This window comes from Balaenoptera physalus (genome assembly GCF_965194825.1).
Source record: "Balaenoptera physalus genome assembly, chromosome: 2".
In the NCBI taxonomy this organism is placed as follows: domain Eukaryota; kingdom Metazoa; phylum Chordata; class Mammalia; order Artiodactyla; family Balaenopteridae; genus Balaenoptera; species Balaenoptera physalus.
In genome coordinates, this window is record NC_138883.1 from 176380100 (window position 1) to 176442929 (window position 62830).

General features: G+C 39.2%; 1 protein-coding gene and 1 long non-coding RNA gene across 3 annotated transcripts; both read left to right on the forward strand.

Moving 5' to 3' along the window:
• Positions 1-11881: 11881 nt before the first annotated feature.
• Positions 11882-58312, forward strand: KIF5B (kinesin family member 5B). Of its 2 annotated transcripts, none has more exons than XM_082452770.1 (26): positions 11882-12412; positions 18792-18879; positions 26852-26925; positions 28173-28277; positions 28773-28821; positions 29345-29400; positions 29485-29572; positions 29737-29861; positions 31248-31352; positions 31662-31807; positions 32455-32603; positions 33000-33193; positions 34048-34116; positions 36091-36297; positions 38201-38344; positions 43970-44158; positions 44811-44928; positions 45470-45535; positions 45632-45737; positions 46500-46601; positions 47601-47661; positions 47772-47843; positions 47992-48096; positions 48975-49191; positions 49736-49849; positions 55852-58312. In XM_082452770.1, the coding sequence occupies exons 1-26, from the start codon at positions 12287-12289 to the stop codon at positions 55866-55868; spliced, it is 2892 nt and encodes a 963-aa protein (XP_082308896.1). In that variant the 5' UTR covers positions 11882-12286; the 3' UTR covers positions 55869-58312. The 2 variants fall into 2 exon arrangements, with proteins under 2 accessions (XP_082308896.1, XP_082308897.1); XM_082452771.1 differs by lacking the exon at positions 11882-12412 and adding an exon at positions 13583-13651.
• On the forward strand, positions 49846-50729 carry LOC309656470. Its single transcript, XR_014261390.1, has 2 exons — positions 49846-49973; positions 50099-50729. It is a non-coding gene; the product is annotated as an uncharacterized lncRNA (long non-coding RNA).
• Positions 58313-62830: the final 4518 nt, after the last annotated feature.

The window sequence follows — 62830 nt, forward strand, 5'->3', positions numbered from 1 at the left end:
ACTAGAGAAAGCCCGCGCGCAGCGACAAAGACCCGACGCAGTCAAAAATAAATAAATAAAAATTATCCTAAAGAAATCACATTTCTTTATAGGAAAGAATGGAAGGACTCAGATTTGCAGGGATGTAATGCCCACAATGAAGACAAATGTTGGAAATATCAATATTACTCAGAACAGTATAGCTCCTCATTTTCTTGGATCTTTTTATTACAAAATAGGATCTTTCTTTACCAAAAAGTCCATTAACATGTTTGTCCAAGAACAGGGGAACAAGGGAACAGTCTGCCCTCAGAGTTAATTAAGTTCAAGCCTCCTCCTCTGGCGAAGTGAAACTGAACCTTTGAAATTACAAGTATCTCGCAGTTTTAAAGATCCCAGGGACCCAGATAATCAGGGTAAAGTTATCTGAGCTCACCTCCTTCCAGTTGGTCTAGAAGCAAGAGAGCTTGAGAGGAGCATAAGCTCCATTTACCCTGACCCAGCAAGTCGTCAACGTCTCAACTATTTCATTTTTCATAGTCTTAATAGGAAATTACTTTAAATATCAAAATTTCTGAGACATAATTGAAGATTTCAGTTGTGGTAACAGTGAAACTATAACCTTACTATAAAATTATAATTATAATTTTTAAAGTGTGGTATTGTATTTAGGGAAAAGTGTACTGATATCTGCAATTTATTTGGAAGTACACCAAAAAGAAGATGGATCAATGGATGGATGGATGGAGTAATGGACAGCTGAACAGATACGTGATAAAGTACAGCAAAGTGTCTGTAAATGTAGCATCTTGATCGTAGCTATGCAGGTGTTCACTATACAATTCTGTTGACTTTGCTGTAAGTTTAAACTTTTATTTTTATATTTTAAAACTTGCTGTAGGGCTTCTCTGGTGGTGCAGTGGTTAAGAATCCGCCTGCCAATGCAGGGGACATGGGTTTGAGCCCTGGTCCGGGAAGATCCCACATGCTGCGGAGCAACTAAGCCCGTGTGCCACAACTACTGAGCCTGCGCTCTAGAGCCCACGAGCCACAACTACTGAGCCCATGTGCCACAACTACTGAAGCCTGTGCACCTAGAGCCTGGGATCCGCAACAAGAGAAGCCACCACAATGAGAAGCCTGCGCACCGCAACAAAGAGTAGCCCCCGCTCGCCGCAACTAGAGAAAGCCTGCGTGCAGAAACAAATACCCAATGCGGCCAAAAATAAATAATAAAATAAAATAAATAAATTTATAAAAAAAAAAACTTGCTGTAAATTTAAAAATTAAAGGCAAAGGAATACACAAATAGATCAATAGAATCCTTAATCATAGAGAGCCCAGAAACGTACCCAGGAGTATATGGGAGCTCAGTGTATGACTAGCAATATAAAGTAGCGGGGAATGATTAACTATTTAATAGGTGGTGTTGTGAAAAGCAGTTGTCCATAAAAAAATGGATCCCTACCTCAATTATCCCCATGGTCTAGTCTTTTGCACTGAACTGCTCCAGGCCTATTTTTTTTTTCTCTGTTGTAACTCCAGGGCCTGGTGTCTACTAGGTGGTGAGTAAATATTTGTTGAATGAAGACCTCAGTCCTGGGAGATACGCTGTGGATCGGAGGATTTCTGTGATCCGTGCTGTTGCCGAGGCTTGGAGCCGGGGAGCTGAGTCCCGAGTCCACCCTCTTTGCTGTTCCTCATCAGCTGAGCTAATGCAACTGTCACACTGACTTCTGATGGCAAATAAACAAACTCACGGATGAGTGATGAGTGATGCGAGGTTATCCTGACTTCACTCAGTGGCTGACAGAGCTCCCTTGAGGATTTGCAGGAACAGAATTTGTGGCTGTTTGTTCTTCCTAAGGTTATTACAAGTGGGACAGGGAAGTAGGATTTGAGGGGGTCAAGGAGGAAATAATAATGTAGAAACAAATGATGGACCCCGAATTACAGATTATATGTACATAAAGTATGTATCACAGATACGTGCGTAATAGAGAAAGCCCGCGCGCAGCAACGAATACCCAATGCAGCCAAAAATAAATAAATAAATAAATTTATTCAAAAAAAAAACCCTCTTCCCTTTAATACATAAATCTATATAACCTTTAGAGTAAATCAAAGAAGAGGAAGAGTTGCCAGTAAAAAAAAAAAGCTTAGTACCAGAGATTCCTCCTACCTAAAATCTTTGTTTTTACTGTTGATTTGAATGAAACGACACATTTTCCTTCTAGTGGTTTCCTCATTCATCAGTAGTAAAGTAGCTCTTCATCCTCATGAGCAGGAGAACTACCAACTGCAAATGGGCTGAGTACAAACCACCTTTAGAAACTTCAAACAATCACATCCATTTAAATGTTGAATAAAAGGTTTGAAACCTAATAGGTTCATCCAGCCAACAAGCTATTATAGTACTATTTTACTGTGGCTTTATTTAATTACCACCCATACAGGATATATTTACCATCCCGGATCTTGAAAAAGACCATAACCCTTATAAAGACTGTATTTAAACAGCTTTGTAAGTAACTTGATTACTTCGTGTATTTGTACAGGTGAAACCCAAAGGTAGGACACTCCTGCAAAAGGTTTAACCGGAATAGACATGCTACAGCATGATTAGGATTAGGGTAAGAGATACGTCATCTTCTTCACTTAAAGATTCTCCTCGTTTAATCCTGTCTGTAACTAAGATGCCTACGATAAAATATCAGACTCTATTCTTGATAATTATCATAATTCAGGGCCTCCAAAATTAGAGAGAAATTTTCATTACCTTTCCAAATAGGCTTTGTCCTGACTTCTAGTCTTGTGGAGTGACAGTAATGAACAGAATTGAAAGGCAGGTGGGCAGTGGTGACACATCAAGGTTCAAGGTTCCAAAGGTTCTTCAACATTAAGAAACATACTTGGAAGGAGTTGATTCTGCTGACCAGTTAGAAATGAGTGTACCTGGTCAAAATAAAAAATTGTAGAATATATACAAGTCTGGTTTTTAGAAAATAGAATTAACAAGCTTGTCAAATCACAGTAAATATATGAATGAATAGGAGAGACTTCAGTTTCTACTTTCTCCATTATGTGTATTTTCCTTATAATACAATTAATTGTTAATATGGAGTCACTCTCTGAATAAGAATGAGACCTTGGGCATTGAAGACATGACCAAGATGTACCTGGTCAAATCATGGTACATCCAGCCCAATGTTCTGGCAGATTTTGTGAAAGATCTTGACAGTCATCCCTGATATCAACTTCAAAATGTCAGGAAGTTTACCCCAAATAGCCATTCTTTGTGCTGCCATGGCACTGCTTGTACAGAACCTATCCCTGTGATGTATACTTATTCTAATTCCCCCACTAGACTAGGCCTTCCTCAGTGGGAAATTATTCACATCTGTATCCCTCTACCTCTTGAGCATAGTAATTAATAGGCCCTTATTGAATTCCAGTTTCAATCAGTACAGGATTTATTAGCACTTATGAGATCTTGGGCACCAAGCTAAACATTGTTTGAGAAAATGAGTCACAGTTACTACCCTCCGGGAACATGTTATATTCCTGGGGTTATAACCCACTTAAACAGCTAGAGACCATTTAAGGGTGGCCAATTAAATACGATAACCTAAATATTCACATTTATCTTTGATTTCCCCTGACGCTCCACTAAAGTAACAGTACAGAATTACAAAAATCCTAAAGCCATAAATGTAGAGAAAACTTGAAAAAAGATCATCAGCAAACAGGATTTCAGCAAAACGCTGGAAGTGTGTAACTGTCTAAAAAGCCCCAAGATTGCTAAAACCTAAGCTTGCAGGGCAGAAAGCCAAGAAGTCAGTCAATTCTCCACACAGAAAACCAGAAAGCTTGCAGACATCAGGAAGCAGGGGTGCAGGGTAGAGCTGAAAATAGGAAGATTTAGTTGGAAGTTTATATAGGGAGCTGTTAAAATGCAATTCTCCCAACCAAAGTGCCAGAAGATTGCAGCTTCCCCAGCACAGCACAGGGAAGGAAGCTCACTGTGGAGAAGTCGAACCAGAAAATCCGTGGATTCTGGGACACCGGTCTCTGCTGAAGAGGGAGGTGAGTTGCCTGACTGAAGACAGGGAGACAAAATAAAAGTATACAAACTGAATGTTGACATCACCCAAACCTACGCACCTCAAAGAAAACTGGCCACAAGACTCATGTTCACCTCCCAAGAAACTGGAGAATTCCTCTCTCAGGAAACTAACCAGTCCGAAAGAAATGTCTACGTAAAATGACAATTTAGAGTTTCCCTGATGAAATCGCTAGGTCCTGCCCAATCACACAGTGGTGAAAACCATCAATCTCCAAACCCTACTCACATGTACAGAGCTTCTAAGTGTTTAAGTTTCTCACTCAGTGTATTAGGACACCAAGGGCCACCACACATTTGAGAAAATCCTCTAACGTGAGTGACAGAGACCAAAACAAACCACAGAAAAAATTTAGAAAATTAAAAAACAAAACAGAGCCTCAGAATAAGAGAAGATATTGTTCTATGAAGCAAGAACCAATTTCACTAAAAACATCCATTTAGAGAATAAAAATTCAGAAAATTACATCTATATAAATATATAATTATATATGCCTATATATATATACACACACACACACACACACATACACACACAACAGAAGAGTTGAAAGTTGAGAGAATCTCTCAAAAAGGAGAACAAAAACTGAGGAAATGGAAAATAGGAAAGAAAAGAGAAGTATAGATAAAATGATACTAAAAGCTGCCTGGAAGAAAAACACAGATAACGCACAAATGATCAGGACTCAGGGGAAATCAGACTTCTCCACCACTGCAATAGGAGCTAGAAGGCAGTGGACAAATGCCTTCAGACTATCAAGAGTAGCTTTATTCTTCTAATGAAGATTTGGAATGTGTCAGAAGCAAACAACTGGGGGAAAGTGAGGCAATTATTAACTCCAGGAAAAACAAAAAATTGTACAAGATAGAAAATGTAATCATAGTACATTACATGGCTAAGCTGTGAATAACGATTATTTAGAATGTAAACACTGTACACTAATTTTAAAATGGTGATAGAAATACATTGGGAAGGGACTTCCCTGGTGGCGCAGTGGTTAAGAATCCGCCTGCCAATGCAGGGAACACGGGTTCGATCCCTGGTCCGGGAAGGTCCCACATGCCGTGGAGCAGTTAAGCCCATGCGCCACAACTGCTGAGCCTGTGCTCTAGAGCCCGCGAGCCACAACTACTGAGTCCATGTGCCACAACTACTGAAGCCTTCATGCTCTAGGGCCCACGTGCTGCAACTACTGAGCCCACATACTGCAACTACTGAAGCCCGCGCACCTAGAGCCCACGCTCCGCAACAAGAGAAGCCACCACAATGAGAAGCCCACGCACCGCAACAAAGAGTAGCCCCTGCTCACCTCAACTAGAGAAAGCCCGTGCGCAGCAATGAAGACCCAACACAACCAAAAATAAATTAAATTAAATTAGAAAAAGAAATACATGGGAAGATAAAGGGAAGAAAATGTGTGTGTTGATTCAGATGAAGGGCAGTGCAAAGGAGTTATAACTTCATTTAAAAATAAAAAACAATAAATCAAGAAGCAGCAGTAGGGATTTCCCTGGTGGTCCAGTGGTTAAGAATCTGCCTTCCAAGGCAGGGGACTCGGGTTCGATCCCTGGCTGGGAACTAAGGTGCCACATGCAGGCAACTAAACCTGCATGCCACAACTAGAGAGAAGCCCACAAGCCACAGCCACCGAGCTCCAGTGCTCTGGAGCCTGCGCACCGCAACTAGAGAGAAGTCCACAACGAAGAGCCCATGTGCCGCAACAAAGACCCAGCACAGCCAGGAAAAAAAAAGCAGCAGCAGTAAAAGAATGTTATTGAGAAATATGAAGGGATTATCATATTGATACTAAGTAAGCCAGAGAAAGACAAATATCATACGATATCACTTATATGTGGAATCTTAAAAAAAAAAGATACAAATGAACTTATTTACAAAACAGAAGGAGACTCACAGACATAGAAACAAACTTATGGTTACCAAAGGGGAAAGGGTAGGGGGAAAGGAGAAATTAGGAGGTTGGGATTAACATATACACACTACTATATATAAAATAGATAACCAGGGACTTCCCTGGTGGCACAGTGGTTAAGAATCCGCCTGCCAATGCAGGGGACACGGGTTTGAGCCCTGGTCCGGGAAGATCCCACGTGCTGCAGAGCAGCTGAGCCTGTGAACCACAACTACTGAGCCTGAGCTCTAGAGCCCATGAGCCACAACTACTGAGCCCGCGTGCCACAACTACTGAAGCCCATGTGCCTAGGGCCCGTGCTCCGCAACAAGAGAAGCCACTGCAATGAGAAGCCCGTGCACCGCAACGAAGAGTAGCCCCCGCTCACCACAACTAGAGAAAGCCTGCATGCAGCAGTGAAGGCCCAATGCAGCCAAAAATAAATAAATAAATAAATAAAAATTTAAAAAATAAATAAATAAAATAAAATAGATAACCAATAACCAACAAGGATTTACTGTATAGCACAAGGTATTATTGAGTACAAAAATACTCAATATTTAGTAATAACCTGTAAGGGAAAAGAATCTGAAAAAGTATACACACACACACACATATATATATAGCCGAGTCACTGTGTTGTAACCTAAAACTAACATGATATTGTAAATCAACTATACTTCAATAAAGAAAAAAAATAAATGAAAGCATTTGGCAAAAAAAGAAAGAAAGAAAAGAAAACAAATATGAAGGGAAATACCAGAAGAGATTGCTCAGAGTTAAAGTGATTGCTTTGAAAAATAGAAATGGGGATTGGACTGGGTGGAGGAAGAACTTCTGTTTTTCATTGTTGTAATTTTACTTTTAAACTAGAACATGTGTTATTTTTATTGAAATATCTTAGGGGCTTCCCTGGTGGCGCAGTGGTTGAGAATCCTCCTGCCCGTGCAGGGGACATGGGTTCAAGCGCTGGTCTGGGAAGATCCCACATGCTGTGGAGTAACTAAGCCCGCGAGCCACAGCTACTGAAGCCCGCGCGCCTAGAGCCTGTGAGCCACAACTACTGAGCCCGCGAGCCACAGCTACTGAAGCCCGCGCGCCTAGAGCCTGTGCTCCGCAACGAGAAGCCACCGCAATGAGAAGCCCACGCACCGCAACAAAGAGTAGCCCCCGCTCGCTGCAACTAGAGGAAGCCCGTGAGCAGCAACGAAGACCCAACGCAGCCAAAAATAAATAAATTAATTAATTAAAAAAATTTTTTTTAAATGTCCTAAAGAATTAAACTATGATAGTAAGTAGAGTACAGGGGTTTTCTGTCTGATCAGTGAAATAATTCTGTGCTGAAAAACCATTTGCAGAAGGGGGGACTTGATCAAAGATGGGTAGGATTTGGATGACACAAGGGAGAGACATTCAGGGTGGGATCAACATGACCTTGAAATTAGCACATTATAAGGGGGGGGGGGCGGTCAGTGAAATGGCCAGTTGCCAGGAGTCAAGAAAGTAAGTTGTGGAACAGTGGGAAAATCTTGCTTACATAAGGGGAAGTCAGATGGAAGAAGGACTTGGGATTTAAGTAGAGGAACTTGAACTTGTTCGAGAAAAAAGGGACTTGTAGATTCTTGAGAAATGAAATGATGTAATAAAAGCAGTATTTTAGGAAATTTAATCTGAAAATTGTATGCAACTAGTGGATATGGGAGGCAATTGTTTAGTCTTTTTCACCATTACATCCCCAGCACCTATTGTGGTGCTCATAGGAGCTCAACCTGTATTTCCTGAATGATCAAATGTGAAAGAGGCTGGGAGGTGTTGGAGGAATATAAGCATGAAGTAGTAGGGCCATGGACCAGGAATGAGTAGTGGCAATGGAAAGGAACAGGTATTTCCTGAACACATTTGAAAAAGAGAAATACTCTAATTTCCTATTCAAAATGCCCATTTTTAAAAGTCACTTCACATTAAATATGAAACAAATTTTCTTATAGTAATGTTATAAACAGTGGTTATGTTCTCAGACCCCCTCCAACTATTTATAATTACTCTAAAATACAGTCCAACCTAAATACGCCTATTATACATAAGTATCATTTTATAGGATTATTTCCAGGAGATAAATTTTAAGTTCCAAGTTGTAGGTGATTATTCCAGTTATCTATTGCTATGTAACAAATTTTCAAAATTGATTGCCTTAAAACAATAACCATTTTATTACATCTCATGATTCCATGGGTCAGGAATTTGGGCAGGCCTCAGCTGGGTGATTCTTTTGCTCCAAGGGTACCAACTGGGATTACTCACTGGTACTCAGCTGGTGGGTGTGCTGGTCTGGACTGTACAAGATGGTTTCCCTCACAAGTCTGGTGCTTGGGTGGGGATGGCTGGAAGGCTGGGATCAACTGGGTTCTATTGACTCCAGCATGGTGTTCTCAGGGTAATTGCTCTTCTCATGTGGCATTTCAGAAGCCCCTGAAAGAGTGTTCCAAGAGAACTAAGTGGAAGCTACAGGCTTCTCCTCACGCAGTTTCAGATAGCCTGCAGGATCACACTTCTGTCACCTTGTACTGCTTACAAGTGAATAAAAGGGCCAGCCAAGAGTCAAGGAGAGAGGCTACACAACAGTGTGATCCAAGTAGGCATGGTTTACTGGAGGACATTCTTTGGAGGCTAACTTCCACAGTGGAGATTTAATGTTCTAAAACTGTATAGGTGGGGCTTCCCTGGTGGCGCAGTGGTTAAGAATCCAACTGCCAATGCAGGGAACACAGGTTCGAGCCTGGTCCGGGAAGATCCCACATGCCACAGAGCAACTAAGCCCGTGGGCCACAACTACTGAGCCTGCGCTCTAGAGCCCGTGAGCCACAACTACTGAGCCCATGAGCCACAACTACTGAAGCCCGTGCGCCACAACTACTGAAGCCTGCAGGCCTAGAGCCTGTGCACCACAACGAAGAGTAGCCCCTGCTTGCCCCGCTCACAGCAACTAGAGAAAGCTTACGCACAGCAACAGCGACCCAATGCAGCCAAAAATAAATTAATTAAAAAAAAATCTGTATAGGTGAAAGTATCACTCACATTTTCATAAGAAAAAAGTTATGTTGATGAGTCTCAAACTATACCCTCAAGGAAACCTACTGTTTCACTGCTAATGTTGAATAATGGTGGTCTTTTCTAGACTTGGAAGAAAAACTGAGATGAACCATTTTTTAAAAATTCTATTTTCCTAAGAAAATATTTCTTAAACCCTTTTGCCTGCTAGTCCTCACTCGTGTGATAGGGCAATTATTAGAAATATTTTGGTTTTGGGAATTCCCTGGTGGTCCAGTGATTAGGATTCAGCGCTTTCACTGCCATGGCCCGAGTTCAATCCCTGGTCAGGGAACTAAGATCACGCAAGCCACGCGGTGCAGTCAAAAAAAAAAAAAAAAGAAAGAAAAAAGAAAAAGAAAGATTTTGTTTTTTCACATAGCCTTCTTCTCCTTCCTGGTTCTCTGCAGTCAGGCCCTTTGTGCCCCCTCGCACAGGAGAAGTGTGTATGTCAGACCTGAAAGCAGAAGACGCTTGCAGACACTTCCCTTTCTGGATTGTGTTTTCATAAAGCCTGAGCTTCCAGAATCTGTCGTGCAGGAGGAGGGGAAAGGCGAGAGTCGAGAGGCAACAAAAGGACCTTGAACAGCAGAGGTTCCCAGAGCTGCACGGCTTCCTTCGCCTTTCCACCCACCTCCGTCCCCTCGCCAGACCCGTGAAACCTCCTGAGTCACTTCTGTGGATCCTCTACTCCATGGAGCAGAATCTGAAAATCACTGCTCTGGAACCATGATTCCTCAGCTCTTCTGAGTTGGGGAACAGTCGGGAATGGTGGAACGGAGGTTGAGGAACTTCAGATACACAGATTCCCGTGTTTCTCTTCTGCACGTAGAGGGGATGAGGGAACGACAGGTGCTCGGAACTTTTTTATTTTTTTTTTTAATATTTATTTATTTATTTATTTATTTTTGGCTGTGTTGACCCTTCGTTGCTGCACTCGGGCTTCCTCTAGTTGCGGCGAGCGGGGGCTACTCTTCGTTGTGGTGCACGGGCTTCTCACTGCAGTGGATTCTCTTGTTGTGGAGCACAGGCTCTGGGCGCGCGGGCCTCGGCAGTTGTGGCACACAGGCTCAGCAGCTGTGACTCGTGGGCTTTAGAGCGCAGGCTCAGTAGTTGTGGCACACGGGCTTAGTTGCTCCGCGGCATGTGGGATCTTCCTGGACCAGGGATCGAACCCACGTCCCCTGCATTGGCAGGTGGACTCCCAACCACTGCGCCACCAGGGAAGTCCCGCTCGGAACTTTTTAAGCCTGGGAGTATGGAAGATTGCTGATGCTGGTCATCAAAAATGGAGAGCTGAGTAGTCGCACTCAGTATTGGCAGGGAGCAGAGAATAATTACTTTCATCTCTGGAATGCTAAATCGGAGGTTAAGGTAGAGCATTCTAAACAAGGTGGCCTAGAAGCAGCTGGAGAGATGGGAATGTCACACAGGTGAAAAGGTCAAGGCTGTAGATAAGAGATTCCAACAACTGTTGAAGAAGTGAGTTCGGAGAGAAAAGAGCAGAGAGCTGAGAACAGAAGCTTTATGAGACCCTGCTACGAAGGATGAAAAGTGGTGACCCACCTGCCACGTCAACCTCCTGGAGTGACTGTTGCTTTCTTACTGAAAACGTTGTTCTCTAAAATCACAGACTATCAGAAACTGCCCCTTGAAAGTACATCAGTAAGAAGAAAACATCCCACTCTTGCCGAAGAGTCTCAGGCACAGAGAGGCAGCCTTGACTGATTTCTAAGCCAGGTGCAGAGCTGCGGGTAAGGGGTTTCTGGAGACAACGTTCCACATCTATCTTAACCTTGTAGTTCCAAGGAAACGAGACTTTGGGTCCACTTGTAGTCCAGACATGATGCCACTCACAGCTCTGCTTTGTTGGGACCAATCAAAACACAACTTCATTTAAATTTTACCTAAACTCCACACTTCCCCGAAAGTCCTGTAACAACTCCATCTTTTTCTGTGTTTGGTGAGATGCCCCAGGGCTCCTTAGATGTGAACTCTCCCCCATTACCGTGGATCAATAAACCTGAATCTGTGGAATCTAGATTCATTTCTGGGGGTATTAGGACGATCGGGCGAGGACAGAGAGCATGGGAGGCTTTCACAGTACACTCCTCCATTTCACAGACAAATCCTGGGGACCAGGAGAAGGGTTTCTAGTTGTCTTTGCAGGTCTTCCGTCTTTACACTCCAGGTACCGAGACTGACGAGTTCCATAACGATTATTACGGGGTCACTGGGACCCCCAGTTCCCCGAGGGCCTTCTCCCACCTCACCCTACTGTTCCACATTTCTTCAGCACCTTGTATTCCTCAGACGAAATCTCCTTTTTCTTGCTTTGTCCTGTCTTCCCAACCCACTCTCTCGGGAATGAGCGACCGCTTGAATCAGAAGCCAGGTACCGCCCTTCATTCAAACCTTCCTTTTTCCGGCAAAGCGCTCTAAAAAGGTGGGCTAGGAATAAATGTATTTCCAGACCAAATAGAAAGCAAACACTTCCCAACAGGACTATAGTGTTTTACTTAAACCACAACATCAAGCAGTCTTAACAAGTCCCTTGTACTCTAAAGGAAATAAAGCTAGCGCTTCAGCCAACTCCGGCGAATCCTCCGCCGGGGTCCACAGGTCCCTCTGCGCGTGCGCGTCGGGAAACTTGGCCCTGCGACCCCGGCTCGGAGCGGCGGCGCGGGCGCGGATTGGTCGCCGGGGTGCCGGGCCCGCCGCGCGTGCGCAATGCTCCTCCCGCCCCGCGCCGCCCCTCCCACCGCCCGTCGCCAGTCTGCGGCCTCTGGAATGAGAAGGCGGTAGCCGGCGAGCCGGCGAGCGGACAGCAGGGCGGGCCGACGGTGAGCGCGGCCTGCTTTCTCCGAGGAGGAAAGAGGAGGTCGTGTTCTCGGTCTCCGGGATCCCCCAGCCCCGCAGCCTGCCCCGCCGGCGAAGGAGAAGCTGAGGAGCCGCCGCCGCCCGGCGCCGCCGCCATGGCTGCCATGATGGGTCGGAAGTGAGCCTGCGGGCGACGGTGCCGGCGCGGGCGCTGCAGCCCCGGTCCCGGCCGCTCCGCCGGGGAAGCGCGACGCAGCGGACCGCGGGCCCTCTGCCTTCGCGACCCCAGCCCCTCGGCTCCGCCCGTTTCCTTCAAGACTAAGCGGCGGGGAGTGGCTCCCGGCCTCCGACCCCGGCAGCCAGGAAGATGGCGGACCCGGCCGAGTGCAACATCAAAGTGATGTGTCGCTTCAGACCGCTGAACGAGTCCGAGGTGAACCGCGGCGACAAGTACATCGTCAAGTTTCAGGGAGAAGACACGATCATGATCGCGGTGAGTGCCCTTGGCCCCCTCCTTCGGGCCCGGCCGCTCCTGGAGTTCAGGGAAGCGGGGAGCGAGCTTTGGGGGCCCCGATGGCCCCGGGGAGGGGCGCGGCGCCTCCTCGGGTGCTCTTGGGTCGCCCCGCCCTGGTCTGCGGCGCCGGCGACGGGAAGCACCCGCCCTGGGTCCGCGGCTCTCCCGCACCTGGGGCGCGCGCGGTGGGGGCGGTGCGGGGCGCGGGTTGCGGGCACCGGGGCCGGCTTCCGTGCGCGTGCGGGTCCTGGTGCAGGTGCTGTCGGGGGGTCGCGCCGCCGCCTCCCCCCGACTTTCCATTTGGGCGCGTTGAGCTCTGAGACCTGTCCTCCATACCTTAAATAGTCATGATGCGTGGTCTCGGGGAAAGCCGTGTGCGTTAGACTGCATCGTGTCCCCTGCGGGAGAAGGGAAACTGCACCAGGCGCAGTTGGACCCGTGCCCTGGGTGGTCGCCCAGCCCGCCTTCGGGTTTACAGTTACACACGGCGGACGGGGAGGGCTGCGAAAAGAAGTAGGTGTCTTTTGAACTCGGAGCGCTCGACTTCGTTTCGTCTTGCATCGGATCTGGCCGATTCACGCTGGGTTATAAATGAGTCTCACTCTCACTGGGTTTTACGGGGTAACGGTATGGGAAAGAGTGTTCACTCTTTTGTGTGTATATCAAAGTATTACAACAGCAGTCTTTTTGAGAAAAAGGTAAAATTGGACCAGTAAACTAGGTTTCTTGTTAGTGTCAGCTTCCTACGTCTACAGTCGGGAGCTACCTTGAAGAACTTGATAATGCCGAGGATGGTGAGATACTGTCCTTCGTAGTATAAACCATAACATGACTAGAGTTGGCGGATCATTGTCAACTTCTCAGAGACCAGAAAGTAAGGTGGGATTGGTGTCTGTTTTTGTTTTTGTTTTTTTTTTTGAGGTCTGATCTCTGGGATTGAAAGGTCTCTGAAAATAACATCCCCAGCTCACGGAGATTAAAATGGGTGGCAAGATACTGCCCACAGAACGGTGAGCTGTGACTGGAAATGAAAGTCATCTTTCTTGGTGATGCCGTTTGGCACAACTTGCTTCTACATTGCTGTCATGCTACCCAGTTTTAACGTTGACTTTTTCTCTAGTGGTATTCCACATTTGGCATATGTTTGGATAGTTTAATTTGGAAACCGGACAAAGGGATCACGGGAGATGGAACATGGAAGATGAAAAGCATTGACATGTAAGACAGAACTCAAGTTCTTTAGAGTTTTTATGTGAACGTTTCCAAAGTTCAGCTCTAGAATATGAATGTCATAGCTCCACGTGGCTCAGGAGGATTTTGGCAAACAAGTCGTTAGGTTCCCAACAACTGCCAGCTATTACTGTGTGAGGACTGTCAGGCTGGTTCTTTGTTAGCAAGTCCACAGAAAAACTCAGGCTATAAATGACATCACGGTGAGGCCAAGAAGTTAAGCACGAAAATAGTCATCCTTTCCTTTAGGGTGATAATATTGTACGTGCGTGGAATCAGAGGACGCTTGCAAGGCCTGGGTTGTTAGTTGGCAAACACTGGTAGGCTGCTAGTTTCGCACAGAGTTTTTATGATTATTCAGCCTCTCAACAGTGGTTCAACATCACAGCTGTCTTCCTTTCAGATTTGTAGTAAGAATGTCTTATTTCTTCAGATTTTTTTTGTGTGCGTATTTACACAAATCTATAAGTATTATCAAGATTGATGTGTTGGAATGATAGAATTTAGGATTCACAAAATGTTTTATGATTAGGTTAGAAGGCAACCTTCTAACGCAGGCCAAATGTGACATAAGATATGAGGAAAGAGTTAAAAGAATATAAACAATTACCACAGGAATTATAACGTTTATTTTAGGTTGTTTCCTTTTAATTTCTTTACTTAGGTTTCCTTAACATTTAAATAAATTTAAGTGATAATATTAGAAATCGTGGGTGAGTGATTTGAGTTGTGAATCAGTAATGAACAGTTGGCCTTTAGATAAACTGGTAAGCATTTTAGTCGTTTGTCTTTGTTTTTTGTTTAAGTCTAAGCAAAAATACATTACAACTGAGTGTGATACAGCTTTAAAAAGTGTAAGGCAACATGTTTAATTCATTATTTTCTGAAACCAATCTTTTGCATATAGTAAGTCATTAATTACTCTGAGGTCTTTTTTTTTCCCCCCAATTTTTTAAAGTGCTTCATTTTATCTTTTTAAAAAGTTGTCTGGGAATTTATAAGGGCAGCTAGGAGGAGTGGAATTAGAAAATCTCTAGGTAAAAGTCATCTCGTGGTTTATTTTGTTCATTTTACACGATCCTGATCCTGATTCAAAGTAAATAGTTTAAGAAGGAATTAATGCAGTGCAGCATTTAAAATTAAATTATCTTAAACGATTTTACAACATTTTGTACACAGCTTTCTGGTTAAATCAAAATTTAAAAAATAAGTATTTTAGTTTACAGTGTTAACTGAATTGTACGTATAATCAGTGCTCACGTAGAAGATAATTTTTTAGGATTCTGATTTTCCTATAAGTTCAGTTTCCAATATTTTGTCCAAACTTTTTTCCTGTTACTCATATAATCAGGGATTTTAATGTAATGTGACCCCATGGCAATGTAATCTTGTAGTGTTTCTCTGTGCTTTACAGCCTTTGTACAGATTTTTTTTTTTGTAATTAAGTGCTCAGTGAAGTGTTATAAATATCACATATTGAATGAAATAAATGCATTATTTTTTGAACAACTTTGAATGATACAGATTTGCTTTAGATATGCAAACTTGTTATCCACAAAAACTGGGGGACCAGGGCAACACCTTATATAGTTCAAAGGAGCCTGCTGAAAACACCAAATAAAAAAATAAATAGAAAAGGTTATTCCCACATTTATTTATGCATCGTGAAAATGGAACATGCATATTTGCATCGTTAAGCATCTTTACTAATCATCATTCCTTATGTGGTATACTGTAGAGGCTGACGGAACCCAAAACAGGCTGTTGTAGTTCATTGAAGTTAGACCCAGTTTCTTACCTCTAGCACAACATGATTTCCCCTTTCAAATGAATGATGATTTGGTGTTTGATCCTGATTACCTTAAATACGAAAATTAAAAGAGAAGGAGCCATCATAATATACCTTTACAGTTGTGGAATGTTCACCCACAATCTATCTAAGGAATCTAACTAAGGAAAATCTAATATGATGTAATCCCATGTGATCTGAAAATCACTATTCCGAATTCCAGAGAAAGACATATTCCTGCCAGAGGGTGTCCTTTGTAACCAAATTTGGTGTTCAGCCTGGTCCGTGCAGATTCAAATAGGAACCACTTCACTTAAGAAATCTAAGGTAAGGGCTTCCCTGGTGGCACAGTGGTTGAGACTCCGCCTGCCAATGCAGGGGCACGGGTTCGAGCCCTGGTCCAGGAAGATCCCACATGCCGTGGAGCAGCTAATAAGCATGTGTACCAGCCACAACTACTGAGCCTGCACTCTAGAGCCCACATGCCACAACTACTGAAGCCGGCGCGCCTAGAGCCCGTGCTCCGCAACAAGAGAAGCCACGCAATGAGAAGCCCGCGCACCGCAACAAAGAGTAGCCCCCGCTCGCCGCAACTAGAGAAAGGCCATGCGCAGCAACGAAGACCCAACACAGCCAAAAATTAAACAAACAAAATCTCCCCCGCAACAAAAAAATATTATTTGCCTTATTTTGGAGAGATGCAGTTGTCACACTATTACCTGTTTTTTGTTAACTTGTTTCTTGCAAGTAAAATTAAAATTAATCATGAGTTCTTTAACCCTAGAAGCTGTCTCCATTTCGATTTAGTTAACATTACTTGATCACTTATATTCGATCCTAGTATATAGTTGTTTAGCTTAGTATTCAAGAATCTATCCAGCCTTATCCTCTATTATTTTTTGAACACTACTCTCTGTACTAATTAATATCATTTCTAAAATTGTTACTCATTTACAATATCTGATACCTTATAGGTGCTTAATAAATGTTTGCTGGATAAATGAAGAGGGAAAATTACTTTCTTTTTGATAGAAAAAATAGTAGTATGGTTTATTTCTGTTATTTTGACTGTACTTGTGTTTGTTTTCACAGTTGTTTATTGTGAATACATCTTGTACAATCAGTGAAACAATAGATTATCTTTTATTAGCCACACCTGTAGATTTGAATGATAATGTCTCAGAATCTTAGCAAAAGGACACTTTTATGTATGTCGTAGCCAAAGAATAATCAGGCATTCAGATGCCTACATTTAATTGATGTCAAAGTGAGGTCATCTGAGTATATCCTTCAGGAATGCTTTCAGCTGCAGAGGGAAAACAAACTAATAGTGGTTTAAATAAATAAGAGGTTATTTTTCTCACATAAGAAGTCTGGAGATGGGCCTTTAGTTCTACTTGCTGACTCTGTTACCCTCTGTCATCCTAAGTTATTGACTTTCCCTCATCGTATTTGTCGTGTTTGCAAGGTGGATGTTCCAGTTCCAGACCTTCATTCCAGAAAGGAGAAAGGGTAGCTTCAGCTGAGGCGGTCCTTTTTATCAGGAAAACAAAACCCTTCTCTGAAACCTCCCAGCAGACCATCGCTTCACTTCATGGTATCTAGAGCTGGGTCATGTGACACTAGTTGCAAGGAGACTCAGCTAGCAGGTGGTTAGCTTCCAGCCTGTCTGGTGGGAGGCCGGAAGGGGACGGGGAATTGGGAATGGCTTTGGACAGGCCTTTAGGGGCTGTTTGCGTCATCTTTACTGTTATTCCAAGCTTTGGGGAGGGGAATTGTGGGGTAGAGTTTCTAAAAAGTATGGTCTTTTTCAGCTAAGACCTAGGAAGTATTTGATAATGTTAAGGATTATTTCTGGGGTCGTGACTTTATTTTGGGGCCCAGCTCCCTTCCTTTACTTTAGAAGAGACTAGAGAGCCGTCATACACTTACTTTCAATACCAAGAATTCCCTTGCTCCCTCTCTCATCTTTAGATGCTCACTTTCTCTCTTAGATTACTAGATTGTTCCTGCCAGCATTTAAACTTGCTCAGGTCTTGTCTATCTTAAAAAACAGCTTTCTTTGAGCCACAGCCAGATTTCTGTTCAGTTATCTCCTATTCTTTTTTCAACCTTTTCCAATCTGATCTTTGTGGTTGTTGGATACTTCTCAGTTTTGCTTGTCCTCACAGCTGAATTTGACACAATCACTTCCTCCTTGAAAATTCTTCCTTGACTTGCATGGACATCATAATCTTGATTTTTTTCATTTCATGTCTCTGGCTCCTTCTCAGGCTACATCAGCAGTTCTCTAAATGTGTCCCCAAGATCCTTTAAGGGGCCCACAAAATCAAAACTTTTCAAAATAACACTGAGATGTTACTTGCCTTTTTCACCGTGTTGACACTTGCATTTGATTTTTGCATCCTTGCACTTCAAACTTACAACATCCTTTGGTTTCTTGAATGCTACAAGCTCCCTTCAAGCCTCAGGCTCTTTCAGCATCCTGTTCCCAATGCCTGGAGTACTTCCCCACGCTCACCCTCCCTCATGAGTAACATTGAAGAGAATGACAGTGAGCTGGGTGCTACTTACTCTTCAGTTCTTTAACATCCCTTCTCCAGAGTGTGTCTCTGGCATTCTTCTGCCTTCCCCAGTCTCAGGTTCTCCTCTCAGTGCTCTCATAGCACTTTCGTTATCACTCTGTTGCGCAAGTCGGAATTCTAGTCACTTAATCATTTGTCTGATGTCTGCCCCACTGTTACTTAGGTTCCACTAAAGCAGAGAATGAATCTGTCTTGGTCATCATTCTAGCATGGTGTCCGGCATAATCGGCACTCCATAAATACTTATTAAGTGGATGAACGGTTGAAATGCTGTTGCAGTAAACTGAAAAGCTGAATGGAATAGTGGAAGGAGCCCTGAACCGAAAGACAGGAGATTTGGGTTTGAATTTTAATTTTGTCATTTACAACTTTTGGACCTTTCACGATGCTAATTCCTTACCTGCAAGATGATGTTAGTATTGAAAATAGGGTCTCAATATCTGCCAGAAAAGATACGCATTAAATAAAAATTCACTCAGCAATATGAGTGCCCGCCACAGTAGTGCTAATTTCTGTGCTAGGCTCTGGAAATACAACAAAGACTAAAACAGACATGCTTGTTTTTGTGGAGTTTATTCTAGTAGATTTCTTCTTGGGCCCTAAGGTCCTTTCCACAAAGATTCTGTGACATGAAGTGAGGCATAGTAGGTATCCTAATTTGAAGGTTGAATATATGATGACATCTTTAAAGGAGCTTAGAATTGTCTGTTCACCTTTAATCTGTGTAGTTGAAACCCTTGTTTCTGTTTTTCAGTCCAAGCCTTATGCATTTGACCGGGTGTTCCAGTCAAACACATCTCAAGAGCAAGTGTATAATGACTGTGCAAAGAAGATTGTTAAAGGTAAATATATTTAACCTGCTGAGTTGTCCCAGCAATAAGTCAAATTTTGTTTGTGATCTCTCCTGTTTACCCAACGTTCTCTTTTTCATTTTACGTTCCCTTTCCGTTTAGTTAATTGCAGAGGTTGTTTAAATAATAAAAAGGTCAAATATAGTTAGTAACCTATTGCTCATATTCCATGAACTAATTTATATACAGTACCTATTAAAGGGTGTTATGATAATTATAGTGTTACACACATGTTCTTGGTAGATGCATTTCTATTAGATATTGCCAGGAGAGTTTCTAAGGTAGCAATTGTAGAAACACAGCAGCATGAGGATGAAGACAGAATCGCTAGACAAGTTTCTATAATGTATTAGGAAATGGCAGTCTGTCATTCTCCCATTCCATTGTTATTCCTTCCCCAGGGACTTACCTTGTAGTCAACTGCGAAACCCTTGAGGAATTCAACAGGGGTTGCCAAAGATGAGAAAAGTGTGTACATTCCAGTTAATACTATTAACCTATACTAAGGTATTTTTCAGGTTTATGTTTTCTAAAACCATAGAACCTTAGAGCTGAGCGGGTGTTAAGTGATTATCTGGACTTACTTCCAGTTACTGCAGAAATATCTTACATCAAAGAGATCTTATGATTAAATAGCCATTACTTCGTGAAATGCTTTATATCACTTTTTGACAGGTCTGATTGTTAAAGAGTACTTACGCGATTGAGGCAACATCTCTCTTCCTATAGTGTTCACCAGCGTAGAGGGGTTGGGATTCAGTATCAAGTGGAAGGTTAGGATTAAGTAGGAGCACAGACATTTCATCTAGTAACAGGAGAAAACGCAGAGTTTATGGATAGAAGTAGGTCCATTCGTGTGATGGAAGGAAAATGTACATGTTCTTTTCATATTAATTCCAGTGTGTCTCTGATGTAGGGAGCAAAGTCATCACAGGGAGTGAGGCTGGGAGAGGAGGTTCTAGGAAAAGGTGCAGAGTCTTCTAGCAGGTGTGGAGGTGAACGGATTAGGGAAATGTGGCAGCGTTGCCAGGCAACGGTAAGAGCCCACTTAGGTTAGCTGCCAGAGAGTTGAATTTACCCAGTTGTATTTTGCCAGGCAAGTACAAAAGAGGGAGAGAAGGGCAAGCGATGTAGTCGAGTGCTGCTAATGGTGAACCCTGGAATCTAAGCTGCCTGGGTGGGGGGAGGCAGAATTTAAGGGACAGTGAAAAAAGGTGGTAAGGTTAGTGTGTTATAGTCTCAGTGGAGTCAAAGGTTTTTTGGAATCAGGGTAATAGAAGGAGTAAAAGGAAGTGGATACTTGGTGTTAGGAAGGCAGTGCAATTAGTAATGAAAGGTCTAGAGTGTGACCATGGACTCGGCATCTGAAGGAGAAAAGGATAAGATCATGGAGAAAATTAGGTTCACGGATCTAGAGGCCAGAGTATCATCTAGTACATGGACATCTAGTAGTGGGATCACCCACTACGTGGACATGAAGCCACCAGGAATTACGACACGTATGGAGTTGGTGAGAGACAGCGGACTGGAGGGAGAGTTAATGGGTGATGCTGTAGACGACTGCAAGAAAGAGGAGCAGGCAGTGTCAGCTTTCGTTGTGAGCATCGCAGAGTTTTCCAGATGGGTCTGTCATGGAACGCAGTTATACTACATTCTTTGATTTTGACTTAACTTTTGTCGTCAGTACAGCAAAAGATTGCTTTTTTAATAACATGAAGTTGTTGATTCATGAATTCATGGGCAGTTTAAATGTATGAAACTTTTTCACATCTGCTGCAGCCAACATTAGACCCCAATCCACACTTAAGTATTGGAGTTTTTTTCATCAGGCATAGAACCAGCATTGCACATTTTTTTCATCTGGCATCTGCACAAGGCTTTAAAGTGCAGATTCCATTTTGTTCATTTTAGCTCATAATCCTATTTTGAGTTTTGTTTTTACAGTTGTCTTACAAGGGATCTGAGTTGGCTATCAGCATGTTTTAATAAGTCTGTTATGGTGACAAGGATATTGAAGGCTTTTTTTTTTTAAGGTCTTTATTTAAGCACAGTGGAGTTTGGAAAGTATTACTATGAATCATTTATAAAGTACTTAATGGGCCATGGTTCTTAGCCTAATCTTCTAAAAACGGAATAAGGTTGTTGGCAGTTGTTAAATCATACGTGGTATTTAACCAACTTCAGATTCTCCTACCTGTACAGTTGTCTAGTTCTTAGCTTGCCAACGTATCCACAAGAATATGATGAAAAGCTTGCATTGTTTTGTGAAATCATGGTGCATGACTCTGGTGTTCCCCCAAAGTACTGGTTGAGTGACCCAAACAGGAAATGAGATTAGTTTAGCCATAGCTTTTCCTCAGTGAAATTTTGGTATATTTGTCTGAGGTTCCCAGAATCTGTTGACTTTTTGCTTTTTGAAAACGAGTGTAGCATTTACAAGTTAGTCATCTTCTTTTACCTCCATTCCCTGTGGTTTTTGTGAAATTTTTATCCATGGGATGTAATTCTCTTATAACTAGAAACTTGGGCTCATTTAAAACCATTCTTTGGCTATCCTACCCACCTCAACCCCAAAGTCGCTCTCAGCAGTGTTTTTTCTGTTGTTCATTTTGCAGATGGTGTTGTAGAAGACGGTAATACATCGTTTGTTGACATAATCACCTTTTCTAGGCAGTGCAGGTCTACTCACTTCTGAATATTTTAAAAGCTCTCTTTAGGGCCTTACTTTCTATTTTGTTTTGTTTTTATAAGACTCACTTATCCTGGGCTTTTACCTTTCTCATACTGTTCTAGTGATTTTTATCTCTTTTGTACATCTTCAGTTATGTAGTCTCTTAACAATAGGCTCATACCTCCCTTTCTCAGAACTCTGCAGTCTGTGGTCCTGACATCTAGGGTACTTGTTTCTACTACCTTTTGTACTGTTTTCATTACTATTTACAACTCTGAGATGACATCATTCTTTTTTTGAAATCTCCTTTTCTCAACATTTTGATTCCTTTTACTTTTTACCTTTTACCAGCAGATTCCTGCTTTACTGTTGGGAACCGAGTTCTGGATAGCAGTTCCCTTCTTTGCAGTATGGTTAAGAGCATAGGCTTTGGAATCAGACAAACCTAGGTTGAAGTCTAGGCTCTGCCACTTTCTAGCTTTGTGACTTGTGGCAAGTTCCCCAGCCTTTCTAAGTCTCCATTTCCTCTTCTGCAAAATAAGGGTACCGTGAGGATTTTAAAAGATGATTCATGAAAAAGTACTGACTCGCCCTGGACAAGACACAAATGTGGCGGAGTTAGCAGTAAACACGTAGCTTTAAGGAGAGTGATGGGGGTGGGGGCTAGGTGAGGTGTCAGGGCAGGAAAGCAGTTAAATACATGGCCCACTGGACTTGGGATACTCACTGGCACAGAGATCAAGTAGAAGGCCATGGTAAGAAACTGGTAGGCAAGGATTGGCAAAATGATGGGTGAGCTGGTGCTTCTTCCGCGATGTGGATTCGATGAGCAAGCTGCCGGGAATGAGGTGAGAGCAGCTGGTGTTCTCTGGGCTCCTGCCAGCCCACCGAGGTGGCATTGCTTCGTAAATATCTGTACAAGTGTGTAACACGTATAGGGCTGTTGTTACCTTTTCCTTTCTGTAGATTCATCAGATAGATTTTTTTTTTGTTTTCTTTTGAGCATGGTTTATCCACTTGTATTCTCTAGAACTCTGAACCCGAGTGATGTCTACAAGTTGGTTTCCCTGGTATAAAGTAATTGTCATTTATTCAATATTTGCTATATGCCAGGCATCTTACCAGGCCTCCAGGGAGTCCCCAGTTTCCCACCATAGCTTCCTGACCTGGACTGTGTGCCACTGTATCCACCTTAATTTTTCCAGGTGTAGCCTGCCATGTATTTATTTTGGTTCCTCTGTTCCTTGGGAATATAATGTAGTAGTTAAGAGCTTGTCTTTGGAACCAAGACTGTCTGGGTTTGCATCCCAGCTCTATCTTACTGGCTGTGGAACTGTAGGCCACAGTTTCTCAGTTTCCTCATCTATAAAATGGGACTAAAAATAGTACCTTCCATAGGGTTTTGTGAGGATTAAGTACATTCACATATGAAAGATTATTAGAGCCTGGCACATAATGCTTTTCAAATGTTAGCAGTAATGTATATATTTTTAAATTTATTTTATTTATTTATTTATTTTTGGCTGTGTTGGGTCTTCGTTGCGGTGCACGGGCTTCTTGCTGCGGTGGCTTCTCGTTGCGGAGCACGGGCTCTAGGTGCCCGGGCTTCAGTAGTTGTGGCTCACAGGCTCTAGAGCGCAGGCTCAGTAGTTGTGGCACATGGGCTCAGTTGCTCTGTGGCATTTACCGCCACCAGGGAAGCCCAGCAGTAATAATTTTATATGATGACTTCTAATTCTCACAGCCTTCCCCTAAGCAGACATTCTGCTGATGAGGAAGCTGAAGTTCAGAGGGATTAAGTGACTTTTAGAAGGTGATAAGCTGTTCCTTCACTTGCTAAATATGTTTTTCTTGTTTGCAAAGTATGAAAGTAATATTTGTCCATAGTTCCACCTCTGTCTGTTTGTCACAAGAAAGGCAAAAGTATATTATAGAAGGGGAGGGACACTTTAGAAAGATGCTGTATGAGTAATAGTAGTAATCATTCAACAAACATTTGAGTTCCTACTAAGTGCCAGGCACTGTGCTAGGAGTTAAACACAGCCCTGGCCTCAAGGATTTTACAGGCTAGTGAGGAAGGCAGACAAGTAAACTGATGGTTGCAATAGACAGTCATCAGTATTATGATTAAATGCAGGTGCTACAAGAACACATAGGATGGGACTCTTACCTAGATTCGTTTGGGGGTGGAATTGGATTGGAGAGAAGTAAAGCCTAAGCTAGTCTTAAGGATGCACAAGAGTGGGAAGGAGAGTGAGAGATTTACTCCAGACAGAGAGATGCATGTGAGCTAACTAAGGCAGCCCACATGAGAAAAGTACCACCTGTGTAGGGAAGAACATACATTATGGTATGACTGTGACGTTGAACCGTATGAAATTGTCAGAGTCAACCATTTTTACCAACAAAAACAGCAGTGTGAGGGGAAGGATGGTGGGAGATGGAGCTGAGTAGGCAAAAAAGAGCCAGTTCCAAAGGTGCCTAATTTTATCTGATTACAGGTGAGTGCTTTCTGGGATTTTCAAAGAGATGAGTATTATTTGTGTGTGTGTGTGTGTGTTTAAAAGAACTGTACTTTTAAGATATGTGCATTTCATTGTATGCAAATTTTATCTCTGAAGAATAAAAACTGCAGAACACTGAATTCTAGCCAATGGTGTATGCATGCTGGAGTATTTCGGTGGAAGTGAAGTCTGCAGTTCACTTTGAAATGCATTAAATAAATAAGACGGATTAAGATGATTAAGGCCAACAGTAAAATGATAAAATGTTAGTGATAGAATCTTGGTAGTGGTTATAGGGCTGTTCACTGTAAAATTCATTCCGTTTTTCTGTGTGTTTAGGCTTTTTTATAATAAAGTGTTGGCAGTTAAATCACTATAGAAAGCAAAGGTCAGGAATGGATTTGAAGGTAGGCAAGAAGGGATTATTTTCCTAATTGGTAACAGTTGTTACTTTAATGATAGCCTGGTGCCTCTAGAAATCACCTAGTCACTTACATCCCTGCTTCCGGAACAGAGAGCCTAGATCATAGTGCTCAGTAAATACTTGAACATTGACTATCCCGTAATCTCTGTAATCATATAAAATTTTTAAGTTTTGCTTGAAGTCCCAAATATAGACATGTGGCATACATTGTTTATCCTATGAGCCCTCATATGATGTGTTTCACCTAACACAAAATTACCATAATATCCTATAGACATATGCTACTAATATGATCTTGGGAAGGTCACTTATTCATTCACCTAACAGTATTTATTAAGTACTTATTGTGGTAGTTGCTAGGTAATTGGATCATATCATGAATGAACCTTTCATGTATAGATCTAACAAAATTAGGTTTTATGTGATTGATTAAAAGATCTTAAGCAGAGGGTATGATACCGACATGCTGAGAACAATTATATGTAAAGGAAGTGGATTGGAAAGGGTCTGGTGCTTTTTTTTTCTCCAGATGATTGCTTCTTCAGAGTTACAGAAATACTGTAATCTTATCTATTTTATTCTTTTTAAAATTCTTTTATATTGCTTTGGTAATTGTAACAAATGTACCATATTTTTATTTTTTATTTACTTTTGGCTGCGTTGGGTCTTCATTGTTGTGCACGGGCTTTCTTTAGTTGCGGCTTTTGGGGGCTACTCTTGGTTGCGGTGCGTGGACTTCTCATTGCGGTGACTTCTCTTGTTGCGAAGCACGGGCTCTAGGCATGCGGGCTCAGTAGTTGTGGCTCACGGGCTCTAGAGCACAGGCTCAGCAGTTGTAGCCCACGGGCTGAGTTGCTCCGCGGCATGTGGGATCTTCCCGGACCAGGGCTCGAACCCGTGCCCCCTGCATTGGCAGGCGGGTTCTTAACCACTGTGCCACCAGGGAAGTCCAGTCTTACCTGTTTTAAATGTGATTCTTGAAATTATTTTGCTTCCCTTCATAAAACTGAAAAGATTTTGAATGAAAGTTTCAAATGTTTGAGATCTCCTAAAATCTTCCCAGGGAAGTAAGTAGTAATACCTTCTTTTCCTTATTAAATATTTCTGTAGCAAATCTGTTACCTAGTTAGCTGTGCCCAACGTTGGGACCTTTAAAAAGTTTTTTCTTTTCTTTTTTCTTCTTCTTTTTTAAAATAATCAGTTAAAAAAAAACGAGAATTGACTTGCTTACTACAGGTTTACTTTCCACTGTTACCATCTGCTGTTTCCAACTGAGGTTTCTCTTTTTACTTTGGCTTCCTCTAAAATAGAATGTAATTTTTTATATATATAAATTTATTTATTTATTTATTTATTTTTGGCTGCGTTGGGTCTTCGTTGCTGTGCGTGGGCTTTCTCTAGATGCGGCGAGCGGGGGCTACTCTTCATTGCGGTGCGCGGGCTTCTCATTGCAGTGGCTTCTCTTGTTGTGGAGCATGGGCTCTAGGTGTGTAGGCTTCAGTAGTTGTGGCACATGGGCTCAGTAGTTGTGGCTCGCAGGCTCTAGAGTGCAGGCTCGGTAGTTGTGGTGCACGGGTTTAGTTGCTCCGCGGCATGTGGGATCTTCCCAGACCAGGGATCGAACCCATGTCCCCTGCACTGGCAGGCGGATTCTTAACCCCTGCACCACCAGGGAAGTCCTAGAATGTAATTTTATAGTACCTTTCTTTTCACCAAAACAAACAAAAGCAAAACCAAACAACCAAACAAAAAAACAGAACAAACTGAATCCCTGAAAACTGGAAATTAAAAGGTCACCTTGTTCACTCACATCCCTCCCAGCCCCCCCTTTAGCCTAGTAAAGGAAGATGCTTAAATGTTAATGGTAGGCCTTAGGATACACAAAGGGCTAGAAAAGCTTTTCGCTGTTTGTTTTTTGTTTTTTTTTTTTAATTCCACGGGACCTCCCTGATAATCGGTTTTGAGGTAGGACTGGGCTTGTTACACTTTGTATAAGGAGGTATGTTGTGTGGGTTTGTGAGGCTTAACCACCAGTTAACCACCAATCAGTCCTACTTCTAAAAGCTATTTCATGTATGTATGCAAGCTGCCAGAGCACTTTTTTTCTTTTAGGTCACATAAAGCTTTGGAATACAGGTGTAATGACATCTGAGATGTACATTGACAGGAGAGACGATTATAAGCAGTGGAATTTAAAATTTGCTTCTTACTGACAACAGGAAGTAATCTGGGCTGCAGAGAAAGGAGTTCCTTAGGTGGACCATCACTAAGAGGGTTACTATTAGTATATTCTTATGTCCTTTAATGCCTCGCTTAAGGGGAGAGAGAAATCCCTAATGTATAAAGTCTCTTATGTTTTCATAGATGTGCTTGAGGGGTACAATGGAACCATATTTGCATATGGACAGACCTCCTCCGGGAAGACACACACAATGGAGGTAACATCTCACAGTCTGTACTTAGATGTAGTTGCCTGCGCACGGTGCACTCATTCATTATTTGTGACATCGTTTTACCATACGCTTAAACAGCTTTATTTACCCTATTGCTTTGTCTCATACACGTTATATATGAGTAACATCGTTGTTGCAATCGAATCAGTTCCTGAGTTTGAATGGTGAAACCGTATATTTGAAATTATATCTAGCTTTGTTTTATCCACATAACCACAAAATTATGAATGTTTTAGAATTAAGTAAGAATTCTCCGTCACCTTATAATGGGATATTTTGAAATTTTTAATGTTTGTGTGCTTTCAGTTCTATTCAGAGCACTTAATTTTTTCCTCCTCTCCTTGGTCGTGTCCGTGTGTCCGTCCCATTTCCCCACCCCCAGCCAAATACTTGCCCCTCTTCTCTGATAAGGTCTCCAAAATTATCAGAGCTGCTATTAATAATAAATGTGAACCTGCTCAAGCTTTGCTTCTAGAAGACAGCCTGTAATTTTCTGCCACTGCTACAGAGTATCTGCTTTTATCATTTATCTGAGCATTCCATATAAAGTAAATGACTGCTTATTTTAGTGTCACTCATGTTACTCATTTCCATAACGTCAGAGAACAAGCACATTCCTAGCATTTGGATGAATTTGACTTGAAGTAGATGCAACAATGCAGATTTATATGCCGAGCAACTAACGAACATTTTCCTAGAATGTGTTCATTTACAAATGTGCATAATCTGATCTAACAATTAAATGAAAGGCTAAGATCAGTTGGTAACCCATATGGTTGGCATATATTATTTATGTGTAACTTACGAAAATATGTAACAGTTGAATTAGGTTTTTTTAGGTGAAAAAAAATGTGGCTGTACAAAAAAAAACCTAATTCAACTGTTACATATTTTCGGAAGTTACACATAAATAATATATGCCAACCATATGGGTTACCAACTGATCTTAGCCTTTCATTTAATTGTTAGATCAGATTATGCACATTTGTAAATGAACACATTCTAGGAAAATGTTCGTTAGTTGCTCGGCATATAAATCTGCAATGTTGCATCTACTTCAAGTCAAATTCATCCAAATGCTAGGAATGTGCTTGTTCTCTGACGTTTTTCACCAAAAAATGGCAACAATTAGAATTCCTATCCTCTGTTGACTGTAAATTATAGATTAAAAGTTTTGATTTTTAATTTGTATGTTACAGTTTGTTTAAGAACTGGTTTTGTTTTCTGTTTAGGGTAAACTTCATGATCCAGAAGGCATGGGAATTATTCCAAGAATAGTGCAAGATATTTTTAATTATATTTACTCCATGGATGAAAATTTGGAATTTCATATTAAGGTAAAATCATTGGGGAAAGGTTGTATTTTATTTTATTCCTAGAATAATTCTGTTCAGTACTTTTTCTTTTAAAAAAGTACTTTTAAATATTTTAAAAATTATCTTACGGGCAGGTGTAGCTGAAAGATTATTAGAATTAGTAAACTCAGATCCTTCATCTGCCGTGGTAAACAAGTTAAGCTGAGCCTCTCTTGCCTTAGCCGCCTTCTCTGTAAGATAAGGAGTTGGCTACAAAGCTCAAAAGTTCTGACTAATTACACCTAATTAGTCTAATTTTAGGAGAAGATACATAGTGGAAAATGTACTTTAGTTACATAAGGAGTTTAGTGGATTTAGGGCTTCTCATTAGAATAAGAGCTGTGGCTGAGTTGTCCCCATAGTCTAGATGGTACCTGGAACTCAGACCCCAATAAATATTTAATGAATAAGTGAATAAATTACTTTGTAATTTTAAGTGGTTGATTTTTCTTTTCCTTTATTCCCTCTGCCCTGTAGGTTTCATATTTTGAAATTTATTTGGACAAAATAAGGGACCTGTTAGATGGTAAGTTAAATTCTTGCTCTTCAATCATTTTTCAATATACCACATACTGCTTTTTTTTTAGTAGTAAATGTGAGACCATTTCTTAGTAACCTACATGAAATTGACTTAAATTATAGGAAAAAGTTTTAATTGAATGCCTTTGGACTTACTGAAAGCATATGTTGTGGGTGCTTTGTAAGTAGTAATTAGCACATTGGACTGGAGTCCGGGAGCCTGAGTCTTGAGCGCTCATCTTCTGTCCGCTGTCGGTCAGAGATACTGTCCTTGGCAAACCATTGAACCACTCCAAAATGTGGGTGGCAGGCGTTGGCCTGGACCTAAAATTCTATATTGCTGCATTGATTTCTATATACATCTCCTACTGTTTCTATAGGCTCTTGCTTTTATAGTGATATTTACATATATTTGAAGTTTATGTATTATTATTAGGCTGCTTGGGGAGACAAATAGTTGATTGACTATTTCACAGCCAGTGTTAGAGTTTAGGGAAATGTTGTTAATGTTATTTATTTTTCTTTTTCAGTTTCAAAGACCAATCTTTCAGTTCATGAAGATAAAAACCGAGTTCCCTATGTAAAGGTACGTATAATACAGAATATTTAGAAAAGCCCTACAATAACATTTTTTTAGGATAGTGACATACTTTAAAAATTTGTTTTACAGGGGTGTACAGAGCGTTTCGTATGTAGTCCAGATGAAGTTATGGACACCATAGATGAAGGAAAATCCAACAGACACGTAGCGGTTACAAGTAAGTAGCCTATGTATTAACACTAGTTAACGTACAAACTGCCTTAAAATATCTTTATCAAGTTGATTAATTGTAAGATTTTTCTTAGGTGAAATAATGCTTTAGAAATTATTAGTAAGGGAAAGCCGTGTTTGTTGACAGTTGTTTGTGTGGTTTCTTTGCAGATATGAATGAACATAGCTCTAGGAGTCACAGTATATTTCTTATTAATGTAAAACAAGAGAACACGCAAACGGAACAAAAGCTGAGTGGAAAACTTTATCTGGTTGATTTAGCTGGTAGTGAAAAGGTAAAATCTTTATATTCTGATAGATACCTAAGCATTTTTACGAACTTTAGCTCAGATTTGGGCTTGTGTATTATTTATTGTCATATATTGAAAATGTATATCCAATTATACATTTTGAGAGTCACAAGCATTTATGCCAATGCTTTGTCATTACAAATTTACTGTCATTTGGGCCACAGTCCAGTTCAACCAATAAGTGTTATCCTTGACTTAAGGTGTGTGCTTTTATTGAGAATGTGTTGAATGTATGTCATTAAGAATTTTACGGGGTATCCTTTTCCTAGTTTCTGGTATCTGTTTTATTCATATTGGCAGTGGGCTCTCTCTGAAAACTGGTAACTATCCATTAGTCCTTCGGATTTTGTTGTACTTCTTTCTTTCTGACGATTATTTAACTATTACAGTCGAATACAATCTGATTCTAGTTTATGTCAAAATCAAAATAAGTTCAAATGTTTTAATATTGACCTATATGTGAAACTTTTTTGCTGTTCTGCTAATGTGTTGTTTCTTCTGATTAGAATGACATACCTGCTCCCTTTTACGCAAAGTCTTATACACATACTTCAAAGCCCGTCTCTAATTTTGTGAATACTGAGAGGCTGTTTTTTCAGCCATCATTGCTAACATATTATTCTATTATCTTTAATATATATATTTTATATTTTTTTAATAGAAGCAAGTTTGCTTGTATAATATAAATTTGGTCTCTCTCTTTAACAGTTACAACATCAACATTATGCTTCAGTAAATTTTTTAAAGTTTCTCTTTAAAGAGGGTTAACAGGCCTCCGTGGTGGCACAGTGGTTAAGAATCCGCCTGCCAATGCAGGGGACACGGGTTCGAGCCCTGGTCTGGGAAGATCCCACATGCCGTGGAGCAGCTAAGCCCGTGCGCCACAACTGCTGAGCCCGCGAGCCACAACTACCGAAGCCCACATGCCTAGAGCCCGTGTTCCACAAGAGAAGCCACCTCAATGAGAAGCCTGCGCACTGCAACCAAGAGTAGCCCCCGCTCGCCACAACTAGAGAAAGCCCGCGCGCAGCAGCGAACATCCAATGCAGCCAAGAAAAGGGGGTGGGGGGTAACAAATTAGTAAACTACAAATGTACGTGTAAATTGGTTAATTTCAGGAGCACACCTAAAAATAAAATTTGGTATCTTCTTAATCCCATTTTTGTCATGCAGCTAGTTACTTGACCAAGGTCTCAGAAGAGTCATACTCAATAATAATGATAACTTACAGTAAATACTTGGCAAATAAAATCATGAACCTTTCCCTTTTCTTTTTTACTAGTTACTGATGACCTCTGAGCTTTTTAGAAAATCAAAGAAAATCACCTAAACTCGTAATTTTGTTTCGTTTTTTTGAAATCTTATGTATAGGTTAGTAAAACTGGAGCTGAAGGTGCTGTGCTGGATGAAGCTAAGAACATCAACAAGTCCCTTTCTGCTCTTGGAAATGTCATTTCTGCTTTGGCTGAGGGTAGTGTGAGTATACTTGTCTTCTATTTCCCTGTCGTTAGTTAGTGGAGAATTACAGATAGATACATACATGTGCATGGATGTGTGAGTGAGAGAGGGATTCACTGAATCAGTATGTATGAATAAATTGTCTTTTAGGGATTTATTTTATAGTATTAGTATGTATATCCTAGTTTCCATCTTAATAACTAGCATTTAAAACAACTGAAAGCACTTTGTAGTTTATTGTAAAGTAGCATATTTCTACAACAAATTTTATTACGTAGAAACCCATTGGTCCTCTTTGTTTTTTTGTTTGTTTGTTTTTGTATGTAGACATATGTTCCATATCGAGATAGTAAGATGACAAGAATCCTTCAAGATTCATTAGGTGGGAACTGTAGAACCACTATTGTAATTTGCTGCTCTCCATCATCGTACAATGAATCTGAAACAAAATCTACACTCCTGTTTGGTCAGAGGTTTGTTGTTAAGAAAATGTAGTCTATACCACTTCCTTCTCTGCTGCGATTACTTCTTATCTTTTTAAAAAAATTTTTTTATTGAAGTATAGTTGATTTATAATATCATGTAAGTTTCAGGTATACAGCATAGTGATTCAGTTATATACATATATATGTATATATATTCTTTTTCAGATTATTTTCCCTTATAGGTTATTACATAATATTGAGTATAGTTCCCTGTGCTATAAAGTAGGTCCTTGTTGGTTTTTTATTTTATGTATAGTAGTACGTATATGTTAATCCCAATTGCTTCTTATCTTGTTATAAGTGCAACAGAAGTCTTTATGTGATTGATATTATCACCCATATTTTAACTTACTGGTTTATATTTTTGTCTCCTCTTCTGGACTAGAATCACCTGAAAACCAAGTATTACATTTACATACCCTCTGTAGAAAATGCTTGTTGAATTAAATAAAATTGAATGGGATATCAAAAAAAAAAAAAGAAAAGAAAAGAAAATGTAATCTAAATGTAGATAGGCCTTTTGTTTATTAAATCTAGGAAAGTTTCAGGTAGGTATTCAAACCTACCTGAAAGTAGATTGTGAAAGTAATTGTCACATTCTTCCCCCCTCCCCTTTCCCCAACTACTTCTCTTAGGGCCAAAACAATTAAGAACACAGTTTGTGTCAATGTAGAGTTAACTGCAGAACAGTGGAAAAAGAAGTATGAAAGAGAAAAAGAAAAAAATAAGACCCTGCGGAACACCATTCAGTGGCTTGAAAATGAACTCAACCGATGGCGTAATGGTAATAACTTATGAATTTGTCATTTTGAGTTTGCTGAATACAGATTTAGACCTGTTTTATAAATTTAAAAGGCATTAGGGATCATCAGATAAAAATGAATAAAATCCTTTACATTAAATTCTGATTTTACCTGAAATAATAAATAGAGGCATAAAGGCCAACTAGCTAGCTATAGAAGTCTCAAGATGGCAAGATGCTTAGCTTAGGGTGAAGTCAGTTAAAATGATAAGATTTGATGACTGGCTTTAGAAGATGGGGGAGAGTCAAATGTAATTCCAACTTTTCATATCTCAGGGACTGAGCAGATAAAGTTGGTAAGAGCTGCTGAAATTGAGTAAAATTGAAATTAGTTTTAGACAGGTGAGTTTTATTAACCATTCTGTTGTCTTATTTTAGGAGAGACAGTGCCTATTGATGAACAGTTTGACAAAGAGAAAGCCAACTTGGAAGCTTTTGCAGTGGATAAGGATATTACTATTACCAATGATAAACCAGCAGCCACAATTGGAGTTACTGGAAACTTTACTGATTCTGAAAGAAGAAAGTGTGAAGAAGAAATTGCTAAGCTGTACAAACAACTTGATGACAAGGTAAGTATTGTTCATATTCAATTCTGTTTTAGAACATTTTTGACATAGGTATTTTTATGTTCTAATTTCAATATTATGGGTCCTTGTGACCTATATACATCTTCCTAGATTTCTGTTAACCTTTTCAAGATCATTGTATTAACAAAAAATACAAAATCACAATCTCTGTTTGTATGTAGAAACTGTATATGAGGCATATCTTTTTTTCACTTTAAGCTAAAAGAACTTTCAAAAGGAAATTTGCCATGGGTCCTTGGAGAGCCTTAATGAAATGTTCTTAGAATCAGGGATCTGAGGGCTCTAATAATAAAAGTGATGCAAGAGATTAGACAGAGGGAACAGAATCGAGTGGAAATAACCTCTTCTGCTTTGATTATATCAGTAGTGTGAAAAATAGCACAATTTTGAACCAAGTAGAGAGGGTGGGAAAAACAACAGTAAAGAGACCAGAAGAAAATTGTTCTGGCTTTGTTTTTGGTTTTTGTTATTAGGTGATGTTTTTATTGTATTTTAAACAGAGATGGTAGGTAGGTTTGAAGTGGCTACATGGCTTTATTTTCAATACAAAGCTTTAAGCATGTTTATTACTTTTTAGCATTTAAAGTATTTAATGAATAGCTTTCATAAACATAAGCCTTTTTTCTTATTGTGTGATAAGTATGTTACTATTATTGATAATTGAAATTCCATCTGTTTCAACACTGTCCTAAGATAAGAGATTGGAATAAGCTATGTTGAATTTGGAGAAAATGACTTTGAAATATTGGGGGGTGGGTAGTAATCACAATTTGTGTTAGGAATCAGTTAGAACCAGGTTGTGAGCTACTTTGTTAACCTGTTACTAAAAATTCTAGGATGAAGAAATTAATCAACAGAGCCAATTGGTAGAGAAACTGAAGACACAAATGTTGGATCAGGAAGAGGTAAATTGAATACCTTTCATATTGCTTCCAGAAAAGCTTTATAGTTTGTCATTATCACTTAAATATAAAAGATGAAGGCATCTACAGAGCTCAGAATATACTCGAGTACATTTTTTAAAATTTTTGAATATGTTCATGCTTCACTGTGGATATTCTATGAGACCGGTACATCATACAGACTGAAGCAAAGATTGACTTAAGGTTTTTTGGGGTTGGGTTTTTTGGTTTTTTTCAGTTTGAGTTCTAACTGGAGGGGGAAAGATGACTTTTTTCTTTTTAACTCTTGTCTTCTTTCCTTGTACAGTGCTGTTTTGTCTTATTTTCCCCAAAACATTTCTTTTCTTTTTTAAAAAATTTATTTATTTTATTTATTTATTTTTGGCTGTGTTGGGTCTTTGTTGTGGTGCGTGGGCTTCTCGTTGCGGTGGCTTCTCTTGTTGCGGAGCACGGGCTCTAGGCACATGGGCTCAGTAGTTGTGGCTCGCAGGCTCTGAGCGCAGGCTCAGTAGTTGTGGCGCACGGGCTTAGTTTCTCCGCGCCATGTGGGATCTTCCCGGACCAGGGCTCGAACCCGTGTCTCCTGCATTGGCAGGCGGATTCTTAACCGCTGCGCCACCAGGGAAGCCCCCCAAACCATTTCTTACTGATCCTTGGGAAAGACTTACTACACTGAGCTGGAGTAACCTTAGATTCCCCCTCCCTTTATGAAGCATATTTCCTCATGGAAGTGATGAGGGAAGGAGTATAAAAAAGTTAAACGCAGATATATGTCTAAAGGGATTATTAAAGAAAATACTGATTTCTGAATTGTATTGCCTTTGTTTTTAGTAATTTGTAGTTTAGGGTATGACTTTCATCATGGAAATGAGAATGTCAATGAATAAGATCATTTTTTACCCCTTCACCATTTCTACCCTCATCTAACCTGTTGTTCATTTCTGTCATCTTCACTTTCATCTTATTTCTTTCAAGTTCCTTCTCTCTAGTTTTTCACTTTGGACCCTCGTTTTATCTCACTTGGCAGAATGGGGGGATAATTGAAAAATGGTCCTTTGTTTAAGGTTTGTTCTGGGGATGGGAGCAAAGACTATACAGCTTCAGTGAGAGACATCCAGCATCAGTCAAGTTAATCCTGGTCAGATCATCTTTATTCTTATTTGACCTCTAGCATTGTTTCTCAGAGGAGCACTAGTAACGTTTGCATAATTCTTCATTTATATGGTTCTGTCCTGCACATTATAGTAGGACAGTTGGCATCCCTGGCTCCCACTTTGAAGGGCCATTGTCATTCTGCCCCATTAGAAATACTCCTATACATTTCCAGGTGCCCCTACTTAAGAGCCGCCGACCCTGGGCAATTACTGTATTCTCCTAACTAGTCTCTTGGCTTCTTCCAGTTCAAATTTTATTTACTGATAACATGTTTTCATGAGGCATGGCTCAGGTGCCACCCTCTGTTGCCCAAAGAAAATCTAAACTTTTAAAACATTACTGATTTCTTTCTTTTTCTGTGCCCACTATTGTGAGCCTTGTATGCCTTTTTCTTTCTGTTATGTTAGTTTGTACATGACAAAAATCTTCCTGTCATGGCCACCTTCTCCATGAATACCTGTCCAGAAATATCCCCCCCCTTTTCCTATACTACCAAGCACTTTGTCATGTCCTATCTCCTTTATGGCTCTTACATTTCATCTTGTATTGCATTTATTTGTGTACCTGTCTTTCTTCCACTAGATTCCTCAAAGGAATCTTTGATTTCCTTTCCATCTCCCACAGTGTCTAGCACAGAGCCTGCACATAGTAGGCATTCAGGAGATAGGTTGAATGAATAAATGTTACCATGCATAATAACATCCACATTTCACTCCCTTTGTGATTTGCAGATGATAACGGAAATAGGTTATTTTTAACTTGTATACGTTTTAAAAACCTGTGTACTTTGGGTAAAACAGATACTTTTATTCCTTTGTATAGCTTCTGGCATCTACCAGAAGGGATCAAGATAATATGCAGGCTGAGCTGAATCGTCTTCAGGCAGAAAACGATGCCTCTAAAGAAGAAGTAAAGGAAGTTTTACAAGCCTTAGAGGAACTTGCTGTCAACTATGATCAGAAGTCTCAGGAAGTTGAAGACAAAACTAAGGAATATGAATTACTTAGTGATGAGCTGAATCAGAAGTCGGTAGGGTATAGTTTTCTTTCCTAATACTATACTACAAGTGTTCTTAATTGAAAAATTACCTCAGTAACTTATTTCTATATAAGCTCAAGATTGATAACGTCAGTTCTTAAGGAACTCAAGTGTCAACTTTATTTCCTCCCATATGTGAAGCCTTAAAGGTAGAGGGAGGAGGGTTATCTTTTTAGTTTTTAAACATCTATTAATACGTAATTAAATGATATTTTAAAACATATTGACTATTCCAAATATTATTCTACTGTTAAAAAAGTAAAACTTGGCTTCTAGTTGCTCAGTAAAGTTATTAGCTAATTGTTCAAACTAGAATTAAAAATGTGCACATAAAAATAAAATAGCAGGATATGTAACTTCATGTAACTTATGTTTTGTTCACTGTTACGTTTCCAGTACTCGGACCGGTGCCTTCCTAGGACAGTGTAGTTGGATCTTCCTTGTGATTCCCCAGGGGATGAGGGTTTTGTTTTCATAGCTGTAAGGCGGGGATTGCTGCCCCCCAACAGTGACGCCAGGAATAGTATATAGCTGTGATTGCTGCTGCAGTATTTTGAGTATCACCATGGATGAGCTCTGTTTCTTAAAAGTTTTCTTGTTGTTAATGCAAACTTCTTGTTTACGAATCACATTTAGAGTTGGACCCAGGATCACTGCTCACTATTTATCTCCCTATCCGTGTCAAGTGTCTAAAGGAAAGCAGTCAACACTATGAAATGGCATTTTTAAAAGGCTTCCTGCCCCTGGAGAAGTTCCTTTTCCCTTTTTAACCTCCCAGCTTAGAGTTAGCTTGAAGTTACAATTTAATACCATGGAGATCAAGACACCTTTATAACTCTTAACTGAGTTGCATTATTAGCAAACCTAATTTCTGTTTGAAAGAACAATAGGAGTTTCTTACAACTCTGTAAACTGTAAGTGGGTCCTTGGTCACTGATTTCAGTCTTTAAGACAGTTCTGTTTGTGTCCCAGTTTATATATCAGCACTGTATTGGTAAGGAGTTAGAAACCCCTAGAGTGTTCTGCATCTTTTTATATGCTTACAATATTGCTGTTCAGCTGCTAGAGAAAATGTCTGGTAATTTAGACCTGGTATTACACTGTAGGTCAAACTGAGTGAACACACAATATACCGCTATTCAGATACTTAAGGAAATGAGCAGCTGAAATGATGGTATCTTTACTAAAAGATATTGACTAAAAGTCAATAACTTGCATTTAAAATGCAGTATCTGATCTGTGATATAATGAATAGTTTTAAAGCAACCAGATTCGGTTGGGTTTTCAAAATTGTGGTGACTTTGTTGCTGGTAAGCCAGCTAGTATTTTAAATTTATAATTATAGTAATTAAACTCAGATAGTAATGCTACTTTATCACTCTCTCCTGGATAATTGCTTGTATCATAGTACAAAAGTAGTAGTAATTATCAGGTGGATTCTTTTCAGAGACTAAGTAGTATATAAAAAGCAGATGAAGAAAACATACCAGCCATCTAGAAAACTGTCAATTGCATTCTAACATTTATTTTCTCAGACTCAGTTTCCACAAACATACCATACTGTGGTCATAAATGAAAATCAAATATAGTTAATTCGGAAGTTTTCCATTTCTAAGTAGAAAACATTACCCAATCTCAAAAATGAGTGAAATAATACAAACTGTTTGCCCTTAATGGAATTACAATATAGCTACTTTACATGGTCTCTTAGGCCTAAAATATTTTTTAAGTTTGAGCTGGGAGCTTTCGCAGAACTCAGTAGAGAATTCAAGAAAATGAAAGCAGAAAATAATGGTTTTGTGAGTACTAGGTGAAAACTTGAAATACGTGTCAATATTTGAATTGATCTTTCATTTAATAGATTTAACAGTACCTTTTGTTTTGGTTCTGTTAGGCAAGTTTAGCAAGTATAGATGCTGAGCTTCAGAAACTTAAGGAAATGACCAACCACCAGAAAAAGCGAGCAGCAGAGATGATGGCATCTTTACTGAAAGACCTGGCAGAAATAGGGATTGCTGTAGGAAACAACGACGTGAAGGTAACTGTAACTACCAAATATTAAGCATGATAATCTTTACACAATTCATACTTTCATTTTTCACAGAGTTCTTCTCATTCCCATTATCTCCTCCTCACAGCAGCCATTTGTAGTAGATGGTATTAACTTCATTTTAAATAGCCGAGGAACAAGGGGGAGAATAAGGGGTGCTTGGGGAGACATGCTCAGTAAGTAGCATTTATTTGGACCCCATGTTTGGTTTTTTCCTCTGTGTAAAGATTTTGCGCTTAGAGATTATGTTAATAAATTACCACACAGGAAGTATGTAATTGAAACAACAGTGAAAGTTAGCTCAAGGAGTAAACTGTGAATGAATTTGATTGCTTCAAATGTTTAAAAAGATGAAAGGTGAGCACTGCTAATTAATGCTCTCTCTCTCTCTCTCTCTCTCTCTCTTTATTTTGAAAAATTTCAAACATATAACAATAAAGAGAATAATATGAACCTTAGAGTTAATCAGTAATCAAAATTTTGCCACACTTATTTTTTCTTTTCTAATAATCTTTTTCAGGATGCTAATACTGGTTATATTAGCACTAGCTTGTGGTAAAAAAAAAAAAATTGTGACCTGGTAGATATTAAAACTTAGACCAAAAAACCAAAGACTCTTAACTGCAAAAACATACACGTAACATGAAAGATTTGTATGTTATAGTAGGTATTTGTTTAGACTTCCTTTTTTTATTAAAGTCTAATAATAGTAACAAAAAGAACAAACAAACTTGGGTTTATAGTGAGAACCAACTAAGCAGCCCAGTTTAACAAGAATTGGAAATGAAATAAAAGTTTTCACTGTGGAGCACACGTTCCTTCTGTTAGATGTTATTCAGAGCTACTGTTTGTTGATGGAGGCAAGCCTTCATTCTCGTAATCATGTCATTTTTTAATGCTGGCTCACCTCATCGAAACAGAGCAAAGTGTTGTTATTAAATGCTGGATGACATGGCTTGCTCTTTCTTCCCCATCAGTCTGAACATCCTGCCCTGTCCTGTTTATGGTGAAGCAATGTGAGATTGGTCGAGCTCTGTGGGAATCTTCTGGGATGAAAAAGTAGATTTCCTTCATATTACTGAACACTAGAAAGGTGTTGTTCAAAATTTGCTTTGTAGATTTGTGACTTGTTTTTAGAAAAATCCTTCCATTTCATGTTCAAATAATCTTAATTTAAGTGAAAAAGTGGTAAAGATAGAGAAAATAAAGAGTAAGACTGGCTTATGTCTAGTGGCAGAGCCAGTGATAATAGTACAGATACCCTGACACCTAAACTGCTTTTTTCACTAAACCATTACAGTATTTTGAAAACAAGTCAGCCTTGCAAATAGGTTCTTTAAAAAAAAAAAAAAAAAGGATCCTCGATATTTTTGTGTTTCGCATGCAGTTCTTTTCCTGTTAATAAGCATCAGTAAGTGCTGCTTGAGCTCAACTTGTTATTGTGTTTTTTACATTATGGTTCACTAGATCATATGTTAAGACTATGTTAGCTTTGTAAGAAACTCCCAAACTGTCTTCCAAACTGGCTTATATAGCATTTTTTGTTCCATCCAGCAGTGAATAAAAGTTCTGTTAATTCACATCCTCACCAGTATTTGAGGTCATCAGCTTTTTTAGTTTGAGCCATTTGAACAGATGTGTGATATTATCTCATTGTTGTGGGTTTTTTTGTTTTTTTTGTTTTTTTTTATTTTTTTGGCTGCCTTGTGTCTTTGTTGCTGCGCGCGGGCTTTTCGCTAGTTGCGGTGAGCAGGGGCTACTCTTCGTTGCGGTTCCCGGGCTTCTCATTGGGTGGCTTCTCTTGCTACAGAGCACGGGCTCTAGGCGCGTGGGCTTCAGTAGCTGTGGCACTCAGGCTCAGTAGTTGTGGCTCACAGGCTCTAGAGCGTAGGCTCAGTAGTTGTGGCACACGGGCTTAGTTCCTCCGCAGCATGTGGGATCTGCCCTGACCAGGGCTCGAACCTGTGTCCCCTGCACTGCCAGGAGGATTCTTTTTTTTTTTTTTTTTTTTTTTAACATTTTATTTATTTATTTATGTATGTATGTATGTATGTATGTATGTATGTATGTATGTATGTATGGCTGTGTTGGGTCTTCGTTTCTGTGCGAGGGCTTTCTCTAGTTGCGGCGAGCGGGGGCCACTCTTCATCGTGGTGTGCGGGCCTCTCACTATCGCGGCCTCTCTTGTTGCGGAGCACAGGCTCCAGACGCGCAGGCTCAGCAATTGTGGTTCACGGGCCTAGTCGCTCCGTGGCATGTGGGATCCTCCCAGACCAGGGCTGGAACCCGTGTCCCCTGCATTGGCAGGCAGATTCTCAACCACTGCACCACCAGGGAAGCCCCGCAGGAGGATTCTTAACTACTGCGCCACCAGGGAAGTCCTCATTGTTGTTTTAATTTGCATTTGGTTGTTGGTTTTCTTACCGTCAGTTTTAAGCGTTCTCCTTGTATGTTTTGGATGATAGTCCTTCATCAGATATGTGTTTTGCAAATATTTCTCCCAGTCTGGCTTATCTTTTCATTCTTTTTTTGTTTTTTCTTTTCATTCTTTTAAGTGTCTTTTGTAGAGCAGAAGTTTTTGATTTTAACGAAGTCCAACTTACCAGTTTTTTTCTTTCATGGATTGCGGTTTTGGTGTTATATATAAAAACTCATCTCCAAGCCTATGGTCACCTAGATTTTCTCCTGTGTTATCTTCCAGAAGTTTTTTAGTTTTGTATTTACATTTAGGCTTATGATCCATTTGGAGTTAATTTTTCTGAAATTAAATTTTTCTGTATTTACATGTGGATGACTAGTTTTTCCAGCACAATTTATTGAATTGAATTCCCTTTGTCAGAGATTAATTGACTGTATTTGTGTATGTCTATTCCTAGACTTTCCATTCATTTCTAATGACCTATTTTTCTGTTCTTTTTTCAATACCACATCATCTTGATTACTACTAGCTTTATAATAAGTCTTGAAGCTGGGTGGCATCAGTCCTCCGGCTCTGTTGTTCTTTAATATTATGTTGGCTAGTCAAGGTCTTACCATTTAAACTTTAGAATCACTTTGTCAATATCTACAAAATAACTTGCAGGGGTTTTGATTAAGATTATATTATATCTATAGATCAAGTTGGGAAAGACTGACATCTCAATATTGAGTCTTCTGTCCATGAATATGGACCGTCTCCCATTTATGTAGTCCTTCTTTGATTTCTTTTGTCATCTGGATCTTATACATATTATGTTACATTTAAACAACCGTGTCATCTGCAGACAAAGACAGGTTTATTTCTTCCTTCTCAAGCTCCTTATTTTTTTCCTCTCTTTTTTTAAATTGAAGTATAGTTGATTTACAATGTTGTGTTAATTTCTGCTGTACATCAAAGTGATTCACTTTTATATATATATATGTGTGTGTGTGTGTGTATATACACACACACACACACACACACACACACATTCTTTTTCATATTCTTTTCCATTATGGCTTATGACAAGATATTGAAAATACATCCCTGTGCTATACAGTAGGATCTTGTTGTTTTTCCATTCTATATATAATAGTTTGCATCTGCTAATCCCAAACTCCCACTCCTCTCTCCCCTCCTGCACCTTGGCAACCAAAAGGGGATGCCCAAGAGTGGGATTGCTGGATCATATGGCAACTCTGTTTTTAATTTTTTGATAAACTGCCATACTGTTTTCCATAGTGGCCGCAACCACTTACATTCCCACCAGCAGTGTAGGAGGGTTCCTTTTCTCCACACCCTCTCCAGCATTTGTTATTTGTAGACTTTAACGATGGCCATTCTGACTGGTGTGAGGTGGTACCTCATTGTAGTTTTGATTTGCATTTCTCTGATAATTCATGATGTTGAGCATCTTTTCATGTGTCTTTTGGCCATTTGTATGTCTTCTTTGGAGAAATGTCTGTTTAGGTCTTCTGCCCATTTTTTGATTGGGTTGTTTGTTTTTTTGATATTGAGTTGTGTGAGCTGTTTGTATATCTGGGAAATTAAACCCTTGTCAGTCACATCACTTGGAAATATTTTCTCCCAGTCCGTAGGTTGTCTTTTCATTTTGTTTATGGTTTCCTTTGCTGTGCAAAAGCTTTTAAGTTTGATTAGGTCTCATTTGTTTATTTTTGCTTTTATTTCTATTGCCTTGGGAGATTGACCTAAGAAAACATTGGTACGATTTATGTCAGCGAATGTTTTGCCTATGTTCTCTTCTAGGAGTTTTATAGTGTCATGTCTTATGTTTAAGTCTTTAAGCCATTTTAAGTTTATTTTCGTGTATGATGTGAGGGAGTGTTCTAACTTCATTGATTTACGTGTGGCTGTCTAACTTTCCCAGCACCACTTGCTGAAGAGACTGTCTTTTTCCCATTGTATATTCTTGCCTCATGTGTCAAAGCTGTGTGATTGACCATAGTTGTGTGGGTTTATTTCTGGGCTCTCTGTTCTTTTCCATTGCTCCATATGTCTGTTTCTGTGCCAGTATCATGCTGTTTTGATTACTGTAGCTTTGTATTGTCTGAAGTCTGGGAAGGTTATGCGTCCTGCCTTTTTCTTTTTCCTCAGGATTGCTTTGGCAGTTAAGTCTTTTACCTACTTGGTCAGGTTTATTCCTAAGTATTTTAATTTTTTGGTGCAATTTTAAAAGATACTGGTTTTTTTACATTCCCTTTCTGTTGTTTTATTGTTAGTGTAAAGAAATGCAACCAATTTCTCTATGTTTATCTTGTATCCTACTACCTTGCTGAAGTCCTTTTATCAATTCTGGTAGTGTTTGTGTGGAGTCTTTAGGGTTTTCTATATATGGTATAGATCATGTCATCTACATATAATGACAGTTTTACCTCTTCCCTTCCAGTCTGGATACCTTTTACTTCTTTTTCTTGTCTGAGTGCTCTGGCTAGAACTTCCAATACTGTGTTGAATAGAATTGGTGAGAGTGTCTTGTCTTGTTCCAGATTTTAGCAGGAAGGTCAAGCTCTTATTTTTTTTGCCGTGCTGTGCAGCTTGCAGGATCTTAGTTCCCTGAACAGGGCTTGAACCCATGCCCCAGCAATGAAAGTGCTGAGTCTTAACCACTGGACCACCAGGGAATTCCCCTGAGCTCCTTATTTTTGACACTGAATATTGTACTGATATTTTGTAATGAAAGTTACTAAGGAATGTACACTGACCACAGTTCCTCCTTGGAGAACTTAAAAGTCATCATTTCACTGCCACCTAAACATCATTATTTGTTAAGTTTTGAACTGGACATATACATGATTAACAGTGAATTTACTGAAGAGGGCCTTTGAGGAGGAAATCCAAAAATTGAAAGAGGCAGGGTTCATTAGTGTTGTTTGTTTGTTTTTACGCTTACATCCATCTTCCTTGTAGGCATGTATTAACATTAAGTTTTAGGAAGTAAGGAAGGCAAAAATTAAGCTCTGCTTTACTCACCCTTTATTAAAAACAATATTTAATAAAAGAAAAAATTCCAGACTTCCTACAAATGTTGAGTAGTATTAAAAATATTTAATTTTGTTTAAGATTTTAGAGTCATAATTGGGTAAACACAGACTAGACATTTCTGTCTTTCATTTCTGTTTCCCTTTTTCTCACAGCAGCCTGAGGGAACTGGCATGATAGATGAAGAGTTCACTGTTGCAAGGCTCTACATTAGCAAAATGAAGTCAGAAGTGAAAACCATGGTGAAGCGCTGCAAACAGCTAGAAAGCACACAAACTGAGAGCAATAAAAAAATGGAAGAAAATGAAAAGGAGTTAGCAGCATGCCAGCTTCGTATCTCTCAAGTATGTGTTACAGAACAAAGTTTCCTCATTTTTTTGAACAGCCATATGTAAATTTTATTTATTGTAAATGTTTTAATAAAAATGACCTTCTGTAGGTTATTTTGAGTAACAACATTAAAAGGTTAATTCAATTAGTTTTTCTTACTCTAGCTGCAGTAAAATAACATGAATGATTTAAGTGGGTTATGTTTGGTAACGTGTATGTTACGTATAGGAATTTACTAGAAAGCTGTGACTGATTTGACTGTTGAAGAATCTAGAAGAATTCTAGGGTGAATAAAAATGCAGGGCTGGTTATGTGGCTTTGGCAACTACATGGGTGAGACCATTCACCAAGATAGGAATTGTAGCAGGAGGGATGAGGGTAATAATGTTAGTTGGAGATAACAGTAAGAATATTATCTCATATGTCAGCCTTTAGTGCCTTATTTTGTAAGTGTTAAAAACTTGTACGCATGACCATTTCATTGATTAAATTCTTTATCATTGTAAATCTTGCCCCTGAACATTTTAGGTTTAAATATCTTATTCTGTAAATGTATTATATGTTTAGATAATGTCGATAAAACTTGCTTACTTTCAAATATTCTGAACAACAAAGTATGTGTCAGAGATTTTATTCCACTTCATATCAGTATATTTTTCCCAAAAGCATGAAGCCAAAATCAGATCATTGACTGAATACCTTCAAAATGTGGAGCAAAAGAAAAGACAGCTGGAGGAGTCTGTGGATTCCCTCAGTGAAGAACTCGTCCAGCTTCGAGCACAAGGTACTCGCTTCCAGTTACTTATGAGTTACATCTCTATTGTAAGTTGTTACCGACTTTAGTATGATTGCAGTCAGCATTCACACTGTTAGAGATTGGTAGGAATACAGATAACTTGGAATAGTAAACAAATAACACATTTTAATGTGGCTTTGAAACATATTTTTGAAATCGTGTTTGAATAGTCAAGTGACCAGTCTAGGAATTTCCCACAAAGTTATAAAGTGGTGTGTGTGTGTGTGTGTGTGTGTGTCCTGACACAGGGGAAAGCTGTTTCATTTCCCTACCATGTGCTAACCCATCTGTTCCAGGATTCGGCAAAGAAAGTAAAGGAAACCATAATATCAACACAAAGACTATAACTAAGGTTACTAGTCAGTATGTCTTGAGCGTAGAGAGCAAGATTTACCGTTTGGCATTTGGATAATTTAAAGTCAAGTACTGTTAAGGAACATAGCCTCATAAAACCCATTTGCCCCTTGGTTTATATCAAGAACTCTAAGGCTCATTTCCTCTCTTCTGTTTTCTCTCCCTACCCAAACAGAGAAAGTGCATGAAATGGAGAAGGAGCACTTGAATAAAGTTCAGACTGCAAATGAAGTTAAGGCAAGTTTGATGTAGCATTGGATTCTCACAGTTTTAATTCATCCTTGTTAATCTTGAGTAATCTGACTTAATATCCTTTCCCCCCAATAATTTTAGCAAGCTGTTGAACAGCAGATCCAAAGCCACAGAGAAACGCATCAAAAACAAATTAGTAGTTTGAGAGATGAAGTCGAGGCAAAAGAAAAACTTATCACTGATCTTCAGGAGTAAGTATGCTTTTCCTCTGAGATAGCAGAAACTACGGGTGGACAATATATCCTTATTAGAAACCTGCATTTTTCTTTGAAACAATTTTTGACTTGAAAATAAAGAATCTTTTCATTTATGAGTGGAACTTCTAAGTTCCATAGGAAATTATTGAAAAATGTTCTTAGGTCTTTTGATGTAAATATTCAGTAAAAAGTAAAGAATTCCCAACTTCAGCCACTATTACAAATAGATACCACTGTCTCCTCCGAATCATTTCCTTAACTTTTAAAAAATATTCTTAACTGAGAAAAACTTTATTGGAAATTGTGGGTTTTAGAAGTGTGTGTTTTAATAGGAGTTGTCGTCTCCATTTTTCTGGGACACATTTTCCTACTTCCAGAACCGTATGCGTATAGCACAGAATTTATAGAAATTTGAGATCTGTGACCAAATCATGATTTGAGTAGGAACCAGAGGAGAGTAACAAAAAACGATGGCAAAGTTTGGGACATGGGGCTTATTGTTAATGGATTTAGGGACAAGAATTCAGGGCGATGAAAGATACAGAATCAAGTTACGGTTTCAAACCAAAGTATAAAAAGTACTGTGTGGCTGAACGTAGCCCAGCCCTCTTTCTTTCTGCTGCTGGGGGGCACATCCTAACAGAGGAGGCCTGCCGTGTTTGAATGGCGAGACTATGGAATTGAAGAGTTGGAAAGCTCTAATGGCAGCCTCCAGAAGATGGGGATGTTGACGCTGCGAGGTTTTTACTTTGTCAGCCAGAACCAGAAGATGGCATTGGAGCAGGGGCGCCTGAGAGCGGAGCACGAGAAGCTGAAAGCCGCAGAGCAGGACAAGAGCAGAAAGCTACGGGAACTTACGTGAGTAGACCCTTCATTCAAGTATAAAAATAAAAGCTAAGCGAGAGAGTTACTGGCATTACTCTCAGAAATATCCAGTGGATAAAGTTTTCACTTCGTGTAGGCTAAAGGGTGTTTTTCTTAAACCCTCTGAGTTGGTTTGATTTATACCTAAAAACTTGCAATACTTTCTTGTACTTTAGTGAAAGCCAGGTCTTAATATTTCACTGGTTATCACCTAAAACATGACATTTGGTAATATAGAAGATTTCAGGATCTGCCACAAAAACTGAATTTTTGTCAGATTTGATCTTGCGTAAATAAAAGAACATTATTGTTTTAGCCTTGCCTTTTGAACAGAGGTTTTTGCCATTTATTGTTTTTGATTTACTGACTAAAAGTATAGTCAACACACAGTTTTCTGTAATCTGAGCAGGTAGAAAACTCACGATTATAACTTTCACGTACCTTGAATTTATCAGAGACAATTTATAAAGGAACAGTTGGTTAGGATGGGCACACCAACAGGACCAGCTCAGAGTTGATTTTTTAATAATTCTACTGAATCTCAGCCATAATTTTGTTTAGAGTAATGTTAACTTAAAATGCATAAAATGTTTTAGTCTGCAATAATTTATAATCTCTAATTTTCAGTTAATCAGAATTATTTTGGATAAAGATCAGTATGCTATATGATAATGCATATTCTTAAAATATAAAAAGAACCACTCCTTATTCCTTGAATTCTGCCACATTTTCTTTTATTGCTTCCATTGCTATATTAGGACAGTTTTTTTCTAATAAACCATAGATTTAGAAAATTACAAGGCATATAGAAATTTCTTTGAAAGACACAACACTGGTAAGCTGTTTTTTAAAACTATGATGATCTTTTACTTATTTGAATGTAAGCATTGATCCTGTCAGATAAAAATATTTGATTCAATATTTCTGCTAAATAAATCTAGAATTTATGGACTCAGAGTTGAAAGTGTATTTGTATATTCTTCCACTGTTTAGGGTTATGCAAGATAGACGAGAACAAGCGAGACAAGACCTGAAGGGTTTGGAAGAGACGGTGGTAAGAAAAACTTGGATATAAATAGGATTGGGGAATCTTTAATGGGTTCTTCCCCTGGTTATACTCAGTTTGAAGACCTACCTCTAAAAATACTGCTTTCTTAATTCAAGGCGAAGGAACTTCAGACGTTACACAACCTGCGGAAGCTCTTTGTTCAGGACCTGGCCACCAGGGTTAAAAAGGTAATAAAATAATACTGGGTCGGTGTTTATATAGTGGTGCTTACTGTGTCTAATTGCATTCTGAGTGGAGTAGCCTCACACTGTCATAAGAGTGGGGGGGTAAGCGTCGCCCTTATTTGGTCTCATAACACTTGCCCATCTTCTCTAGAGCGCCGAGGTTGATTCGGATGACACCGGAGGCAGTGCCGCTCAGAAGCAAAAAATCTCCTTTCTTGAGAATAATCTTGAACAACTCACCAAAGTCCACAAACAGGTAACAAGGAGAATATTTTGTGTTCGCTGCAATAAAATCTGAAGAGTGGCAAGTATTTGAGTCTTGAGAGTCCTAAGGATTTTCATACCCTGAGCCATTCCATTATTTTATCACGCAATTGTATAAACAAACAACTAGCAGTTTTTATGGGCGTTAATATTCCTAACAGCCTTTAGCAAGAGGTCAATGAAAACATGTGTTGTTTTCTTTGTAGGGTTTCAGGTCTGTTAGTTTTCTTAATTTATTCATGGTCATTTTAAAATCTCTGGTAGACAAGTCTTTGAGTTAAAATACCGCCCCCCCCTTTTTTTTTTGGTGTTTATACATTTAATGCCCTGGAGTCTGAAATACTATAATAATGAGGCAGTTTGTATTTTTTTTTTAAATAATGCTTACTGTGGGGTTTTTTGCTTATTTTTTATTAAGGCTTGATATTTGATTCAGTTACTTACTTTTTAAGTTTCTTGGCATACTTTATTGTTGTATGTCTTTGTTACTAGAAACCTGATGTTTGGACTTGCCAAGTTTATGTGTACTTCTGGGTCTTGCTGTATCTAAAAAGATATTTGTTTCCACCAGATCAGTATCTTAATGAGGAGACCTAACACTGTGCTGTAGCATATTATTGTCATAGGGAGAAAGAACAGTCTCCCCATTCCCCCAGCATTGAGTGAAATTATATTTTGGGGAGAAACATGTGTGAGGATGATATTTATGGGTATATGTATTCTTTGTTGCTGTCTAAATTATTTAAATTAGCTAAGTGGGAAAACCTTAATATAAAATGTAGTTTTTCTTTCAAGAGAAATTATGAAATGTTTCTGTTTTTTCAAATCATCGTTAAAGCCAGAATCCTTATTTTTCCTATATACCTTTAGCTGGTACGTGATAACGCAGATCTTCGCTGTGAGCTTCCTAAGCTGGAAAAGCGACTCAGAGCTACAGCTGAGAGAGTGAAAGCTTTGGAGACAGCGCTGAAAGAGGCCAAAGAAAATGCATCTCGTGATCGCAAACGCTATCAGCAGGAAGTAGATCGTATAAAGGAAGCAGTCAGGTCAAAGAATATGGCCAGAAGAGGGCATTCTGCACAAATTGGTTAGTAGGACACAATAAAACCTTTAAACCTTGCTTTGGTTTGAATGTTTTTATTTACTTGAGAACATAATCTGATTGATTTGTTATGGGATGTCACGGTGGTTTTTGTCTGTATTTTCTAATTTACCAAAGAGTGGCATTGTTGGGAATGCAGAGCATTGAGGAATAGCCACCTTAATTAACAGGACAAGGAGATAAATCAGAACTAGACAAGCAGGACTGGTCAGGTGTAGGAGCAACTGTGTAGAGCGATGTTATGAAAGCATGAAGAGACTTGCAAGAAAATGTCGTGCACGGTATTTCACGCTTTAATTGCTAGGCATTGATGCAGGAATAAGGTTTTTAAGAGGCTAAGGATTGTATAGGTCCTGGAGAAAAGGGTGTAACTGAAAAGAAAAAGAGAGATAGAGGGATTCGCTGAGAAACAAGAAGGCAAAGAAAAACAAGACATTTGGGAATTTGTTGTAAATAAGAAAAGAGACTTAACAAGTCCTTGGGGTCGTGTGTTATTTGTTCTGAAGTCAGTGTTTGTTTCTCATCCCAGCTAAACCTATTCGTCCTGGGCAGCATCCAGCAGCTTCTCCAGCTCATCCCAGCGCAGTTCGTGGGGGAGGTGCATCTGTGCAGAACGGCCCGCCGGCCGTGCGCGGCGGAGGAGGTGAGCAGGCGTGGCTTCACGTGGCACCCTCGGGTTTGTGCTCTCTGTCTGGCTTCAGAGTCACAGCTGTCCGTGGAGATGTTCAGCCATTGGTGGCTAAACAGTGTTTTGGATTCTCACAGTAGTGTTATGATTTTTTTTTTTTTTTTGGCCATGTGGCATGTGGGATCTTAGTTCCCCAACCAGGGACTGAACCTGCACCACCTGCAGTGGAAGCGCAGAGTCTTAACCACTGGACCACCAGGGAAGTCCCGATGATTTCTTTTTAATGTATGTGATTATAAAAGTAACTTAGCATGGTTTCATCTAGTTCTTTCATAGTTCAGATCATACTATATGTATATTCAAATTTGTGCTCCTATTGTTCTTAACGTAATATTGGGTCATTTTTAAAAGCTCTGGGTATTGTCTAATGAATATACCATGGTTTATAACTATTTTACTGGACATTTAATTATGTCAGTTTTTCCATACTTGAAATTTTCCAAAATTGAAATTTCCGTGTATGAAATTTGAAGCATGAAACATCTTTTTATACCTCCTCACTTTCAGATTATTTCTAGAAGATTCCCATAAGTGGAATTATGAGAAAATGAACATTTTTAAGACTCTTTACACATACTAACACACTGCTCTTCAGAAAGACTGCACCAAATTGTATTTAGCCAAGGACACTGTGCATTTTGTTGCATCTTTGCCAGTACTGAGTATTAATAGTTTTTAAGTTTCTAATTTAATAGGCTAAAATAAGCGTCTCATTGATTTATTAATGAATTTGGATTTTTTCGTATATTTATTGGCCCATTTATATACGTATTTTTTTATGAATTATTTCTGTGTCCTTTCCCATTTACCTGTTGTGAGTGGTTTTTCTAACTGATTTATGAGTTCTTGTTTGTTTCTTTCTAAATACAAGTAATATCTGTTCCCTGTAGGGGGATGAAGAATTATCAAAAAAATAATTATCAGAAGATAAATGTCATCCAGAGACACCACCCAATATATTGTATATATGCTTCTGGAGCTTTCTTTACATATTATAACTTTTAAATTAGAAAGTTTAAAGTGTCTAATAAACATTCTAATATAACATACTACCAACATACTACGCTATTCTATATATGCTACTTTGTAGCCAGCTTTTTTTAACTTGCCAATATATTCTGAACATTTTCTTATACAGCATGACTGATTATAGCTGCCTAATATTTTATCATATGACAGGAATTCAGATTAAATTCTTCAGCAAATCCCAAGTGTGTAGGTGGTTTGGAAACTAAAAGCAGTAGATAACTTTGAGATAGTGACTGGGTTTGTTTCTAACAGTACTAAAGTCAGTTTATTTATTTATTTATTTATTTTAATTTTAATTTTTTTTTTCGCTTTTCATGTGCTTTATTTATTTTTTTTTTCACACACACACACTGTATTTTATTTTTACAAGAGATAAATAGACTGACACCAAGCATTGTACATGGATGACCACAACAAAAGCAACAATGATTGCAATTACCAAACATGAAACACCCTCATACTATGTCATAATATTGACATTCAGTCCAGTAATCCTCTACTGTAACAGCTCCTTTACTTTGCAGTGAGAATTGATTTGTATATTCTTTGCCTCTGAGTCCTTGTGGGATTTTTTTTTTTTTTAAATTCAGACAGAAAGTCACAAAAATTATACTCATCCTCATCAGTTCACTCAGTCCCATGTAATTAATTGTTTTTTTTATCTTGATCTTTTGTTAGCACTTTTATGAGTTCATCAGTTTTTCATCAGAGTTCTGAAAATGCTTATTCATTCAGTTCAGCAGTACAGTCAGTTACCAGAAACCTGTACTTGTCAGAGTCTTTTCCATGAATTTCTTGAAGATGAAACCCTTTTATAGGAACATATTTGCAAAATCATCAGAGTACACCCAGAACTGTCTGTAAATGACAAAAGACTTAAAAATGACCACGGTAAAAGATTTGATGAAAGTTCATAATAATGCAGTTGACAAGAAAATTAGTTATTTCTGAGATATACATTTTAAAGTAATAACTAGGATTATTACTTATAACATTATACCAGAACATATAAGATTTTTAGAAATTTCATGTAATGTCTGAAACATTTATATTAACATATTTCCATACATATTTCCATACAAATACAAATATAAGATTTTTAGAAATTTCATGTAATGTCTGAAAATTTATATTAACATATTTCCATACAAATAACCCAGTGAAAGTTTAGTATTAGTTGTTTTGTTTGTTTTTTTATACTGCAGGTTCTTATTAGGCATCAATTTTATACACATCAGTGTATACATGTCAATCCCAATCGCCCAATTCAGCACACCACCATCCCCACCTCACCGCAGTTTTCCCCCCTTGGTGTCCATATGTCCATTCTCTACATCTGTGTCTCAACTTCTGCCCTGCAAACTGGCTCATCTGTACCATTTTTCTAGGTTCCACATACATGCATTAATATATGATATTTGTTTTTCTGACTTACTTCACTCTGTATGACAGTCTCTAGATCCATCCACGTCTCAACAAATGACTCAATTTCGTTCCTTTTTATGGCTGAGTAATATTCCATTGTATATATGTACCACATCTTCTTTATCCATTCGTCTGTTGATGGGCATTTAGGTTGCTTCCATGACCTGGCTATTGTAAATAGTGCTGCAATGAACGTTCGGGTGCATGTGTCTTTTTGAATTACGGTTTTCTCTGGGTATATGCCCAGTAGTGGGATTGCTGGGTCATATGGTAATTCTATTTTTAGTTTTTTAAGGAACCTCCATATTGTTCTCCATAGTGGCTGTATCAGTTTACATTCCCACCAACAGTGCAAGAGGGTTCCCTTTTCTCCACACCCTCTGCAGCATTTGTTGTTTGTAGATTTTCTGATGATGCCCATTCTAACAGGAGTGAGGTGATACCTCATTGTAGTTTTGATTTGCATTTCTCTAATAATTAGTGATGTTGAGCATCTTTTCATGTGCTTCGTGGCCGTCTGTATGTCTTCTTTGGAGAAATGTCTATTTAGGTCTTCTGCCCATTTTTGGATTGGGGTGTTTGTTTCTTTGATATTGAGCTGAATGAGCTGTTTATATATTTTGGAGATTAATCCTTTGTCCGTTGATTCATTTGCAAATATGTTCTCCCATTCTGAGGGTTGTCTTTTCGTCTTGTTTATGGTTTCCTTTGCTGTGCAAAAGCTTTGAAGTTTCATTAGGTCCCACTTGTTTATTTTTGTTTTTATTTCCATTACTCTAGGAGGTGGATCAAAAAAGATCTTGCTGTGAATTATGTCAAAGAGTGTTCTTCCTATGTTTTCCTCTAAGAGTTTTATAGTATCCAGTCTTATATTTAGGTCTCTAATCCATTTTGAGTTTATTTTTGTGTATGGTATTAGGGAGTATTCTAATTTCATTCTTTTACATGTAGCTGTCCAGTTTTCCCAGCACCACTTATTGAAGAGACTGTCTTTTCTCCATTGTATATCTTTGCCTCCTTTGTCATAGATTAGTTGACCATAGGTGCGTGGGTTAATCTCTGGGCTTTCTATCTTGTTCCATTGATCTATGTTTCTGTTTTTGTGCCAGTACCATATTGTCTTGATTACTGTAGCTTTGTAGTATAGTCTGAAGTCAGGGAGTCTGATTCCTCCAGCTCCATTTTTTTGCCTCAAGACTGCTTTGGCTATTCGGGGTCTTTTGTGTCTCCATACAAATTTTAAGATGGTTTGTTCTAGCTCCGTAAAAAATGACTGGGTTTGTTTCTAACAGTACTAAAGTCAGTTTATTTTAATCCTGCTCTTTACTTTGTCATTTTTGCATAACATTGGCTCTCAGTTTGAGTGGAAAATTATGCAGTATTCTGGAGGAATCACATTTCCATAAATTTAATACAGTTTTTTGTCCACATGGTAGAGGATTGATACAGTGAAAAGAGTACAGATATTGGAGTCCCATCTAAGTTTGCATCCTGATTTTTCTACTTTTATGAGTTTGAGCAAGTTACTTTTTAACAGTTAATTTGTCTCGTTTTGACTCCTTTAAAAATTCTTAAAAAATTCTTAAGTGTAAAAGTAAATTACAGATTTATGACCTATTTAATGTATCTCTGAAATAAAACATTTTTCTACATACCACAATAACATTATCACACTTGACAAAATATTTTTAATATTATACCAATCCATATTCAGATTTTTCTAATTATTTATTTGTGGTTAAGTCTTCTACAGCTGGTCCTGTCTACACCAGGGAATAATCCAGGACTGATGTTTACATGAGGTTATTTCCCTTAAGTCTCTTGTAATCTAGAGTAACACCCCCCCCTTTTCTAATGACACTGACTTACTAAATAGACTGGGCCAGTTTCCTTGAGCATATGCCTTCTCGGATGTGTTCGGTTGTTTCTGTATGTAGTTGCCTTGTTCCTCTATTCCCTGTTTATTAGAAGCATTTATTGGATTCTTTTAAACATGTTTACAGACTACACTGTGGGTGATACGTGTTTAATATTGTGTCACATCAGCAGACATGACAGGAGTTTTCCTGCCAATTAAGAGATGGCCTCTGTTTTTCCCCCTTTGGATTAATAACTTGTTGAGCCCCTTTACTAATAAAATGAAAGTCATTCTTGAGAATTACGCAAGTTAAGATGTCATTACCTAGTACAGCACGGGTGCTGAGTAGATGCAAGCTGCCTTTTCTGGAAGTGGAGGTGGGCAAAAGAATTTTCAAAGGATAATTATAAATACAGGTAAAAGTTTATCCGTTTTGGATATTGTCCTCACGTTAAAATTCACATGTGAACTTTGAATTCCTATCTCGTTTGCAGAGAGGATAGTCCGTGGCCTTTGTTAAATATAGCTAGGTTTTAGCTTGAGAGTAGAATGCTGATCGCAGTGTAATGACAGCACTTAAGCACATGAGGGAGATGGCTAAGCTAGCTAACCCAGGTTTTCAAAGACTTGAAGTAACTATAAAAGTATAGCCACCTACAGGTTTGTTTCGTTGCTGGTCCAAAGGATAATGGTTATTATTTTTTAAAGTCTTGCATCGATCAATCTTAAGCCATGATTGAGGAGTATATGGTCTACATAAGTGATAACTTGTTGAAAAAATTAGATACTTTGTAGAGATTTTAAAATTATTTAATTATTAAGAACAACGTTTCACAACACTGGGTTTATTTTGGGAAAAGATGGCAATGTATGAATGACGCTGATACTTTCAGCACCCAGCTTTACATGGCTGGTTCTTCTGACTGCGTAATGCTTCGGACAGGTGGAGGTTTTCTAATAAACACAGAGGTAAATAGCAGCTGAACACAAGGGTGCCTCTAGGTAACACCTGCTGCTGGGATTGTTTCTTTTCTTTTCTTTTCTTTTATTGGCCACACCCGCTCGGCTTGCAGCTGCTTAGTTCCCAGACCAGGGATTGAACCCAGGGCACAGCGATGAAAGCGCCAAGTCCTAACCACTGGACCACCAGGGAAGTCCCTGGGATTGTTTATTTCACTGTCACTTTCCCCACCACATGTACCTCTTGCTTATCCCTCCCCCACCCCTTTTTGTTTCTTACAGCTACCATGTATGTAACATTGCTAGTTAGTTAGTGGTCCTTGGCTTAATGTCACTGCCACTGTCTACTGGCTGCCATTTTATTAATCATCTTTTTCTTTTTAAAAAAAATCTAACTTATACATCCACTCACTCATAGCTCTTGCGGGGAGTAAAAACATGCAGGGTGACCTCCTTTCAATATTGTACTGTCCCTAAATGGCTCTGCTTCGGAGGCATATAAAAGGAAAAGAAATTCAATCATTTAATGTTGCCATCTTTTCTGTTTTGGGGAGAGTGGTCGAAGCTGTTGGCTAAATGTTTTTAAACTCATTGGTATATTTTATTTAATTCTTTTCATGATTATCTCAAACACAAGTTTTGTATAAATAAAAATATTTTTCTCTGTGCTTTCTTCCATCTTCAGGTGTTAAAAGTAATTGAAGTATGAAGAGGACATTATATCAATGACTATAGCCTGTATCCCTTGGGAACTTTAGAATTATAACCTTTTTTTAGTGTATAAATTGTACCTGGCCTGTACAGCTGTTTCCTGCCCTCTCTTCTCGTAAACTCTGCTGCTTCCCAACACAACTAGAGTGCAATTTTGGTGTCTTAGAAGGGAAAAACGACAGTTTACAACTGTGGCCCTATTTATTACACAATTTGTCTTTCATGTCTTAAATTTAGTCTTCACTGTGCCAACCTAACTGTGTCATACAGGACTGTGCTTTTTGTACTTGTTTTTTTTTTGTTTATTTTTTAATCTCAGTTTAAGTTACCTAGCTGCTACTGCTTGTTGTTTTTCTTTTCTTACTAAAACAATATTTTAGGGGAAATGGAACCTTTAGATTAAATGTCTTAAATTTTACCACTTATATAACACTACATGCCCACAAATTATATCAGGTCAGTACTGTACTTTAAAATCCCTTGAAATGACTTCGGAGTTAAAAATTATCTGTATCATCTCTGAAGTTTGCTTCTGAAAACTACTCTTTGAGCACTGTAACCTTTAAAACTGCCTAACTAGACATTTGAGACTGAGCAAGGCTACTTAATTATCTCATGAAATGACTGTTGTTGAATTATCTTGAATAGAAATACTTTACAATATCAAAAGCAAATCTTTTGCTTTTGTTTAAGAAGGAGAGTTTGGAAAAGGAATTTATTTCTGTTCTTCCCAGTGCTTTAATCCACATAGATTGGTGGAATGAAAACACCCTGCTTTGTTTTGGTGAGCCCACTAATTAATATAAGAATTGGACGGATAATGATTTGTCATCTTAATATAGTGAAGTGAACTAAGATACTATAGGATTAAGCATAATTTTATATTGTTAGTACTGTATTGGTTGATCTAAATTTATAGCCTATGGAAATTGAGAAAAAATGTGGAAGGACAAGACAAATATATGGTAAACTTATAAATACATAGGTTAAATTTTGGTCTGAAATCCCTGAGGTTTTTTACCTGGTACACTAAGTCATACACTATAATTTATTTCTTGTTTAGTCTAGAAGTAGTAAATTATTTGCAAGTCACTAACAATCCTCAAATAAATTATTTTGTTGGCGGTAGCTGGTAATTTTGTTGTTAAGTGTACCTGTTCTTCTTCCTCAGATGATTAAACTAAGTCAGCAGTTTGTTTTAGAAGCTATAAAAGTAACAGGGAAAGAGATTTCAATATTTGCTTCATCATTTGGGGGTGGGTAACTGCAACTGTGTTAGCAGAAATTTGCAGAGAATGGGGATTTAAGGTTACTCAGAAGAGAAAGTTGGAAAGTTCTGTGTTAGGATCTGGGTGGCAGAATTAACTTTTCGAAAAAGTTTTATATACAGATGTTTGTATTAAATTTGGAGCCGTAGTCAGAAGACTCAGATCATAATTGGCATATTTTTCTATTTCCTTAACTGTTGCAATTTCCACTTTTATAATAGTTTTGATTTAAAAGATAAATTTATTTTTTTAACAGTCAAAAATCCTTGCTGTTATGATCTGCAACCTTAAAAATGATTGTATTGTTTTTAGGAATGATCAAAAGAAACACTCCAAAAATTGAGATGAAACCTTGTAGAGCAGCAAGATTGAAGCAGTGCAGTTCACTAAAAATAAGTGCTACCGCCTATTTGTGATGATAGTTTTCTAAATGGAGAAATGTTTGGCTGCATTCACATAGACATTTGTATTTTGTTTTCAAACGAAAGCTTGCTTTTTTGGGCAATATTGTTAAATGAAGCAGAATTTTTTTTCTCTCTTTTGTCTGAATATGGTAGTGTCATTCTTATAAGATACATCATGGTATTGGTGCTGTGTAACAAACAATGAATTGTAACTAGCATGTGGTTCAGAGTATACAATGCTAGGGTTTTTAAAATATCTTAATGGTTCTTTTCTATTTATAATTTCAAACTTTCACAAAATGTACAGAGAATTTCCTAAATTTGTTTTCACTGAACTGCTTTTGCTATGGTAGGTCATTAAACACAGCATTTACTCTTATGAATGAAAATTTCTGATCATCTGGAACATTGACACTTATTTCAATTTGCAGTGTCTTTTTTTTGACTGACTATATTAATGTTCTTCTGAATGGTATTGATAAATGGTTCAGAACAGAAACTAAGTGAAATAAAAGTAATATTTATTCATGGTGATCAATTAAATTATTTGCCTAATTTAAGAGAACTACTGTGCGTAACTCTCAATGTGACAGGAGGTGATAGAAAAGAGTCCGAGTCCACCTGTGGAATGTGTTGGTTTCGTTTCAGTGCTGGAAGATACATTCGAAGATAATTGATTTGGGAAGGCACCATATAATTTTAGTTAACCTGCATGCTGTAAATGTCTTCTATGTTTAAATAAAGAGGAAAAAATGTTTTGAAATGTGATGACTTTCTTAAAACTCAATTCAGTGACGTATTAGGTTGATTTTACATGACCAAGTGGCCTTCTTTCTTGACAGAAGTGACTAATATGTCATTATATTCACGTGTATTTTGTCTCCTAATGTATTGCATATGCTTTGGACATCAAGTATTAAATATGTAGGCTGAAGAATTAAGAGCTAGAGATGAACCATCAGTCTCACTTATGTTATTTTACGTTAGTGTAGCCTGATACGTGATGAGGACACTTCGCCGTGTTATTCTTCCCCCAAAACTTAACCCCAGTCTGATCATGAGAAAAACATCAGACTAACCAAATAGAGGGACATTCTACCAAATGCCTGACCAGTACTCTTCCAAAGTGTAAAGGTCGTGGAAAACCAGGAAGATAAGTCTGAGGAGACTTGGGAGACTTGACAGCCGGACACAGTGACGCAGGGCGGTGTCCTGGGTTGGACCCTGGAACGGTAGAAGGACGTCGGGGAAAACTGGTGAAATCTGTTAGCAGTAATGTGCCAGTTAATTTCTTAGTTTTGACGAAGGTGCAGTGGTGATGTGAGATGGTACATTAGGAGGAAGAGTATGAGGGAGACTATTACCTTGACTACTTTTCTGTAAGTTAAAATTATTCTGAAATAAAAGGTTTATTTACTAATTTATAAGGCATCAAGCCACAAAGAGCAACAGAGGAGACCACAAGCCGGAGAGCAAAACTCAGCAGACACCTGACTCAACCAGCAGTGGGGAACGCCGGGGAGCAACTCGGTACCCCCCAGAGCACCTCTAAATGGTCATGAATGTGACCTCCGTACCTCTGGGAGGAGGCTGAAATCGGACTATTTGGAAGTCTGTCTAGACCTTTCCGTCTGGCCCGCAGGTCCCTTCTTCAGCGCCACATGGCTTGCCACTGCCTCTCTGACATCCCAGCGTGAGCCTGTTTCTTCCCCAGAAAGGCTGAAATAGAGCGTCTCCAGATGCAGACGCTGGCAGCAGTTGAGGGTGGGGGGACGCGCTGAAAACAAGGAGCGTGCCAGTTAGCAGTGTATTCCCTCGTTGCCAGAGCTACCCTTCGTCGCTGTTAGGGGTTGAACTGTATACCCTCAAACTTCCTATGTTAAAGTCCCAGTCCTCAAGAATGTGACCTTCCTTGGAGATAGGGTCTTTTCAGGCGTAATCAAGTTAAAGGTCATCAGGGTGGCTCTTGGCAATGTGACTTGTGACATTATAAAAGAGGAATTTGACAGATGCGTGGAGGGAGACACAGGGAGAAGATGGCCATCTACAAGCCATGGAGAGACTGAAACAGTCCTCCCTTCGTAGCCCTCTGAAGGAGCCAACCCTGCCAACACCCTGGTTTGGGGCTTGTAGCTTCCAGAACTGTGAGACCATCCATTTCTATTGCCTCGCCTAGTCTGTGGTGCTTGCTTTCATTGGCCTGAGCAGACTAATGTGATTGCCGACACTGGCAGTGAGCTGGACCCTCTAAGCATTCCTCCTTTCTTTCCTTCGGTTTGCCTCTTGTTAATACCATCCAGTTGTCAGTGGTGTGAAGGGGGCAGGTGGGGGGCACCAGGCGTACACGGTCCCTTAGTGAGCGAAGAGCCCGGGCCACATGGCCACCCCTTCAGCAGCAGGTGGCCTTCCTTTGCGAGCCTGCCCTTCAGCCTCAGAGAGGAGTTTCCTGCCCACCTGATCTATGGTGGCGGGCGGGGGAAGGGCAGCCTTGGCCCACTAGGATCCAGTGAGGTGTTTCCTCCCCCCCAGTCCCAGCCAGGGTCTCGACCTGGCCTGCCCGCACCCCAGAGGGATGCTTCCCGCTCACCTGGTGACTGGACCAGCTCTAGCCTGGGAAACCTAGCAAGCTTCTCCACCATCCAGTGGGCTGCAGCCATGCCTTTGCAATGAGACCTGAACCCCAGACATGGGGAGGGAGCCCCTTCCAAGTCTGTTCCTTCCCTGGGTCTCCCCTTAGCCCTAGACTATTCTTGAAAGTTCTCTGTACCCATTTATAGCTAATCCCCTCTGACCTGGCCTGATACAGAGGGTAATATGAACGTTTGTAGTCAGAATACTTAGAGCCCCAACCTTTTTCCATTGCTTGGTTACCTGAATGCTGGCAACCAGGCTTATGGTTTCCAGCCAGGAGATGAGAAGACTTCGGTGAAAAGTTTGACAGCTGTTACAAGGAGTAGCCAAAGAAGCACAGTTTCAGAAATGCCACAGTCAACAGTCCTTCTCCTATGAACCAATTGCTTCCAGTCAGCGTCGTCGTGTCCCCACCTTAAAGATGTACAGAGAGCCGAGGGTCACGAAGCATGTGAAGAAAGCCTTTACGATGACAGGATCAGAACAGAAAATAATAATAATAATATGGAGGAAAGTGGAACTGTGAAAGGGGAACAAAACATTTTTAAAAACTAATACTAAATTTAATACCTTTCACTTCCACCTTGAAAAGCATGGATATTAAAGTGCTAATATAATTACCTTCCCTAGTATATCTTTTTTACTTTTTGTTATGTATTAAAAAACAACTAAAAACATGCACGGTTTGTAAGGAAATGACAAATCTCAGAAAATTCGGAATCTGAATACACTCTATACATAGCTTCTAGATAAAGACACAGAAAATTGCCAGATACTCAGAGGCCCCCTGGTCCCATTCTAGTGACTCCCCTTAAGGTTTAATATTGTTCTGATATCTAACAAAAAGATCACTTTACCTGTATTTTGTATTTTATATAAATGTTATGACACAGTATAACCACTTTTGGATTGGGCTTTTTTATTCCTTATGTTGTTTGGGAATATACCTATATGGTTGCCTGTTGTGATCATGCATTGCCACTGTTGCATAGGATTCCATAGTGTAAACATTTAACAATTAATTTATTCCAATGTGTATTACAATATGAGTGATTTTCAGTTTGTGTCTATTGAGAATAGCACTGGTATATAAATTCTAGAACTTGGGGGAAAAAAAAACCTAATAGTAAGAGCCTCAAGATTTTGACATAGTGAAAAAAGAGTTTGTCTCCACTAAACAAAACAAAAAACCAAGGGGTCATAAGAAAGAAATACTGAGAAAACAAAAAAAGTCTTGAAAATAGAAACAATAAGAAGGTTAGAAGATGAAGTTGAGAAAGTTGCCGAAAAGTCATACACACAAAAAAGTCAGAGGACTTCCCTGGTGGCGCAGTGGTTAAGAATCCACCTGCCAATGCAGGGGACACGAGTTCGAGCCCTGGTCCAGGAAGATCCCACATGCTGCGGAGCAGCTAAGCCCATGCACCACAACTACTGAGCCTGTGCTCTAGAGCCCATGAGCCACAACTACTGAAGCCCACGCACCGAGAGCCTGTGCTCCGCAACAAGAGAAGCCACTGCAATGAGAAGCCCGTGCACCGCAACAAAGAGCAGTCCCCGCTCGCCACAACTAGAGAAAGCCAGCGCACAGCAACGAAGACCCAACGCAGCCATAAATAAATAAATAAATTGATTGATTGATTTTTTTACAAAAAAGAGTTACTTATTCAAAAAAGAATCCAGGGGTGGTGGCGCTGTGATGAACTGGGAGATTGGGATTGACATATATACACTAATATGTATAAGACAGATAACCAATAAGAACCTGCTGTATAAAATAATAAATAAAATTTAAATGATAAAACAGAAAAAAAAAAAGACTCCTAAATATAATCCAAAAAAGTAGACTCACAGATATAGAGAACAAACTAGTGGTTACCATTGGGGGGGTGGGAGGCACAAACCATTGGGTGTGAGATAGATTCAAGGATATGTTGTACACCATGGGGAATATAGCCAATATTTTGTAATAACTGTAAATGAGAAGTAACATTTAAAAATTGTATTAAAATTTTTTTAAATAAGTGTAAAAAAAAAAAAAGAATCCTAAGATAAGCAGGAGAGGAAAAGTCACCATAGTATATTACATGACTCAGCTGAGATTGGCACATTTCATCGTAGTAGTAATGGAAACATGGATTAGTAACTGAACTTACAACATGACCTTATTGAGAGGAAGAGGGGTTGTGTCTATGTGTTGATGGTGGTGAAAGAGGGTTCAATCCTCATCTTACACAGGATAAGACAACTGGCACCACTTAACCATGACTAATCAATAAGTAGCAGAGATTTGGAGATGAAGCAAAATGAAAGTGGCTGCTTCTGGAGAGTGGGAAAGAGGTGAAGTGGGGCAGGGGACCGCTGTTTTGTTTGGGGTGGAAGGAACCTCTGTTTTTGAAACAAGTTTTCTAGAGCGTGTTTGACTTTTCAGGGCTCAGTTTGTATCCTGTTGTAGGGTGGCTCTCCTCCGAGGATGACTTCAGAAGCATGTCCCAGCTTCTTGACCCAACCTAGAATTCAACTTGCCCATTTGTAGAAAAACACTTGAAAACCTCGAGGTGACTCTTAGGCCTCTTGTTCTGTAATTCTGAGATGCCAAGTAATCTGGTCTAGAGTTATAACGTCTGGTGCTCTCTTCAGCAGTACACAT

Excerpts from the sequence above, each read along its gene's own strand:
- KIF5B (XM_082452770.1), top strand. The coding sequence starts at position 12,287 with ATGGCGGACCCGGCCGAGTGCAACATCAAAGTGATGTGTCGCTTCAGA. Across the intron at positions 28,822-29,344 it reads AATAAGGGACCTGTTAGATG|TTTCAAAGACCAATCTTTCA; the intron begins GTAAGTTAAATT and ends TTTCTTTTTCAG. Across the intron at positions 46,602-47,600 it reads AGAAAGCTACGGGAACTTAC|GGTTATGCAAGATAGACGAG; the intron begins GTGAGTAGACCC and ends TCCACTGTTTAG.